Source organism: Rhyacophila brunnea, unplaced genomic scaffold (genome assembly GCF_057557595.1).
Source record: "Rhyacophila brunnea isolate RB1 unplaced genomic scaffold, BYU_Rbru_1.0 scaffold_22, whole genome shotgun sequence".
Lineage (NCBI taxonomy): Eukaryota > Metazoa > Arthropoda > Insecta > Trichoptera > Rhyacophilidae > Rhyacophila > Rhyacophila brunnea.
Window position 1 is genome coordinate 12,274,014 of NW_028232882.1, and position 72,089 is coordinate 12,346,102.

General features: G+C 36.8%; 2 protein-coding genes across 2 annotated transcripts; one reads left to right on the forward strand and one right to left on the reverse strand.

Annotated features, from left to right (window-relative positions):
* Positions 1-250: 250 nt before the first annotated feature.
* LOC147070058 (glucose-induced degradation protein 4 homolog) lies at positions 251-10,525 on the forward strand. The gene is made up of 4 exons (XM_085949839.1): positions 251-444; positions 6,028-6,195; positions 6,593-6,825; positions 9,702-10,525. The coding sequence occupies exons 1-4, from the start codon at positions 298-300 to the stop codon at positions 9,763-9,765; spliced, it is 612 nt and encodes a 203-aa protein (XP_085805965.1). The 5' UTR covers positions 251-297; the 3' UTR covers positions 9,766-10,525.
* Positions 10,526-19,735: 9,210 nt separating this feature from the next.
* On the reverse strand, positions 19,736-32,346 carry Rab40 (RAS oncogene family member Rab40). Its single transcript, XM_085949486.1, has 5 exons — positions 31,689-32,346; positions 28,601-28,738; positions 26,748-26,941; positions 25,323-25,545; positions 19,736-23,431 (listed from the first exon to the last, which is right to left on the reverse strand). The coding sequence occupies exons 1-5, from the start codon at positions 31,789-31,791 to the stop codon at positions 23,178-23,180; spliced, it is 912 nt and encodes a 303-aa protein (XP_085805612.1). The 5' UTR covers positions 31,792-32,346; the 3' UTR covers positions 19,736-23,177.
* Between the last annotated feature and the right edge of the window lie 39,743 nt (positions 32,347-72,089).

Sequence of the window (72,089 nt, forward strand, 5' to 3'; positions counted from 1 at the left end):
TGAAAAGTTTTTTCCAAAAATTCGTTACAGAGAAGTTTTATGAAATAGCAATTAATTAAATTATTCACAGAAACAAAAGAAAATAGAAAATAAATTCTGCAGTATACATATTTTTTTTATTTGAATAATTCATATTAATAAATATTTGTAATTTATTTGACAAGTTGATTGCACGACTGACAAAATTTATATTCGGTCGGTTATAAATAGAGTTAGAGAAAAAGAACGCCATATTGTCTGTTCTTCCGTCACTTTTACAAGCTGTCACTTGTAAGCATCAATTTGAATGGATCGAGGATGCCAGTGAAAGTGGACATCACTCCGCCGCCCCCAGCCAATTCGAAACAACCGGGTGTCACCAAATCTTTGTTATACAATGGATCAAAATTTCAGGGCCACCAAAAGTCAAAAGGAAATTCATACGAGGTAGAAGTTGTTTTACAGGTTAGTCCCGGATTACAAAATTTTCGTATTTTTCTTTGTGTGGAACCATTGCGTCGCATTCGCCGTGAGCCAAAAATTTATGTAAAATATTTCGTCTATAATTAGACGATTAAAGTTGTGCGCTGCCGGAATCGATGCAATCTTTTTGGATAGTTCACAGTTTTTACGTCACTTGAACTTCCCTCCAAAATGTCCCCTTGAATCCTTTCACAAGCGGCATTTATCGGTAAAGATTTTTCGATATAAATGAGATAACAGCTATTTAAGATGAATGAATTTTTGGTGACATGGATTCGTTTCCAATTCTCTACATAGTCATAATCATAAATGTCTATAGTGAAAAGGTATCCTGTTTTCTATTTCACCTTTCGGTTGATGCAGTCATTATTTCATACAAGTAATTGCTGTACTAGGTACACATTTAAATGTAGGAACCTTGAGATGCATTTTGTGAATAATTTAGCTCTCCAGTGTCAGATAGTATTAAAAAAAACTTATGGATACATTTAAGTAGGTATGTGTGTTCCTTTCAAATTTCAATTTTACCACAGTTATGTATCAATGATATTGAGCTACTTTACAAGCTGTTTGTTGGCGAATTTAAAAGTGGGGGATTCAACTACTGCGATTGTGATGATGACACACAACACTTTCCATTCGCTGAGAAGCCAACAGGCTAGAGACTATTTTGACAGAACGTAGTTCGTTTTTTTATCGGGAGGTCGCAACAACGCTCTACTGCGCAGACGCAGTAGGCCCACACGCCGGTGTGTAGCGTGTAAAGTTGACCGGCTTTCAACTTTTCTTGGTAGAATGTTTACAATCTGCTTAAAAGCTTGTTCGTTGATGACACTGGGCGACTTTACAGGCAGATTGTAAATTTGCCAACAAGCAGCTCAATGTCATTGACGCTTAAGTAAATAAATAGTTAATATTATAAAGTTTGTACCTAGCCTAGGTATATTTTGGTATCAATTTTAAATTGGTGTATTTACTAATTTATATTGGAATTAAGTGTGGCAACTATCCAAAGTAGTAACTTAACTGATGTGATTCGTTTTAACTATATTATGATCGGTGTTAAGTTTTAATCATGTTTTAACTGTGCATTTCTGGTGGAAATTTTTCTACGAATTTCACAAAACTTGGTTTTGAGGCCGTCGGGCGAAAAGATTCAAAATACTGCTTGTAATGATTTTACGGCGATAATGATTAAACAAAACCTAAATAAAGCTTATAGATGCAATAATACTTTCTGTTAAATGTACTCAATTGAGTGGAGAAAAGAGGCCTTCCACATGCATACATCTTAATATGGCTCAAAGGCAAGATTCATCTCACTCGGAACGACAACATAACATGGAGTTACCAACATATTATTATTAGACTGTGTGGATCACTCGATCCTAATTTTCACTTGCACAAACTCCACGACATCTTTGGGACCTAAAGAAATAAAGAAATCCATAGTGAAGATATTCTTACAAAACATCGCAGGGCTAACCAAACGGTTCCATGACAAAACAGAACAGTGACAAAACAGAACATGACAAAACAGAACATGACAAAACAGAACAGTGACAATACAGAACAACGATAAAAAATATAACTATGACCTTTCAGGAAAAATATAAATTTAATATTAAAATTGTCCTATCTCTATTAAGTTGATAGATTTTTAATAACAGATTTCCAATACGCCATAATAAATCAAATTATATACCTAATTTTTGCATTCCTAATCGCTAGAAAGCCTCAAATAAACGGGACTTAACTCGGTGTTGCTGGCAAGCTTAAAATGTCTCATCTTAATCAATATAATATGTTCAAAATGATTGGGTGACTAGGTACAACGAAATAATGACCTAACATAACTTAACCTAACCTAACCAAATAGATTCCACAAAAATTAATGTTTCATTTTTCCCCTGGCTGTTCTGTTTTGTCCAGTAACCAATCAAACATTGGATTGAAAATCTTCTCTGACGTTTTTAATGAAGATAAAAATGACATTTTTACTGAAGATAACTAATGCGTACTGGTTTATTTGCATGCAACATTTTTCTGTTATTCTGAATAATGTTGTTATATTTTTTACTTCATCAGCATATCGCGAGTGGAGAACTACAAGGTTCTAGTGTTTGTCCTTGATGAAACAAAAGTAACAATAAGGCAGCTTAGAATACTACTTGGTTGTTGGGTTTGTTTTCTCAAGGTTTGTTTGCTCGCGATATGACCATAATATGAATATGTGTATTAATTAAGGCGCTAAGTACCAAAAAAATAAAAACTGACATTTTTATAGAAAAATGTTCTACATACCAACGCTAATAACTTCAAATGGTGTAAGTAGCACTGCAGTGGTCAACGGCATTCAATATAAAATAGCTGACGATGGTGTGTTGACACTTGCAAGTTCTTAATACCTAAAATTATAGAAGCTGCCGTGATTGCTTCACACTGTAAAACTACATTTTTCAAAAGGTCTGCTTCATGAAATTTTACTGCAATGACTCGGTATTTTGTAACTACAGGCAATAATACTGTTTGGTACTTAGAGCCTTATTTAATACACGTATTCATATAACAAAGTGTATAATTTTATTTTTGTAATCATTACATTACATGTTTGCGTGCACATGGACCCTCAGTAAAAGAGAGATAGGAGAGGATAACGGCACAAACAGGGGGGGGGGGGGGGGTATGTGGTGAATTAGAGACAATAAATTAAGACATAACATGGAAATGGACTGAACACATAGCTCGGAAAAAAGACAATTGCCATACAAATGTTGTCATCAAGTTGTAGTCACAAAGCAGCCACAACCCACAACACAACAGCCGAAAGGTAGAAAAGTAGTCTAGAAGCTGATCGATCGACAATCGAAATAATCATGTATGTGATGAGCTTTAAGAGGCCTACATCCAGCAGAGGATCGATATAGGCTGATGATAATAATAATGATGAATCATTCTTGAAATACTGGCAACAAGTTTTGAAACTAATAATTAAGATATTGTTCAACTGCTTTGCGGCCCCAAAAGAGATCCTTATCAATGACACTCAGCTCGAACAGGTGAAAAACTACATCTATCTGGGGCAACAAGTGTCTATAGAGTATAGATGGATGTATATTTGATGAAATTGTTTGCAGAGTAAAGCTAGGCTGGGGCGCTTTTTGGCCGCCTGAATAATGTCTTCAAAAGTGGCCTTCCACTGTGCCTAAAGCGCAAAGTGTTCAACCAGTGTGTGCTTCCTGTAATCACATATGCGTGTGAAACATGGACCCTAAATAAAAGAGAGATCCAGAAACTTAGAGTAGCACAACGTGGTATGGAGAGGTGCATGCTGGGCATAACGCGAAAGGACAGAAAGAGGAATGAGTGGATAAGGAGACAGACAAGAGTTTGCGATGTAATAGAGTTCGCAAAAAAACCTCAAATGGAAATGGGCTGGACACATAGCTCAAAGAAGGGACAATCGTTGGACAAATTTAGTCATCCAGTGGTGTCCGAGAGGTACAAAACGTCCTCAAGGTAGACCTAGAGGCCGCTGGATCGATGAAATGATAAAGTTCTGCAGAAGTATGTGACGATGCAACGCACAGGACTGAGAGAAGTGGAATCAACTTGGAGAGGCCTTCATCCAGCAGTGGATAGCTTCAGGCTGACAATGATGATGAATTAGGAGATTGAAGAAAACCTTTTTACATTGAGATTAAGTCTGAACATAAGAAAGTGACACTACTAATATACATAACATTCATGTATTTGCGTCGGCTGGTTATTACAGATTATTTTGCGACTATTGGACTGTGATAAATTGAGATACATTGCAATAAGGGCATATATTCAAAATTCGCAGTCATGTCCCTTCAATTAAAGCATTGTTGTTCTAGTGGGCTTACTTGAGCAGCCCAACCGAGCCGGATACAGATATGGCGGCTCTCTCTTTAAGATAAACATAATGATGACGTGGTGTTCATGTTTATTTCAGACCTGAAAATCTACACATTAACAATACTAATACCAATGTACATTCATACCTACTATTATAAGAATAATGAAAATAACCTCTGACCCCTCGGAGATTAAAAAAAATTATCTATTATTCTCTCAAATACAATTGTTACTTCAATTATTTTCATATCAGACTTTCAGTTTTTATCATTTCTTGAAATTTTTGGCAAGCATACACATCATAGACTACAACATTGTAAAAGAATAACAATACAGACTTAGATAGTGATCATTATGTTATAATATACTGACAGTAAGACATACCAGGCAATTTGTTAAAGCATATTTACATCCTGAAACAAAATATGTTTAGTCTATTAAAATATACAGTTGAACTTGGTTATTACGATCACGGAAATAGCGAGATCTCAGATGTAATGAGGAAACATTCGTTGTCATTTTAGTTTATGATTTTCTCCATACATTTATTCACTTTTATAACAAGCTACTTCTCGGGTATAGCGAGCAAAACTGTTAATGTGTTGATCGTTTAAAAACAACATTTTCGACCCTAAGTAATAAAATCTGACCGGGCAGTTAACTAGACCGATGCCGCCGGGATCGGATTACGTTTATGACACTAGTTAAGTGTCTATGTACCTAATTGGTGTTTTCGCTGACAATATTGAGAAAGTATCCACGCATATGGTTGAAATTGCATGTAAAAAATCCAAGTTTTGTGAAGTCAGTAGGTACCTACCAGCGCCGGCGGCTCAGCATTTCATTACAATAAACAACTTCTTTTGTAGTTTATGAATGCCATGCTTGTTTCGGGGATTTTTACGATGGTGGATCTTGGCTGGCTCACAAAGAGGTTTCATAACAAGTTTTTTTAACATGCAATGGATGTTGGCGAATTGCTCAATCAGTGTTTCCAAACGCATATTGAAAAAAAAATATGAATTTGCCAGACCGGGGATTCGAATTTATAAGCCCGCACGTTACCATTCGGCCATTGCAGGTGTTTGGTTAAATATTATTAAATTTATATTCTCTTACGCACTGTACCATGAGGGATGAGAAGGTACATGAGGGAATAGGGGAGTGGAGACTTTTTATTGCACTTACCCCTTAAATTAATACCGCGATAAAGTTATGAACTAACCGAAGATGTTCTTCTAAGAAATATAACCCCTCAAATTAATACCGCGATAAAGTTATGAACTAACCAAAGATGTTCTTCTAAGAAATATAGCCTAATGTATGAAGGAAAAAAGCACTTCTGGTCCACTGATTAAGTCAGCTACAATGATTTCATTTACAGAGGATTTCACACTACTCTTATGACATTTATTTACCAATTTGCAGGATAAGTAGATAAGCACTCAATATAACTACAACTGTTTATAACTGCACTCGAGTAAGAAAATCGGAATGGCGGCTGAGCGATGTTAATATTTGTGGAGTTAACCAACTTAACCATGCTTCACGTGTTTGTTAAATAATTTCAAATGTCATAACAGAAATAACATAATATGTATATGGGTCCTTCTATTTATAGTCCGAATTCTTTGGAACTGACAATGCGTTTAGTGATGTTGTTTTCCTCTCTTTTGTCGGCAGCATGTAGACGAAGAGAACTCATATCTGTGCGGCTATCTCAAGATAAAAGGACTGACTGAAGAATTCCCCACACTGACCACCTTCTTCGATGGTGAAATCATCTCTGCCAAGTATCCCTTCCTCACAAGGAAATGGGACGCAGATGAAGATGTCGACAAAAAACACTGGGTAATTCAAACTGCATCCATTCATTTCACTCTACTGCAACATGGTATGCTGATCAATCACCATAGTAACTGCGACATAATAAACTGAATAGAGTGAGATGAGTATTGAAAAAATCCACTAAATAATGTAATAGTGCAAAGTCTGAAACTCATCACTCCGTATGACAAAATGCCAGCTGGTGGTGGGGGATGTGCTGTTATTGCCAATGCGTCAATAACTTGGAATTTTACCAACTATCCCTTTTCTACATTTATAGCATTACATAAACTCAAACATAAATTTCAATACTTGTACGTGATAAAACTCAACTTGTGTCTATTATTAATTTATAATAATTGCAATTCATGTGGTGATAAATTTCTAAGTTGATTTTAAAAATTAATGTTTTATTTTTCAGAGTAAATTCACATCGTTCTTCCAGTACGCGAAAACATTTAATTGTGACATATTTGATTATGAGGCGCTAGCATCAACAGATTTTGTATTCATGAGATGGAAAGAACACTTTTTGGTGCCCGACCACACTATCAAAGACATTAACGGCGCTTCATTTGCTGGCTTTTATTACATTTGTTTCCAAAAATCGGCAGCTACCATAGAAGGTTACTACTATCACAGAAGTTCAGAATGGTAAGAGTCCTCAATATTGATTTGTATTATTGGCAATCCATCTAACTTACGAGAATTACATTTTCAATGTTGGATGGAATTGGAAATTTATCGCCGTGGACAATCATTGACCTCAGACAAAAAAAAATATTCGTTTACTTTGCTGTAAACTTCTGTGAATGGATAAAAAGAAAAATCCGCCAATATAACTAATTTCATTCACTGATTCTTCATCGGGAATAATTTGAAGTTGAATGTTCGTTCCTTGCTTCAAATGAGCTTGCTTCATTTTTGTTACAATTAGATTTGGTCAAAATATTTCTACCTCCATTTGTTTATTTGTTTAAATTTTTTTATGATCATGATGATGCCATGCCATGAATAAAAAAAGCCATTTTAGCGAAAAGCCATAATATATTATGCAGTGAGGTATAATAGCGCCTGTACACGTGCATGGATTTACTGTTGGTGATAGTGCTTATATTAAACTATCGTGACAACTGTTTACACGTAAAAGTGCTGACTGTCTCTCCAATCTCATTCTACAATAGTAAGCGAGACGCGATGTTGTCATTTGAAAAGACTATTTGACAGGACGTATTGAAAATCGTAGTTTGCTTTTTTACCGGCAGGTTTGCCATTATCGTTCTACTGCTCTTACTTGCATCTTACTTGCACGTTAAAATTCAGAAGCTTCCAAACTTGTTTGATTCATCCATGTAATCTTGCCAACTGCAGGATAATACATGTTTACCCATACATTTTCTTACTGTAAACAGTAAATCCATGCACGTGTAAATGGGGTATAAGTATATTATAAACAAAACAAAGTGTTCTAATTCTGGCAACACATCTATAACAGAATGACCGCAACTCCCATCCTTCTTTTTGAAGTCAGCACGACATCCTCGTCGAGTTATTTAGTGTTGATTCATGACCCGAATTGAATGTGCACATTCAAATGGTAGTCTTTTTACTTATGCATGCCATTACATTTTGTGCATTTTACTATAAATTTTGGCTGAAATATTGCAAAGCAATGATCGCATTCAACCAATGACATTATTAATGGACAACGCACTCAATACAGTAGCTAAAAAGTAAATTCGCGCATAGCGACATTCGCACATGTATAGGGAGACGTCACGCAATTTCCATTATGCGATATCACGCATCGGGAATTTATAGCAATATCACCTTTATTGTATGTAATAGCGTTAGAACCATGTTAGAAGTGTTTCTAGTGTCAATGTTCATTTGAGCGAATCCGTTCGAACCGAACCATTCGGCAGACCCGACAAAAAGCATCAGGAATTTATAGCAATATCACCTTTATTGTAATGACGTTAGAACAGATTATGCCATTCGGCAGACCCGACAAAAAAATGAGTGTCATTTTTTTCTCCAGATGCTTCGTCCATATTTATGTCATTGCATTCAACCGAATTAAATGTGTACATTCAAATGGCAGTGATTTTACTTGTACGCTGATTGCATGCAATGATCGAATAGCAGTTGCATTGCTCGATAGGTAATTGATTTTGTAACAATTATTTTTCTATTATTATTATACATTTATTTTAATTCAAGTATTCACATCGAACACGTAACAAAATAAAAATGGCAGTTTCCGTTCTCATAGAATAATTTATTAGTTGACTTGCCAATATTTTACTAAAAAAGAAATTGACGTTTTTGCTTCTAGAACCTTCAAATGCTGATGATGACCACACAAGTAAAATCGGCACTTTAAAATCTCTGTGACAATTTTGTCAAAATGTGTTTTCTGCTGTTCATTACACTGCATATTTTAATAAAATCATGTTATTTAATTTTTTCTTTTGACCATATCCGATCCTGATGGATGCGGGCCTCCGCAGAGAACCTCTATGTTTTTTTACACACTGCCAAAATTAAAATATAAATAGAAACCTTTAATACCTTCAATTTATGCAATATGTATTCATATCTGAGCTATTACAAACACTCATTCGTGATACTATCTGTTATCTAGTTCAGGGTTTCCCAAACTATGTTCCGCTAAACCTGAATATATGCATATATGACAATTTGGAAAGGTTTTATACACTGCAACACATTCTACTAAGTAGAAGTAAAATAAGTAAAGAATCTACTTCATATTGAAAGGCGGGAAAGTGGTAGCACAGCCAATATTTGAGTAATAATAAATCTAATTGATTTAATTAGGTAGTGACTCTGATTTGAAAAAAAATACAAAGATCAGCCTTTAAATGATTTCTGGGCGAGTTTGTCAGAGTACGCCAATTTTTCAAAACAAGCTATTATTGTTTTACTTCCGTTTTCTACAACCTATTTATGCATTGGATTTTCTTTTTATGCTGCAACGAAGTCAAAGTGCAGGAACAGGCTGACGCCACACCAGATATTAGAATGCAACTTACTAATATTGTGCCTGATATCAAGAAGATTTGCAATTCATGGACTCAAAATCATCAAGTGCTTTATCTATTCATAGTTTTATGTTTATATTATAGTTTTATATTTAAAAATAATTACTAAATAAATAATGTGTTTTAATAACATTTTTTTTAAATTTTTGCTTGTATGAATTACCCAACCAAAAAAAGAAGCTAAGTGTTCCGTCAAAATTTCCGGGTTTGCGAAGTGTTCCGTTGCAGGAAAAGTTTGGGAAACCCTGATCTAGTTAATTAAGTTATTCACATACAGAATTAAAACATTACCTTCATGTTTGCGCTCAAGCCGGCTATGTATACCTGTGCACAAAAATGGCGCATGGATATCGCTCATGACAACTTTATAGAGCAGTTTTTTGGCTCTCCTGTAAAAATTTTCACATCAGGTTTTTAATCAGCGGTAATTTCCAGCGGAATTAGTAATGCATATTTTGTTTGTAGGTACCAATCGTTGAACCTGAGTCATGTCCCCGAGCATAGTATTCAAATCTATGAATTCAGATGAAATCCAATCGCAAACCATCCTCGACCATCACACAGAGAAGCCATCGATCATCAGTGAAATAAACAATATAGCGATCTTGCCTTTTGTATAATAATTACGATATCGTTTCGTTTATAGCGAAATCAGCCAGCAGATAGTCATCATAGATCAACCCGTTGATTCGATATACTTTGGTAGACTGAAATTTATACTCGATACAAGCGACTGTTTAAACATATATATTATATCTGTTTGTTTATATGTGAATGTGAATGCAATGCAATCTTATTATTGTTTAGTCCGTCGGTCTACCTTCTCTTGAAATGATCTTTTCCAACGCACTAGCACTAAAATAGGCGTTAATTATTATTTTTTTTAATTTAATTTTGTAGGCGGATAATGTATGTTACGTTCGTGATTGTTTTGTCTTAATAATGAAATGTGATGGATGTGATGACACAAAATAAGATATTTAATAATAAAATATATTGTTATCATTTTGGTAGGTACCGAAGAAATGGTTTTATTTGCTTCGGCTTTACACCGATACGATGGAATCATTTTGATCATTGACGATTCGCATATTTTATTATGTATAGGCACATTCATTTTAGCTTTGTACCCGTACCCGCATCGTACACGGTGAATATTTTTATTTAATATATTATTATACCGATAACATATTTGTAAATTTTTCGAGAAATTATTTTAAAGTGTTCAAAAAGAATTATGGACATTATTTTATAATAAACAGCTCGCCATGAGTTAAAATCAAAATTGCATTATTTACTCCTGTTTCTATCCATCTATCATTTCAATATCATTTATATATTATGTTGTATTTTATTTATGTTCTCATTTACACAATTATCCAGCTGCGGCCATGTATGGGTGCGATCAAATGACTATCGATTGCATATTGAAGATTAATACCTGTGCTGAGATTTATTTGTGAGGGCTACTTCTGTCAGATTCAGGTCCTCATCTGCATCTGGTGAAAATTTTTCCATCCAATTCTTAATATGGAAAAAAATGATTTCCAAACTGGGAGGCGCGGAGTGTCGCAAAGGGAGGCGTGAAAGGTTTCCTGACCATGTCCGATCCTGATAGGATCATGTGGGCCTCCACAGAGTAGAGGTTTGTATTAACAGATTTTGTTTTTTACGAGAAATGGATGTCAGTCACTTGCTCAACCTATTAGGTCCATACCCTGACTCACACAAATTGAAAAACAATATGTGTACTTGCCAGATCCAGGATTCGAACCTGTGACCCACGGCGTGATAGTCCAACGCTTAAGCCGTGCGGCCACCGTGGGCGTCACAGGTTTGCAGTTTGCAAATGCATAGATTATAAAACGGCTGCTAGTTATAAACTACATAAAAAACAGTCCTATAAATATAAAAGATTGTTTGCAAACCTGTCTGAAAATATGGAGACTAATTTTATAATACCTCACTTCTATATCATTGTGAAGCGCGCTGATGTATCTCGTGAAAAAATTAAATAAAAGCAAATGATACCTAATGTTGAAATTTGAGGCTAATTTGTTTAGGAACGATAATTTTGTTAAATTTGGTTGAAATTTAAAAAAAATTGAGTGAATAAATCAATACAAGGACCACTAATGCATTCACTGATTTAAAAAGACAAAGTGAAGGCATTCACAAAATATTGGAGCTTTGGAATTCAAAATTACAAAAAAAATAAGTTCGCTATGTTTTCAAATGATTTCTGCGTCAGATATATTGGAGCAAACAAAAATCTATTTACTAAGTTCTTGGTTAGTTTGCTAATGCACTTTTCACATTATTTTATTAATAGTAAAAAAACTGCTTTGTTTCAGGTCTATTAAATATTTTAAATATATGGTTGTGCGTTGCAATTTGATGTGATACCTATATATTATGATGATTGATATACATACAAATGATAACTCCCGTGTATAATTTAGGAAACACTACATTAGAGCACCACACTGCCCTTAACCTCAGCGATAGGTAGGTGGGCCCGCCAAAGATCCTGGCCTGGGGGCCAGCTTCAGGATGTGGGGCCCATGACAGAATCCATTTGTCAATAAACGGTGATAAATTGAGTTTGGCTACCTACTATTGAAATTGATTGTGCTAATAAACAAGCATATTCATCGCATGAAAAACAAATTAATTTAAAAATAAGTACTTTAGTAGCAAAACCTTTTTATATATTTTTTTTTCATTTTTGTATTAGTACATTGTTGACTATTTAAAAACGTGTCTGTATTGTTTAATGAAATAAAAGGGGGGAGGCGCCAAGATTAGATTTTTTTAAAAGGGAGGCGTAGTAACATAAAGTTTGGAAACCACTGCTGTATACTGTATTTATTTTTATGAGTGCAACTGACATTTTTTTTTTGGCCATGTATTAAAAGAATTGTGTTGTAAATTGAAATGGCACCAGAGTGTTGTAGCTTATAGCGAAAACTCATATATTGCGGTATAACTTACGAGTACGCAAAATTAACGTGGAGCTGTCAAAACATCTCGCAAAATTAAAACTTTACAGATGGGAAAAATTACTTTATAAGTACAACAATGAAGTTTGAATAATTCTTTCGGTGAGCCTATAATTTGACTTAAATAAAAACAGGTAATGAATTATACTATTTTATTTATTATTATTATATTATTATTTTATAACAAAAAATTATACTATTTTAGGCATACAATACCGTTCTTTATATCGTACATAGTATGCGGACCAAAATTATGGTACAAATGAGAGGATTGAAAACAAAAACGGCAGTTTCCATTTTCGTAAAATGTTTGCCTCAATAAAAATGTTCTATATCATCTCTGTTCTGGCAGAACACACTAACTGGAGAATACTAGATTTGAGTAATTTGACTTTGAAGTTGTTACAATGTTTGAAATGGTCTATCATGTGAGTTTATTAAGTAATCGTAAAAAGGATGACTTTAAAATAAAGACTGTTTATGTATTAAGAAGGTTTCCAGACGGTAAAGTTTGAAATAAGGAACATTTTGGTATAACTAACTCAATATGTAATTTTTTCGAATTAGTGTCTTGCCAGAACAGTGACGATATTATCTTTCCAACAGGTATAATTTTCATTGACTTGCTGACGTTTTTCGAAAATGGAAACTCATTTTTAATAATTACTAGCTGACCCGGCGAACTTCTTACTGCCTCAGAATCAATAATCTTGTGTTAACTTATTAGCTGAATTAAATTCAGTTTTTTATTAAGTTAAAATGAATAAGTTCAATAAATGTGCAAAAATCAAATCAAAATTATTTTAATTACATTGAACTGTTCACCCACGATGACCGCGTGGATTAAGCGCTGATCTATAGTGTCGAGGGTCCCAGGTTCGAATCCTGTGTCTGGCAAGTTCTGCCAGAACAGTGAAGACATATTGTTTTTCAATTTGTGCATGAGTCAGAGTATGGTCCTAATAGGTTGAGCAAGTGGTTCACGTCAATTTCTCGTAAAAATAAAATCTGTTAATACAAACCTCCACTCTGTGGAGGCCCATATGATCCTATTATTATTGAAATGGTCTAAAGAAAAAAAAGAATGTAATTCACGTGGCAGCAAGGCATTTGCTATATTGAAGCGAATCGAAATGATTCGCGTAGCATTGTTGCAGTACTTCCTGTTAAACTATTTGCTGGATGGGTTGCACTCGGGTCGATTCCCTTCATTGAAGCACCTTGTGATTTACGACATTTTTCGTTTTGTTGTCAGGTGCGAAAACGAATAAAGCAGATGGTTTGCCAACACATGAACATGCTACGTACAATTGACCGTGAGAGAAACATTCATTTTATAGATTCAGGCCACAAACACTCAAGGATTGGCCTTGTAATTTGTTGATCGTCATGCCGAATGCAAGACGAATTGGAAATTGAATTCGTTTAAACTCGAATGACATATCGGTTGGGATCATCGAAATTCTCGGAATGAGAACTTCCTCACCTTTGAACATTCCTTTGATTATCGTCGCGTGAATCACATTGCCCATGAGTTTTCTCACCACCAAACGTGTTCCGTTACATAGTTTTGGTTGGGTTGGGTTTGGTTTGGTACATATAAAAATTTCAACAGGGATTGGTGTGAATAAGAAACAAACAGTATTCAGTACAAAATTATATGAATTTTTATTTCTGTTTTTACTTCAAAAGACATTTCATATAAATTGTCGACGGTAAGGTTTGGATGGAGTTAACTTAGCTGCGGTTGCATAATTCGAAACATTGATACAACGGTAGAAACTTAATCCAAAACATTAGCTACTCTTAAAAGGTAATACTTGTTGCGTCAAATATCCATGGGTAACTGATAGTTGCCACACGTTTCACTAAATTTCAACAATCTTTATTTTGATTTCACGAAAAATGTCACCATTTTCATATTATTTTATCGAAACGGATTGTGTCATTTGAACTAATTTAATGAAAATTGGCGTTATCACAATACAGTAAAACCTCGTTAATACGAATTCCATGGGACCGAAAATTGAAAAAAAAATCTAATTACGAAATATGAAGTGTATGGGGGAAAATTATAAAAATTTAGAATTTTTTTTTTTTCATTTTCATCAATTTTGTTTCCGATCATAGATGTGCCTACTAAATCTCCGATACAATTCTTTCAAATTAAAATTTGCAAATAAATTGAAGTTACCAAGTAGAATTATAGAAAAATACAAAATATTTTTTATTTTTCCAATTTGTCAACACAATTGTTTGGCATTGGTTCTCTAGTAAAACTATGTGAAAATCCAATAAACAACAATTGAATACCTATAGCCCTGAAACATGTGAGTTATCGTTTTTCCTTTGAGTGGAGTGCAGTTGTGCCTCTGATGACACACCGTTGTGTGTCAATAGGTCATACAATGTCAGGATTATTTTTATTACCTTCATAATTAAGTAATTTTTGATGTTTTAAGAAAAGTCTGTCACAATTTTCAATGACTGGCTCATGAATTAGTGTACTTTATTATGATTTATAGAATATTGTTATATGCCATTTCGAATTAAAGGTATGGTTTTATATCAAAATAATGTTCAAAGACTTTTTTTTTGCGAAAATTTTGAATTACAGTGTTCTTACTAACGAGGTTTTACTGTAATGCTCTTTTTCTGGAGGGCTCAAATGTATTACATAAGATTTTTGAGAGAGTTTGGTGTATAATTAAAGAAATGTCATTGACAGAAAACAGTTTGTTTATAAACAAACCATCAATCTCTCCTGTCATGGGATTAGGGAATAAGACAAAATATTGAATAATCATTATTTTTTACATACAGCCTGCATAGACATTTACTGAAATACCACTGATATTAACACAATGCTTACGGGCCCTTTTAATTAATTTTTTAATTAACGTGTTAATTTGCATTTGAAAAGTAATTAGCAAAAACACAATTTTGTGCGGCCCGTAAGCATTGGGTTAATAATATTGATACAAAATTAGTCAATTAACACAGTGCTACTGTCGATACCTTAGTTTAATATTGAAACAAAACCTTGCTCTAATACGATAGCATTTGAAATTTTTGAAAACTTGATTTATATTTGGGAAAAATAATATTTTTTGGGTTTTACATTTCGATTCGGAATTAACCGAGATATTCCCTTATAATAATAATTTATTAATCCCAATAACGGTCATTCGATTTTACAGGACACATTTAAGAATGTTTCGACATGTTTATTGAATTATAAAGAAAAAATATTAGTACATATTACACATTATATTATCAAATGGCATCATTAAATAAAAGCTTTGGAATTTTTGAGTTGTATTTGTATACAATTTAATTATGATATCAATATGTGAAATTTCTTATATGTTTTGTATAATATTAATATTATATATGTATAAATTAATTTTATATTGGTAAGAAAATAAACAAAAAAATTTGGACAAATCTTCAGTTTTTTTTTTGTCCTGGGAATAACAATTGTGTTGGGATTGCAATCTCTAGGATAAGAGGTCTCACTATCCTAAAACGATTTATTGAGGTTTTGAAATATATAATCTCTTCTGCAATATCTTTTGATACGAGAAAGTAAAGTATTCACAAGTTAACATTAATGGAATTTACTACCATTTATATTCTAATTAAATTGATGCGGTTAAACCGATCAACTTATTATTCTAATATGTAGAAAATGTTTTCGCTGAAAGGGTTTAAACATAATTTTGATTAACAGTAAAAAAATGCATCGGGGGCTCATCAGCCCGCCGAGATTTCTCCCGGTGTCCCGCCGAGCTAATCCGCCCCCAATTCCCCGTTAATAATTAAAGAACAGCAGTCATGCAAAATATAAGAGGAAGGTATTTCGAAAAACGTAGCTAATGTGAATATACACTAATTTGTACATAATTGTCTGGGCTTCAGTCATAAAGCGTCATTTATTCTGGTCGGTTTCTCCTTCACCGTTTCTGTTTGATATACCTTGTGAATTTTTTTTTAATCCCGGTGTATATTTAACTCGTCAGTACTTATGAGGCAGTATTAATTATTTGTTGAAACAATTTGTATTGAGATATGAAGAAACAAGTAATAGCATATGACGTCTAAATAAAGAATGGTGAATTAATGTGAAAAAATATTGAAAGTGGCGAAAGACGTGTAGACTACTAACTATATTGATGCAATAATTGTAGGTAAACTAAGAGGAGACTGCATTCGGACTCTAAATGTTCACAAAATAAAAATTAAGTATATTACTCACTATGTTCTCTTGTACATCTTTCACACTCATCAGAGCACCCAGAATATTATAATATTCATACGAAATAAGGTCTCCTGAGATCAATTCCAGTATATTGGTTCATTTTAATGTTACTCTCCAACAAGAAGATTTAAGCAAAAGTCGGAAGGCGCTGTTGTTTGACTATAACAGCTGAATTTGAACCTCTTTGGACAAAACTAATAGTTTTTGCCTTCATTCATTAATTATTAGACCGTGTCCGATCCAAATAAGATCATATGGGCCTCCACAGAGTGGAGGTTTGTATTGACAGATTTTTGTTTTTATAAGAAACGAATGTCAGGCACTTACTCAACCTAATAGGTCCATACTTCTGACTCCAAACACCAATTGAAAAACAATATTTGTATTTGCCAGACCCGGGATTCGAACCTGGGACCCGCTGCATTATAAGCCGACCATCGTGGGACCGCTAACTGTCTGAATATTATTGTTTTCTCAGTTAAATTCGAATTCATGAGTTTTGCATTCACTTCAATTATGAAATCAATTTTGAGGTAATTATCATACCTACGAGGGTGGGTCAATAATTCCTTAGAAAAAAGCATTAAAACAGTTTTGATTTTTGTATTTTTTTTTTATTTCTCAACATAATCTCCTTGGAGCTCAATACACTTGGTTAGACGTTTCTCAATTTTTTTTAAACCGTCAGAAAAATAAGTTTTCGGAAGGTCCTCAAAATAAGCATTTGTCCGATCGATGACTTCTTCATTTGAAAAAAAACGTTGTCCACTTAGCCATTTTTTTAAGTTTGGGAAAAGGAAAAAGTCACTGGGGGCTAAATCTGGTGAATACGGTGGGTGGTCGACCAATTCGAACTTCAATTCTTCAATTTTAGCCATTGATCGTAAACATATGTGAACACGGGCATTGTCCTGATGAAAGAGGATTTTTTTCCTGTTTAAATGAGGCCGTTTTTCTTCAATTTTGTTTTTTAGCTGGTCAAATAAAGATGCATAATAATCCCCTGTTATTGTTTTTCCTTTTTCCAAATAGTCAACGAAAATAATTTCACGTGCATCCCAAAATACAGCAGCCATAACCTTACCAGCTGATTTTACGGTTTTCGCCTTCTTTGGACATGGTTTGCCTTCGCAATCCACTGCTTTGACTGTTCTTTCGTCTCGGGAGTATAGTGGTGTATCCATGTTTCATCTACAGTCACAAAGCGACGAAAAAATTTATCCGGATTGCGTTGCATGAGCGACAACAGGGCTTTAGAGGCCACCACCCTATTGCGTTTATTGTCGACTGTGAGCAAACGCGGCACCTATCTTGCAGAAATATTTTTCATGCCCAATTTGTCATGTAAAATAGAAATGACGCTACCTTTTGAGATCCCTGTAACCTCAATTATCTCACTCAACTTTAATCTTCGGTCACTTAACACCATATCGCGGATTTTATTGATCATTTCTGGTGTAGTCACCTCTACAGGACGTCCTGAGCGTGGTTCATCCTTTGTTGATGTATGACCACGTTTAAATTCATTTAACCAGTTATAAATAGTTGCAAGTGAAGGAGCAGATATGCCGTGAACTAAATCCAACTCATTTTTTATTTCCTTTGCTGTTAACCCTTTTATATTAAAATGTTTAATAACAGCTCTAAACTCAATTTTCTCCATTTTCCATTTTTCCATTTTCCACAAGCAAATTTTTTTTTTAAATGTACGAGAAACACACAACAACCCGACCAATCTGATTGAAACTTCGCAGCATACTGAATCGGTAGTGCCACTGCATGAAAACAAACCGCTTACAGTACTAGTCGCGCCACCTGTCGGCTTTTCTAAGGACTTATTGACCCACCCTCGTACCATAATATTGATAATTTATAAAAAAAGTCCAAGTTACAATTTTAACTCCTGAGCTTCACAGCTGGAGGTTATCTCAAGATCCTATTCTTTAGAGCAGTGATTCCCAACCTTTTTTATTTGGCGGACCCCTTGGAAATTTTTTTAGAAATGGGGTTTAGATAGAAAAAATATAAATTATAAAAATATAAATTATACATGTAGAGCGGTAGGCAGTGATAAACTGAAGCAAAGAGCTGCTTAGCAGCCCTTTAAGTAGACAAAAAGCGTCTCTTACTTTTTTTTAGTCTCAACGTAGTCGCAGTCAAAATTTTTGATGGAATAGTTATATTAACATATGTTTTATTCAATAAACATATATGTAACAGAATGTAATGAATGTTGTCGTTTAAATTTTAAACGCTTTGACAGAAATAAAATGAATGTAATCGGTGGTGACCTTTTTTACACAACTGAATTCTTCGATTTTCACTTCAAATATAAAAATATTTCATTGTTCTGGAAAGGGTAAGGTCAAATTCCTATTCACTCTATTACCGTTTCATGTTAAAACTTTTGAGAATTCTCGAGCCCCCGTCATATCTCACGGACCCGGTTGGTAATCAGCGGTTTAGAGGAACAGTTGACACAGCAACAGCTATTGGATCAACCCATCGGGTCCTCTGGGTGAAACGCATTGCAGAAACTGATGAGCTGCGGCGACAGTTGATATACTATTATGGAGTGGTAAATGTATGAATTAAAATAAATTAGCCAAATTATGGAAGGGAAAAATGTGAAGGAAGTTTCATTAATTCTGATCTTTCACAATCATATTAATAAAGATGGCAGGACAGAATAAAAAAAGTATAATGGCATTCGTGAATGATTTATTTTTTAAACTGATACGTCATGTATGCGGGTATGCTTTCTCATCCGCCCTGAGTAATCCCTGTAGATAACAACAAAATATGAAAAATAAAACATTATTTACTCTTGTATATAAATAAGATGATGAGTTGATTTTTTAAAGGCGTTCCATAGACCCAGGCGGTATCGTTAGTTGGTATTCTGTTTGTAAAGCTAGCTGTTTAATCTAAAGACACAAATATGGACTTTTATGGATATTTGGTTATATCAGAAGGTGTTTGGATTTTAAATGTCAGCTTTTTGCCAGATAATGTCACAGGAGCAATCACCCGAGACTGAGATCGCCACGCACCCGAGTGCGCTTCATACTGGCTTTACTTGATTTTTGAGTTTTCAAGGAAATTTGCATTCGTGGTGACTAGATCAGTCTGACTCGAGCGACTCTTCCGCTTGTGTACACATTTCCCAGAGGCGACTGCCCGCTACACCCGCTCTTAATCGGGCATACCACACAATCCTATGTTTGGTGTGAAACTGATTAGGAATGTCGCCGCATACTCGGGCGGGCTTTGACTGATGTTAGTTAATACTGCCCTTGGGAGAAATGAGGACAGAGGCAAAATTAAAAACCTGACACATCCATTAGAGCCCGACACTGCATCTCTATGCAGCAGTCTCGTCTGTATGTCGCCGTGTTCAAACGGCTAGCTTAAGAATGACTAAACAATTCAGAAAGTACTGTTTTACTATATTAATAAAATGGATCTTATGTAAAAGATTCAATATTTTTAATGTAAAAAACATACAAAATAAAAAAAATCTGATAATCTAAAATTGTTGCATTGCCATTGAAATAACATTTTGTCGAAATAGGAATTAAGAAAATAAATATCTGTCATCCATAATAATGTTGAAATAAAAGATTTAGGACTTAAGACTGCCAGATATTCAATACAATGATATAATGTTTTGTCCTTTTCTTAAATCTACGACTTTAAAGATAAATATAGTCACAGTACAGCCACTTTACACAGAGACGATTTAAAAAAATTATACACATTATTTACTTAATACATTATGAGGTCTGACAAAATGGATACATTAAATTTGTATTCCAGTTCTTGAACCTTTTTTTATTTACATGATACATGATTTAGCTGCACTAATATTTTGCTAACTGTACAAAACTGTCCTAATCATGATAGGGTAAAATACAATAGCTAATGTGAAAGATATACGTTTCATTAGTAGATACCTCATAGATACACCATGTTAGTTAAAAAGAGTCGGTATATATTGCAAATTCTAATACTTGTGACAAAAATAAACTCAAAAGAGTCAAAAGGCAATTTTGCATTCCTGATCGCACATAGGTCTCACAAAGCTGACAAATTAATTGTTCAATTTTCAAACCGGTTTAATGTCATTAATTGAGAAGTACATAAGGTACATACACCCTCAATTAGATAAGTTCACGACTGCCTTGTAATGGAGACCAGTCAACGGTAATGTGTCATTTAACTCTGGAAAATATTGTTCCAAATACAGCCGGTAATTTCAGATTCGATAGCAATTACCGAATCGGTCATTTGGTGAACTCAAAATACATGCTACTAAAGATGAGACCGAAGATTATTATTATGTGCCGGTGTCAGCAGTGACACAAAACAGAAACATTAAGTATAATTTGACAATATGAGATTGTCACACTAACCTGTTGTGAAAAGCTGCTCCCATATGGATATTTAAACTTCTTTTCATACAAAAAGAATGTTTTTATGCTCGATGACCGTAAGGACTTTGACAGGATGGCGGCTTAACTGTTTGAACTATAACCGAAAGCGACAATCCTGTCGAGGTAATTCCCATGTTCTGTTAAATCGTCAAATCATAGGGAACGTGTTGATTTGGCACATTGAGTTATTTGTGTTAATGTCAATTAAACTGCAGACATTGTGAATGAGTCGGTCGGTCGCGCAAAGTTTATATGTGTCAGGCCGTATAGAAGTATTTGCATGTATTTTAATCCATAGACAATAAACAATGAACTCAACGCGGAGTATCCATGAGGTACAATCATCTAAATAATATTTATGGGAAATATATTACATGTCTTAATTTATAATCTTGAAAAGTGCTGGCTCTTTGCAGACCGTAAATTAAATAGGGGCGGGTAAAGTGGTCAATTTAATTTAAATACTCAATAAATTAGCCATATTCACTTTTCGTGCTTGCGTATATTAACCTAGTATTATGTACATCAATAATATCACTCGTAAATGTTGATCTAGTTCTAGTGATAGCTCGATTTCGGATCGGACTTACATTGGCAGAATACAATGAGAAATTATACTATTAAATAGATTGTTATTGGATTATGTAATCTTAGAAAAGTGAAAATTAAAAATATTCCGTTTCAAAATCTCATCAAAGAAATTGCGACTTTGGGGCTTTCGCTGGAGGATAGATGATAGTGTATCTTCATTATCATTAAAATAATTTAATGAACGGATTCTTTAAAATCTATCAGGCATGTACGAGTCGGGTCAAAGTTACTGCAAGACAATGTATTCAATTTCTATACATTCTAAAATGAAGCTTATTCCAGACCAAACAACTTATATGTACAGTGATTTGTAAACACAATCAATTGTGTGAAATCAACCCCAAAAATATTACCATCAAAATGAAGGTTGGGCTGTCTACATCGTAGAAATTTGCACGCTTTCATCAAAACAAGATTCGTCAAGGACCACGTGTCGCTACTTCCGATGCAACAGCAAAAATTTTCACGCAAACATGGCAACGCTTGCTTGTTCATCACTGTAATTTTTACATGTTTTGCATCCACTGTGGAATACAAAAAAACAAGTACATTTGCACAGGTTTTAAATAGTTTTTAAACAATGTTTATTTGTTTACAGACAGATGTACCTATATTGGTCTGGAGCGGGCTTGAGGCCTTTGACAAATAGGATCTCATTGTCCCGATGGTTGATAGGATCTCACAAAGATCCGTTTATATAGATACATGTTACGTAGCAAACGATTGACATAACGTTATGGCTCATCCGCACTCTCGCTGAGACTACCCGAGTGGGAGAGTGTAGTGGACGCGATCGCCGTTCCCGCCGTGAACCAAATATTATCAGGGAAAGACTCGCTGAGCGGCTCGGTGAAACGTCCCAGTGAGAGTGTGGATATGGCATTTTAATCAATGCAGTAACAACCCTATATTGGACAAGTCAGCCTGTTATTTACACTGGAAAAGGTAGACAGTATTATTTACTTTCCGCACGTCCTTCCGGTTATTATAGACGGGCCATAAGGTCAATGACGTCACTGTGCTGTGTTTAAAGCAACGTCGGAAGCGGGGGTCAGGGTTTAGATATGTACCTGAAGAGTGCAGGAGAATATTTAGTTTTGTAGTCAATGGCCACAATGTCACAGTTGTGATCTTTTGATCCGTCTAAAATATGTTAAAACCATTGAAATTCGGATATTGTTTTTGACTGTCATAAATTTTAAATGTTCAAATAAGAAATTATCGGAAAAGACATCTTAAGGTCTGGCCGCACTGTATGAATTGAGCCTCAACCTTCTTCCCACTTCCGCATGCTATTGGTGACACTCGCTGAAATTGCTGACTTAAATGTTTATTTTTATTGCGACCCCCTTTACTGTGTCCTTTACAATCTGTTATGCCACTTTTAACAAATTGAATTTGTATTGACCCCGTTGATTCACCATAATAATATAGTATATAGTGTTCCATATCCTATCGGCGTTTAGCTAGTTCATCGATTGACCCACATTTTTAACAATCTCTTTTCCAGCATTAAAATTTTTGGCAGTCTGGCAATTTCATCGATTGAATCGAGCACAACACTGCGACGACGCATCTCGAGATTTGCTCTAACCGAAATTTGTACACTTAAACTTTTACGATTATGAGGATCATGATCATATTATAATCATTATGAAATAACACAAGAATTCCTGCCCGCACACGACGTTCTGTGCTCCAGAGTGCCGCTGGGGCTCAGAGCGCCATTGTTGGAGGGCAATTTGATGCGAGAGCCCTTCAGGTTGCGGTATTGCATCGTGGATGAGGTCATGGCGTACGACTTGAGGTGAGACTTCATCACGCTGGGCAGCGGCAGCTGCTCTATGCTGTACACTGTCGTCTTCTGGACTATCGCACGGCAGCACATTTCTTGCAAGCTTAACACTGGATAATCGAAAAGACAAAAAGACAATAATAAAAAAGTACACATGCAAAAAAGGAAGTTCACATGTTACAGGTTACTGGTATCATCTGCAAGGATAGTATCTGGCAATGTCGCTACAATAGTGAGGTTTATACTAGAGCTTTTGACGTGCATTACAAGCTATGGGTGAGTCATACTTACAGAAAAGGTTTTTTTTTTAATCCAGTATTTTAACGTTTACTGAACATAAAAATATTACGTTTTCAAAATCCGTTGAATAAAAAAATAGTTTAAATTCTAATGGATTTAAGTTTTGTACTATTCCATTGAGTTATTTTTTTTTACCCGGGTTTCGCCTTTCGGCATCTTCAAGCACTATGTGCACTCACCAATGGTAAACGCACTATTTGTGGTCAGTCATTAGAATTTAAATTCAAATTCAATCGAGTACCCTCGGTCTATAGTGTAAATAAAAAAAATCGGTGTGTGTACCTATGTGTGTTAGAAGTTATACTTCTTTGTCGTAACAAAACAAAATAAGCCGTTACCTGAGTCTATTAATATTACAGTGGATTAGGTTGATGAAAACGTACGCGATTCATCTGTGTCTCATAAAGCACATGATAATTGTAATTTAATTATTGTATTGGACCAAAACTCATCTTTGCCATACAGCGGTTATAATCGATTCAGAAATGCCCATGATGAATTAATAAAAAATCAAATTTTAATATATTTTTTGAATTATTTACCAACTCAACATTCACAAAATTTATTTATTTATTGATATATAATTTGACTCATAAATAATACTTACATAAATATGGTCTCAAATCTTGATACACAATCTTTACAATGAAAAATAAATATACACTCCAATATATATAAAGTTTTATGAATATAAATTAACAGTGTAGAATGCGCATGTACCCTTGAGACCGAAATGAATATAATCATAATAATAAATTATGTGTTACATCGGCGCGCGCAACTTCGTCACACGCCAAAAATAAGCTCTGATCTGTTTTCCCAAACGCGCCTAAAGAAGTATAACTTCAAAAATAGTTTATTATATTACGATTATTTTACTATTTATGTTGATAATGAAAATTTACATTACTAATGGTTTCTTGGGTAGTAGGTAGGGTCTAAATCAGGGGGGGGCAAACTTTTTGGATGGAGGGCCAAATTCAAGAATTAAAAATGAGCGGCGGGCCGCAAATAAAATACCATTTTTAGACATACACTATTATCACGAAAAATAAACATTACAAAAAATTAATGAGAAGAATGAAACTGATGTACATTTTTTAATATTTTTTAAAATTCAAGTGTTAATTTTGTAGTTGATATTCTCAAAGCTGCTTCTAAATGGGCATCGAAGATATTTGATTGTAAAGAATTTTTATTGAGGTTCATGATCGAAAATGTTTGTTCACATATATAGGTTGATCCAAAAATAACGAACATTTTTCTTTCATAATCTTTAAGTTGGTCGAAATTGTCTGAATTAAGGGCATTGTAAAATTTGGAGATTTCTTCACGACGATGCAATTCTCTTAAATCAGTGTCACACTGCAGATCAATAATCTCAAGTTGTAGCTCTGTCGGCACACTATCAATATCTATTGAAATCGATGTTCAACGTAGAAAATAGTGGTTACATAGTGTGAGACGAGACGCAAGGAAGACGTACTGAGATAATACATTTACGAAACAAGAAATTCTTCAAATTTTAATCTATTGTCAATATTTTTTAAAAAATATATAAAAAAAAGTTATTCGTAATCAGAAATACAATTAATGATGGCGGGCCGCAAAAAAATACCCGGCGGGCCGCAGTTTGCCCCCCCCCTGGTCTAAATGATCGACTAGGAATGAGTCTTCGCCACAGATAATTATCTTATTCACCCTTGTTACTGCGCCAGAGTCTCTCCATGCCATTGCGGTGCAGTGCCATCCTCGAGAGTTCACAGAAACTCTCTCGGATGTTAAAGTCGCACAGTGGACTGACTTCGAAGAATGCCATTCTGTTCTTGGCGGCATACAACTCCGCATCTCTCTCGCCCACCTGCCGTTTGAATGCCAGATGCAGGCGATTCCCGACTAGCACTTTTGGAACCCCCGGAGCATGCTGGAATACAAAAATGTGCTGTTTATGTGAAGCGATGACAATTTAAAATATACAAATGAATAATGTGGAACATGCAATGATTTGCAGTTTGGTCTATTGAAAAATCACTGATCACACTGAAATTTCTACAATGCTACAGCTTGTGTATCTATTATTCATTGAATAAAAAATAGTTCAAGTATAAATTAATGTCATCCATCAATTAAAAAATCACTTTTCTACACGCGGTACAACAATTTCATTAGAATCTCATTGATGTGTACTGAAAGGCCGTCCATAGTCGATTCGAAGATCGAAAAACACCAATTGTAGGTCACGGTCAACCTTAAACCGTCTATCGACAGGTTCATAGCTAAGCGCACTATCAAATGCAACTTTGAGGCCGTGGAAAATTTTAGAGAACAGTCGGTACACTAGAGGTGGGGAAAACTGGTTGATTTTGAAGACTAAGTATACTTACTACCAGTATAAAAAAATACAGAGAATCGAAACTTGTTCCAAAATACTTACTAGTATTTGAAATATGGCTTTTATAGAATCGCTAAAAATACACTGAGCCGATTCCATGGCTTCTTGAAATGTCCCATTTATTATAAAATTTTAAATTGATGTGTTGTTTTTATGTTAGGTTATAATAATCTTGTCATATAAAGATTTTTTTTTATATTAAACATGTTTTGAGCTGTCATAACAAGCTTGTATTATGCTATCTCACTCGCGCGCATTTAATGTCAATAGTATAGAAAGTCTACCTACCAACAGTAAAAACTAGCGAGTCGTGGCGATGATGTCATCGTATGCATTCGAACAAGTTTTTTGGAACAAGTTTATTGGGCCACACATACTGAGTATGGGTAGTACATGCCGATACATGAGTACGCAAACTGGTGACAGTATTTCTAATTCACCTTTACGGTAAACACAATCATGTATTTGACAAAATTGATAAAGGTACACAAGGTAAATTCCTATTTTTTATATACATTTTTAATTTTCGTAATTCGAATTATCAATGATTGATATATTATGGATATGCACACTCTGCCAAACTGTGCCATAGATATTTAAGATACATGTGTAAAGCTCACCGCCCGGATTGCTACAGATGCGGGTTCAAGTCCCATTTGGTACAATGTCTTTTCTAAGATTTTTTCTAATGGGTATGTTTCCGAGTTTGTTGCAAATGATGTTATATGAATTACCTTATCGACCTCTTCGAGCCACCGTTCTATGCTATCAAAAGACCACTTGTTTGTGATGTCATAGACGAGCAGGATGCCTTGAGCCCCTCGCGAGTAAGACCTGATGATGGTGCAAAACCTGCCCTGCCCCGACGTGTCCCAAAGCTGCAACTTCACTCGCTTGCCGTCCAGAAGTATTGTGGTGGTCTTATAAGCTGCAGACGACAAACAAATTATAAAATTGACGACTACGTGGATAACTTCAGTTGCCTTCGTTCAATCAGATAAGAATACAGTAGACCTATAGATCAGTGGCGAAGGGTGACTTTTGGAAAGAGGTAGGCTGTGGAGATCAGAGAAAAAGAGCACTCTTGTCAGGTATACTCACGGGAAATAAGACGATAATACGATATTACTACTGATGAATAGGAATAAATCGATAAAATATCAATAGCTCACTGACGATATAGAATTCAGCAATGAATATAAATTATGTATTTTCCTATACCTACACGTAACATACGCCTAAAAATATATAATCGGTAAATATTATCAACAGCCCAATATGACAAACAACTAAACAAAAAAATTATATATTTGTATGTTCTATGACTGAATTAAATGATTAATAATAATCACGAGATAAAATTTTTATCCATTTTTTTAAATATTCTATCTTTATATGACGTGATTGAACCCATAGATTTTTTTTTTAATTATCGCATAATTAAATATTATTTGAATAAGACGCCAAAGCGTCAGTTCTCGACACTAAATATATTATAAGCCTATAGATTCGTATGAATAAAACCAGACTACTGCGATGCCCTTGAGATGCAGTTCATACAATAAGCTCGGCAAATTATTCTCGAGTGAATCGATATTTCAATATTTGCTAGAGGCGCTGCTTTGTCGCTTAAGTATTATTTATTTAGTCTACATTATTCTGACGATAGATGGTTCTCATTTATATTTTTGAAATATTAATTATTATTCTGACGATATATTAAATTGGTTCCAGCACATTTTTTTATTTAAGTATTTCAATTTAAATACTTTCCATCTATTTTTCTTGGAAGGTAGGCATCAAATAATCACCTACTATGGAGCCTTCACCACTGCTATAGATTAGCGAACGAGTACACTACCGATTATGCTATTCAAGCCGTTGACAAATATTATTAATAATTCCTTCACATTTAATTTCAAAGGCTTTTTCTCTTTTTGTAGTTTTTATTTTGCACGGTTTTGAAATCGTTGCCGTAGATGTCAAGGGAGCCAATCATAATGCTGAGAAAGATTTTGTTTGACAAAAAAAGTAACATTTTTCTATTGAACTTTTTTTTGTGTTTTTAAAGATATAACGGTGAAACTTTGAACATAGAATATAGTTTGTGGTGTTTTTTTTTTTTTATTTTGTACAGATAACTAAAAAAAATATCTTAGAAGGTATGTGTGTTATATCTCTTGACCACTGAATATTGAAATGTACAAAAAATATAGTCAAAAACGTTTTGTGGTTTAAATCCATTGACCACTGCATCTCTAATGATTTTAAAACGCTTTTGTGTACTTTATTCATTTTCGCCAAATTTGTGGCTGGCTCCCTTGACATCTACGGCGACGAAATAAGGGGGTCCAAAAAAATGAACCGAATAATTCTTAATCTTATCACGAAAGCATTTGCATGTTGAACTTTGCCGATCCCCATATATTGTCACCGGATGTAGGCTAATATAAGCTAATAGTGGCAGTCGGTAACTGAAGACATGCCTGTGCTGCAGCATCGTCTTCGACCGAGTGAAACACCGACTATTGGAAATTTGTATATTTACAACGAGCGTACTCGCCGTGCATCTTCTGATAAATCTTACCGCTCCCACTGCAGAATGGAGATTCAGCGGAGCCGTCTTCTAAGTTTTGAAGGATCTCTTGTTTACCGACGTCCGAATCCCCCACCAGAAGTACCTTCAGTAGATAATCATATTGCTTCGGGACGGCTGGGGGCCTTCCTGCAAAGTTAATAACATACATATTTAACAACCGAGAATAAAGATTTGGCCACAACGAGCTGACATAGACAACGCCACATATTGGAAATGAAAAATTGTAAACTTGTTTATAGCTACCATCTTTGTCTTGAGTTTTCGATACGAGTGATGCGTATATTATAGATATTTGCGGTTGTCCAACTAAATGTTTTGGCAATATGTTCTGCTGAATACAAATGTACTTTCCTAATATGCGAATAATTACAATTCAATTTAATATTGAAAAGTCATTTAACGATTTATCTGTCACCCAATCATTTCGGGACAAGAGCTCATTTCTCATTTTCACTCATCAGCGTTGCGTATCGGTTTTTTTTTCATGTAACGCGGTGGAATGGCGTTCCAGCACCTTTTTTCACGGTATTTTTAATGTTTCAAAAGCAATTACTTAAACGAAACATTGTTCGCACTTACATAATTAAAATTTATATAATTCGTCAAAATGATTAAATATGGTATCGTTATGAGCCGGGTGAAATGTGGACGGATACGAAATTGGCGGTCTCATGCGGCGACAAGTGAAAAGTCGACTCGTCCACATTCCCATCGGTCATTCATGGTTGACGACTGAATTTTCTTTAGTAAAAAGCTTGACATGAAGTGAGTTCTGACACCTTTTATTTTTTTTAAAAAAAGCCTTGCTATTAGGTAAAAGTATATCATTTAAAAATTAAATTACAAAGTACATGAATTTGGGTAACCGGACAAAACTGAACATGATACCTATAACAGAACATCTTCTAATAATAATTTATGGAATTGACAGTTTCAATGAATCAAAAATATTGTGTTAAAATTTGTTGGAAATGCTTGCGAATTTTGCAGAAAAGATTAAGGCTATACCTCAGTTGAGGCACGGTCTAAAAAGATCGTGGCTAGGCGATGCGCGGAATGCGGGTGCAAATGACGCATGCCGAACAAAATATAATTTGTCATATAAATCTAGCATGCGTCTACTTAATGTTCTATTAGTAACAATAATAATATATTCATTGACATGTTTTCTTTTTCAAGTACTTAAATGGGTAACGTTTTTAGTCATCTTTACACGATTTAAGAATTAATACCCCCGTCGCCATCACGAAACAAATTGATGTGTTCCCAGCTCGACGTTCTCTCTCCGAATGCCAGCAAGTCCAAAATTTCGTCACGCCTATAGTTGAAAATTATTTGCCATTTCACTGATGTATCGTCTTAAGCACAAACATACCTATTTAAGTAATATAATAGTATATTTTCTACATTTAAGTGTAAAGTAGGTACACTAAATAATAATTTATTACAATTTATTTATTTGCCATTTATAATTAAGAACTTTTCCAGACAATTTAGGATGCAGTTTATTCAAATGATTGTGAAGGTGTTGAAGTTTTACTTAAAAATTATTGATCGATGAAAATAGTTGTAGAAAATGTGACTATAGTTGGGTAAACCCCCAAAGATGGATGAAATAGTGGTTTGGCATTTTTTTTGTTGAATTGAAAGTATCGGGTTCCATTAGCATTCTACAATAATATTACTTTTGAATTGCTAAGGGTAAGTATATCGATAAAACAAGTCAGTATTTCCGATAACTGTTTAAGTGCAAAAGTGCTGACTGTCTCGCCAATCTCATTCTTCAAGTGTAAACGAAATGCATAGTTGTCATTGAATGGTGCTACTATTTGACAGGTTGTGAAAGTTGGTAAACGTCAAAATGCACATATTTTTTTCTGGCAGGTTCCCTCCCCAAAATTGCTCTACTGTACATGTGCATACTTCATGCAAGTTGCAACTGTTGCGTGAAAATTCAGAACCCGCAGAACTTTTTTGATGCATGCATGCAGTCTTGCAACAGGCACGATAATACGTATTTACATATTTTGCATTTTCGTTAGGGTTGAGACAATGCGTACTGCTGCCAGTAAATCCATGCACGTGTAAATGGGCTTTGTCTGCGCATGTGCAGTAGAACAATAGTGCTGAGCATACCAGAAGAAATACGATTTACACCTCACAGATACCCTTCATGCGACAAGCAATGCGTCTCGTTTACACTTGAAACACGGGATTGGCGCAATAATTAGCATATTTAATTGCGATAGTCTAATTACCACACTATTGCTGGTAGAAATACCCTGTTTACACGAGCATGGATTTACTGTTGACAATATGTATTATTGTGGCTATAACAAGAAAATGCACGTGTAAACACGTATTGAAGAAATACAAACTACACCGCACAGAATATTTTGACGTCTACCGATTATCTATGAACCTGTCTGAATCTGTCAAATAGCACCAATACGATGAGCATAAGCGAGACGCGATATGCTTTTGAAGAATGAGATTGGAGAGACAGTCAGCATTTTTACATGTAAACAGTTATTATCGAGATAAATAGTGTGTATTAAAATACACACTATTGGTGCAAGTAAATCCATGCCCGTGTACAGGCGGTATTAAGCCATGAACGTGTACATGCGCTATAACTGATGTAAATGCAGCTTTTTTATCTATCCTGTATAGTCTATGGTTACTCATTCATCAATTCAAGCATACTAGAGTCCGCATTCTTTATGCTGGCGTGCGGTTTCCCCCCGCTTCAGCATCATAACACTGCATTCCCTCTCGATCCTTCCCATTGAAAACTTGTAACAGTCGAATGCGATGACACAATGCTTTCCGTCCATGAGCGATGTGATGTGAATGCCAGCATAAAGAATACGGACTCTAAAAACATTGCGAAATTTCTACAGAGGATTGGATGTGATGGCCATGTCCAACACAGTGACCGGATCGACTGCCAAAGCGAGACCTATCAGCCATAGAATCGCTAGAAGACCTGAGCTATGGGGGCTGGTCAGTTCGACGTAAGGAATCGGCAGCGAACCACAGAGCACTGACCGGATAATGATTTCAAAAGTCGTACCTGTTCGCTGGTGATGTGATCTGGGCAATGTCGTGATGCCATTCTGGACAGCTGTCCCCGGACCCTGTCCCGTAGACTCCACCAATCCCGTGCCTCCAAACATGACCCCTCGCCACTTCTATCACTGCAGTGACAAACCTTAAAGTCTCTCCACAACTCATAATCGTTACATTCACCTCAGTCCACTGTCAATAGAACAAAACTCCCCACCGTCACTGTTTCGCATTGTCTGCTTTACACTTCAAACAGACTTTTTTAGATTACTTTCGGAAACCGAAGCAATTAGCATTATACGTTTTTATCACGATAGTTAGTAATCTGAATTATCCCAGAATGTAAAAGTATCGCATATTCCCTGCATATCGCACGTTGTCTGTAAACATTCGAAAGATGTTTGTGTTTTTCATAACAAGGTCGTTTAGTTTTACAAAGAACAGCTCTATCTCGCCACTGCCATAGGATAGTATTTTTTACTCTAAATGAACAAATTAAATGATTTGAATTGTTCGCGACAGCATAACATGAAGCGTAAAAATCTTTCAGGAATTATTGTAATCAATATCATGTATCAATTTCTACTTCGAATATCTATTTAGAACATTTTTACTGATGACATTTCACATCATTGGCAGTACTCTGGGCTCTACCGTTGAAAGTCGTAACTTAATCCAGTGCTGCCAGATCGGTCAATCATAGACTAATTAGGCCAAGTATTACTTGGGCCAAATCATAGACTAATTTCTTTTTTCTATTCACAATTGAATCGTTTATTTTTAAAACGGGGTAGGGTAGTAAATAATGTCCGTATATTATTTGACGCATTGACGCCAAATTTATTGTTCTTCAATAATTATGTCAACAGAATAGGGAATATTGCCTTTAGTTTTTCCAGCATAACTATTGTACGACATCTTCTTGGCTACATGAAGGAAGGCGCTGTTGTCGACTAAATGGGAGGAGCTTGTCAGTTTATAATGGAAGTCGTTTAAAAATGGGAGGAGCATGTTAGTTCACAGTTTTAACACGTAGCCAAGAAGATGTTGTCATAGAGTAGTGATATTATGAAGTTTTATGCCAGCGCTCCATTGGCGAGCCAAAAGTCCGAGGACAATAAATCGTCCGATTTGTCTATGCAGCATGCTCTGCAACTGACAACGAACGTCGAGCTGTCAAAAGACAAAAGTTGCGATCATCGTAATGTCTTCTGATAATCCTATAATAATGTGTTATTTATAAGTAGATTTGCATAAAATAATATAGCAGTGAAAAGAACACAAGTTTTACGTTTTTTTTATAAATTTCATAAATACAAATAATAAAATAATTGATAAATCTCTCATTTCCTAATGTGTTAATTAACAGATCAATCAATAAAAATATTTAAAACAATTACTTACAATTATTTTTTTTCGGTCCGAATGATTGCGTATTAATGTCAAATCGAATTTACGTAGTGATCGACGGATGAAGTCTGGCAATTAAGAGAGTAAAATATCAAACATGTTTGAAATCCAACTGGTCTGCGGTTTAAAAAGTCCGCAGATCTGGGGTGCTGCACGAGAAAAAAAGTCCGAAGATTGTAAATCGTCTGACTTACGTGAAAATGAAGCGCCGGCATTAGATTAGTTTGGATTACCTAGTATGTCCCGGACAAGTAACGTTTTAAAAAAAAAAATCATTAGGAAGTATGAAAATACTTAACGGCAAGTAGAGGAAAGGGTGCCTATTATGAGATATGTGCGTAATATGAGATATAGCAATAATTCAGCAACCAGACGATAGTAAAATATGGTGCTGGTGTCACGCGGTAGCTAGGAGTTAGGTCCAAACGACTGTCAGTGCGCAGCGTGCAGCGCCTGTCTTTGGTGGTGTATGTGTGTTTTCGTCGATCACTTGTCCAAGAAATTTTACCGCATGCTACTTTTGATGATCGTAGCACATCTCTAAGGTATTGTACAATGTTTATTTCTTAATTAAACACGTAGTTTGGTAGTTTACTTTATATTTGAGTATCTTTTGTATCATCATCGACTCTAGAAGAATAGTTCATTTTATTATGTCAAATTTTGAATGAGCCTAAAATGAAATACTTGGGTGTGCCCAATAATGAGATATCTCATAACGTCTCTGTTCTGGCAGAACACACTAACTGAAGAATACTAGTTTTGAGTAATTTGACTTTGAAGTTGTTAAAATGTTTGGAATGGTCTATCATGTGAATTTATTAAGTAATCGTAAAAAGGATGACTTTAAAATAAAGACTGTTTATTTATTAAGAAGGTTTCCAGACGGTAAAGTTTGAAATAAGGAACATTTTGGTATAACTAACTCAATATGTAATTTTTTCGAATTAGTGTCTTCTGCCAGATCAATGACGATATTAGGTAGACTCAGGACAAATTTATAAGACGGTTTTGTGTGGCCTTTTGTGCTCAAAAATAATAGTTTAAACTAAAAGATTATTTACAATAAAATTTAATTAAAATAACTGATAATACTGACTATTTATATCGACCAATGGGTAGTCATATAAAGCAAATTCTATCGGATAACAAATATTATGTTGGTGTTATTGACCGTCTTAAATATTAAATTCACCTCTACACATTTTACTTTGAAACCATATCAACATTTATAATGTGTGTGTATGTTTTATATTATATTGTCCATAGATGCCTCCGTCAAAAAGGAAAAGCTGGGACCCCGAGTCAATGTTTCAAGCTATGTACGCCGTTCGCAAGAAAGAAATGAGATAACTGAAAGCTGCCAAACAGTTCCTAGCATAGACTAATATACCTTTGTTCCTAGTACCGAAAGGCACACTGGAGCGTTAATATGTCAAAGATGATCGAGACCCAGTAAGCGAACGAAAAGAAAATACAAAAAGAAAGGACGGCTGAGGAAAAAAAGAAAACTAGAATGGAAAAAACGATGGGAAACAAAATAAGAAAGAAATTAAAAGGAAGAAGAAGGAGGAATCTGAGTCGTCGTCAAGCGAAGATGGAGAAGAGATGATATTTAACGATGATAGTGCTGATGACGACGATGAAGAAAATTATGCCATGTGTAGGTATTTATTTACTGTAGTGGGAATTTTACGTAAGATAGCTGGTACAAGACTAGAAAAATGGGCGCAGGTGTTTCAAATGAAGTCATGAAGACTGTGGTAATTTAACAGCAGGAGATGTTTTTATTTGTGTTTTTTGTTATGATAATATTTGAATAAAAAGTGGATTTGGATTAAATGAGACCACGTGAAATGTAAACAAATATATAATTATTCATATCAATTATAGCTGTAGTTTTTTTCATAATGTTCCCAATATGAGATAGTCTCATATTAGGAACAGCCACTATCTCAAATTAGGAACACTTTTTGGAGAACAGCTTATTTGACATTTTTCACTAAAATGCGAATCTAAAATAAACTGGTTGAAAGAAAAATGTCATGACTACAAATTTATTAGTAAACAGTATGTTTGATGTAAGAATTATAATAATAGAGATACTGCAATGAGTTTATTTTAGATTTGAGAATGTTACAAAAAAGGTATCTCATAATAGGCACCCTTCCTCTAGCTATAAACTATAAGTTATTGTACTTCTCTATTATGGTTGCTCTTTACTTTGGTAAATACCTACATAAGATTCAAAAACCTCAGAAACAATACACTCAGTCTTTCAAATTTCGCCAATGAAAGACCAAACAGATTTTTAAACAATTAAAGTAATTATTATTAATAGCATGTTAATGATGGCGTCAATATTGTTAACCAAATTTATTAATGATATTCTTGCACTTGCAAACATTTTTTGGTCGGTTGCCCTGTCTAATATTTCACATATTGTACGCAGAGCAGTGGCGCACCCAGGATTTATTATTGGGGGGGGGGGCCAAGGAGAATAATGTAAATTAGTCCCATAGGCTCTTTTTCTTCTTCATATAAATATTTTTACATATTTTCACAATACACGGCGATATATTTGTACAGTTTCTCCTAGTTTTTATTAAATTGGAGGCATAGTGGCGGTAACCGTTGAGCGTGTCATCAGCGATTGGCGGATTGGAAGTGAACAGCGACCATGCTGGACATGTGTACCTAGTATGCTAAAACATTACTTAAATAATATCGGCTGTGCTACCCACTTGGTCTAGAGCAGTGTTTCCCAAAGTGTGGTACGCGTACCCCCTGGGGTACGGGAAGAGTTTGGTGGGGGTACGCGCTGCACCGGGTTATGGCTACGCCTGGTGCAACAAGCATTAATACAACATCCATGCTAGAAGGTTTATCTCAGGCGAAAGAAGAGCAATTGTTGGAATTATTAGCTTCAGACGAATTCTTGCAAAATAACTATAAGAAGTGTACTTAAACGTCATTTAGGTTGCAAATGCAACATGTGTATCCAGTTTTAGCAGAGAAATTCCTGAAATACATCTTGCCTTATACAACTTCATATTTATGTGAAGTTGCTTTTTCAGCATTTGTAGACATTAAGTCAAAAAAAACAGCGTTTTGGGTGTGAAACCGCATCTCAGATTAAAATTAATAACCAGGGAACCAAATTATGATGATCTGTCGTTTCAACATAAATAATTTCATCCTTCTCATGGTTTATAGTTAATGTTATTTTTTATAATATAACTTTTATTTATATTTTATTATGAATGAATTTTATTTTTCGTTTATTATTATTTTGTTTATGTACTACAAAAGGAATATATAAATATATTTTGATTGTTATTAAAGTACTTATATGCATTTTTCTTTGACGAGGAGTACTCAGTGTTACGAAAATTATGGAAGGGGTACACAGATGTCGAAAGTTTGGGGAAGACTGGTCTAGAGAGCTACAATATTTATTCCGAATTCCACCGAAAAAAATGTTCTTTTGATTTACACCACCACCATAGTGGGTGTAGTCGTTCTTTTCTGCCGAATGTTTATCGCAGATTTTTGGTTTTTTAATATTGAGGTTCCAACATATTAATTGAAAATGGTCAAAAAAAGTATTATTGCATTTAAATTATACACAACCTACTCAATACAATATAGCCTAATATCTCGTTTATCTGTCTTTTGCCTATTGCACTCGGTGTACCTACACCATGGCCCCCACATCCTGAAACGGGCCCTCAGGCTAGGGCAGTGGTCGGCAAACTGCGGCTCTTTGGCCCCTTGAGTGCGGCTCTGCCACAGATGACATGGCTACAAAGAAAAAACAAAGAACATGGAAGAGGATAACCGTAAAAATGTAATGTTGAATAGACCGAGACTTCGCGTTTATTCAAAACTAAAATGGCTTACCGACCTGTATTTATGTGTCGGGAAAAATTGGCGCATTCAAATTTAGAGAGATACTACAACTAAAAACTCGTAATTTTGCGCTAAATATTCTGTCGATGATGTAAGGAAGAAAGCAACTGAGGAGAAGAGTCAAGAAAAATAAAGTTCTGTATTTAATTAGGTACTGAATAAAATCTTTCAACAACGTTAATATTGCAAGTTTTGTGGTTAGTAAAAAGATTTCCAAGAGAGGAAATCAAGAGTAAATTGAGAAATCGATTTATTGATGAGAACCTGGAATCGTGCTTAAAATTAAATCAACAACATATGAACCTGACTTACCCAAACTTTACAGACACATTGAGTTTGTCAGTCATTGTCATGATTCAATTTTATGGATACTGACATGACCCGGCTCGCGGCTAGCCCTTAAATGTGGCCGGGCTGTCACTAAGGATGCAGAGGATGAACTAGGGAGGTGTGGATCTCCCTTTTAGTAATACAACTTTTGATTTTCCCAAATAAAACTCTCAGTTGGTGTGATACCGAATTTATTCAGGTTCTAGTTCACGGTTTCACAATTAAGTTATTTGTCATTGTTCTCACAATTAAATCTCATTAAAGTGTCAGTAAACTATTTATTTGTTCGCTATAGAATCTCTGTGAAATCTTTCACAAGTTTCGAAAAAGTCACACCTAATTCAGGGAATGTATACACAGATGTCCTTTAAATACTTTTATTTCATAAAATGTTTTTTTTGTTCTTTAGTCGCATAGTGTTGGGCTTATAAAAAAAATAAAATTTATTTTTATTGTTGTTTACAAATTTGTTTACAAAATTTATTTATGTTTACTAGTTTGTTTACAGAAGGTTTGTTTACGTTTACAAACTTATTCACTATTGTTTATTTATGTTGACAAATTTATTTACTAAAATTTGTTTTTATGTTTATTGTTTACTTAATAAAGTTTCAAAAATTTATTTTATAATCCCAAAATAGTTTCTAAAATTTATTATTACAAACTGAATTTATTAATTTGTTTTTATTAAACAAATTCGATCGCGTAATTTATTCCGATTGCGTCACCTCGTTCGATGCGTAATGAAAAAGAATTACTCCGCGGTACACGTCACTATCGACAGATACGCAGTATTCGCGTTACGTTTCGCCCGCCGATGGGGTCTTATTATACGTAGATTTCACGAATGCTAATGAGAACCATGTCTCGCAACTGCAGAAAGGACTGCTGCACTGTTGAAGATCGCTGGTGACTAGTAAGTGTAAACTGACGTTGAAAAACTAATGATTATATGGGAAAAAATGTCACCTTTTATACCCTCAGAATAGAGGTCCAATAGGAAACAGTCCGTAAAGGATGGCAGATCTGTCCCTTTCTCTCACGAGATAAACTTACGTATATCTCTTGTTCCTGACAACTTTCTAATAGAGATAACTTTCACTTTAGTCGGGCTGAATTTACTTTACGTTATTTTTGCAAAATTAGGTTTCAATTGGGGGCGTTTTTAATACCCTCTAGAACATGTTTCATAAATGCGCAGTTACGATGACGTAACCGAAAATAGTAGATTTTGTATAATTTTACGTATTCAAATGAAAGGGAAAGTTTTTAGCTTTCCAACGAGGTATTGGAATAGGTATTTGCGTACTAAATAAGGGGATGGCAGCCCTTAATTTAAAAATGACAAAACGAAATCGCTACGCCCATGTCCTAGTCTTTCCACCACTCTAGGTTATTTTAGGCCAATAGAAATTTACTTAACTTTAATAAAACTATTTGGTCCCGAAACGGCTTTCTCATTTGATAATTACTTTCCGAACAAACATCACGTAACAATACTATAATGTCACACCTGATATTTACACGCAAGTATATAAATGTTTGATTTTAACAAGGTGTTAATCAAGAGCAACTACTAATTTATTCATTCTTTCATGGTAGCTTTTACGTAGTAAATTAAATGCAATCTTTAATCTATTTTTATCTCGCAATGTAAAACAGTCGGGCCGAATATTTGACCGAGATAGATTTTCTTCAAAGTTCAAGGTCGCGCGTTGCTTTTCGTTTTACGTTGCGAAACTTTGTTCTTTTATTTACCTGGGACGCGATTGAGATTTATTGTTGTTTATGGGTAGAAACCCATTTATACCATGGTCTCAAGTTTCCCTAACAGTTACTTTTATAATATTTATTATAGTTCGCGAGTTATAGTATTACTAAAATCTATAATTTATAATTACGCGTCTATAAACATAGGTATGCGTTTACAATATTTTTATAATGATAGCTCGCCTCTATCTCGTTTCAATAAAATTAGTATAAAAATTCGTCGCTCATAATTTTACAGTACATGAATTTATAAATGTTAATTTTTCAATTTTCATACATTTCTATTACTCATACAAAGATTATTCAAGCATGTACTTATCAAATTTTACGTAAACAATTTTTCTCATAATTTATTTTCTAAGTTTAATGAACATTATCCGGTAATCTATATTTCAAATACATCGCGGCCAAAATATTTGACGCGTACATTTCGAGACCTGTGATCACAGCGTTACAATTACACTTGAGCACTCTCGATTTTCTGAAGCGAAATTTTTACGTAAAATTTTTAATACATTTACAAAAAAATGTTAACAATAATACATTTATCTTCTATTACTAAACGATTACTCTAAATTGTTACCTGTTCATGGTCTTTTCGACCAATTTCATTTCCGCTTCTTCCATAGTTTAGAACCATGGGACTTATATATCCTGTTTGTATTTTGTCGTGAGGTTGTCGCACGGCTATTGAGAAGTAGCATTGACTATAAGGCTAGATTTGTATAGTTATGTCGTCAAACCATACTCTGCCACAAACACTAACTGAAGGTCGGCGTTTTTGTTCATGTCAATACCTTACTCACAATTTAATTTTTATTAATAAATAAGATCATTATTACGTATGATATTCAGTTTTATTCAGTGTACCTACCTATAATTTAATTAGGGCTTAAAACTTTAACTAAAGCTTATGAAGTAAATTAGCAGTGTACCTACTTACTACCTACGTATTTAATTTAAGTTTAAGAAATTTGGCTCTCAAAAGAAATCTCAATCGTTGTACTGTTGATATTTGGCTCTATTGACTAATGAGTTTGCCGACCACTGGGCTAGGATATTTGACGGGCCCCCTATCCACCGCTTAGATTAAAGGCAGTGTGAAACACTACATTAACGTTTTTCAAATTGTGTTTTAGTTCAAATTGAGGGTACTTATACAGTGAATTATTGGTGATTTTCAATACATCTACTTTAATAATAGAGCTGTCGATTATCGACACATAATAATCAAAAAATATATTGGACTATTATATAAATTAAAATGTTCATAGTCATGAAGTATAATAGCGCCGCAGGCGACTTTTTTACTATTAAAGCTAATTTATGATGTGTGTTTATCTCACTTATCTGGTCAACCCGACACGCTGAGCCCCCCACAGCCCGGGCCCCCAGGCTAGAGCCCTGTCAACCCTTCCCAGCCATGACCTATACCACTCCGGAATTCGGGTGGACACCGAGAATTTCATTGGGGAATCGGTTTCTAAAAAAACCTGACATTGGTGTTTCGAAATTTTTGTATTAGACATTTTTACTAAAAATGGTGCTGGAGAATTACAAATCATTTTTTGTCGTGTTGTTTGTCTAAGCCCAAGGTATAGTTTATTGGCTTTCGATTTCAATGTGTAAAATCATTCTGATGATTTTCATATTTTGGGGGGGGGCAAGGCCCCCTGCCCCCCCCCCTGGGTGCGCCACTGACGCAGAGGACAGATTGTTCTGGCATTAGGGCCACGACGGAATCACTTTGGAACGATGTTGGTGTCATTATTTGAAAGTAACGACACCAACACATATATTATGAGTCGCCTGCACTCAGTGACGTCCCTATGTATAGTGCTACTTTGAAGCCGACTTATAATGCCATCCTCTTTCGTTTTTAGTTTCAAATCATATGAAAATTACTTAGGTACCTAGATACCCACCTTCGTTCACCCTGTCACCACCCAGGGTTGGGGCATAGGGCATGCACAAATTCGCGTTTCTTCATTCGATCCATCGCCAACTTACTCTCGTGCCTCCCGCCAAGCCAGACCTGCAGCACGTAGGTCGCTTTTTAGCACCGCTACAGGGTGTGGGAGGGGCCGGCCACGGTGACGGAATCCTTGACACTGTGCCACAAGGGTAGGAAGTGTCGCACTCTCTGGCGGCATCCGGAACACGTGTCCCAGCCACGTGAAGAGTCTCTTCGTGATTACCTCAATAACCGAGGGCTGCCGTATCCGCTCACAAACTCGAGTGTGTGTAATACGTAATGCGGATCGTACCAGTGTACCCCTAAGACTCGGCGGAAACATCGATTCTCAAAGCTCAAAAGCCGAAACCTTTGAAGCTTTGTAAGATGCCACATTTCACAGCCATACAAGAACACAGGTAGTACACACGGGTTGAACAGACAACATTTGGTCCACACAGAATACAGCCTTGACCTTCATTTACCACTCTATTGTGCATGTAGAACCTCTAGAATGTGTCTTCTGATCCGGTATAGAAGAATCTGCACCAAAACCTTTCCTGGAACGCTGATGAGAGTATTTTAGATACCTATTACATTTTTGAGAAATCTACTAATTTTTAACTACCATTTACTAATAGTTAGTGTCCACGAAGCCTACTCTCAAACAGTGGTGGTTTAATGTAGAGACCTACAAACTTATCTGAAGAATGGGATGGAGGAGCCACTGTCGAAAACTACCCAATCAAGACTCGTAACTGGACAAAATCTGACATTCGAATGACATTTTACCTTCTACCGTTCGTAGTTCCATTTTCGGCCATTCTACAGATAAGTTTGTAGGTTTGTACGTGGAAGTTTGTAGTTGTAGTTTGATATTGGGGATAGTGGGTATTGCAATACAATAATCGATGTGTTATCGGTATTTTTTACGCTTCGATTATTTTTTAATGATAATAGTAGATAATGATAGATGTCGATACTTTCTAATGACGCGACAAAATCGCCTGCTTCACGGAACCGCCATTACTCTCAAACGTTATAATATTGGTATTCGTTCCTTCATTCGCCGCCATTAATAATGTGCCGCCCCTATGCAACGCATGATTACCCCACGGTGCGTCACTGCCTGCATTTCCACAAGAATCTGACACCGTTCTACCTAAGTGCTAAAACTATTTAAATTATTGTGCCTACCGGTGTATTTCAATATTATTTATTTCCAGGGCCGGAAACCTTTTAGACTTACGGGGCGGGGCACATTCAACATTTAGTTTTATTAATAGCAAGTGCTTAAAAAACATATGAAGTAGAAAAATACGTAATTTTTTTTATTAGGTAGGTAGGTATTTTCTTCTTATTGTGCCAACCCCTAGCGGAGGTCGGCCACCATCAAGGCGATCTTGGATTTGTCATCTGCTACCCGGAACAGTTTAGTGGAGCTGCACTCGTACCAATCATGGAGGTTCTTAACCCACGAAATGCGGCGTCGTCCTCTGCTACGCTTACCATTGATCTTTCTTTGAATGACAAGTTGGGGAATGCTGTACTTTTGTCCTCTCATAATGTGGCCGAGGTACTTTAGTTTCCTGGTTTTGATACTACGTAGAACTTCTCGGTCCTTCCCCATTTGATTGAGAAATTCAACATTATTTGTCACCCGGTCAGTCCAAGACATTTTGAGGATGCGTCTATACAGCCACATATCGAAAGCTTCGAGTCTCCGTGACATCTCTTGGTTTAGCGTCCATACTTCCATACCATAGAAAAGATTTGAGAGAACATAACACTCGCTGACTGGCACTCGCCGCGACCAGTCGCACGACAAGCGCTCCTGACCGCTCCGTGTAGACATGCGTCGTTCTCGAACGAACGAATCTTTTAAAACTAATCTTTAGCCAGCGAACAAATCGGTCCCGTGTCACCTGGCGCTTTTGTCGTTCGAGGCGAACGAGATTCGCGAGAGTGCACGCGCAGTATAGGAAGAAACGTGGGTTCGAAGGATACGCTGCCCGGCGAACGGAATATGTCGTTCGGGGCGAACGAGATTCGCGAGAGTGCGCGCGCAGTATAGGAAGAAACGTGGGTGCGAAGGATACGCTGCCCGGCGAACGGAATATGTCGTTCGGGGCGAACGAGATTCGCGAGAGTGCGCGCGCAGTATAGGAAGAAACGTGGGTGCGAAGGATACGCTGCCCGGCGAACGGATTATGTCGTTCGGGGCGAACGAGATTCGCGAGAGTGCGCGCGCAGTATAGGAAGAAACGTGGGTGCGAAGGATACGCTGCCCGGCGAACGGAATATGTCGTTCGGGGCGAACGAGATTCGCGAGAGTGCGCGCGCAGTATAGGAAGAAACGTGGGTGCGAAGGATACGCTGCCCGGCGAACGGATTATGTCGTTCGGGGCGAACGAGATTCGCGAGAGTGCGCGCGCAGTATTGGAAGAAACGTGTGGGGTGGCGACGAGATTCCGTAATTCGTACGCGCTAGTACTATACATTTTATTACAGCTACAAAAGACACAATTGACCTAATCTGTCCGAACAAATCACTATCCGTAATTAACCTATTCGGTCGGAGTCCTCATTAAGTGACTCATTTCCCATAGCTAGCTCCGAGTGAACTACCTACTCATTCCGACTCGACCGATATTCGCCTCAATCAAGCTGCCATCGCACCATTCTGCAAGCAGCGCTACCAACAAAATAGAAAAAATCAACCCGATACGCCGCTCACGCAGCGACTCTACAAAAAGACCATCACTACCAGTGAAGCACCTACCTACCAAGACCAAACACCAGCAGCGAGTTATCTCTCACATACCTACCATGGATCAAACCAACACCGACATCAGGGCGGAGCTGCGCAAGCTATCCAGCATAAAAGCGCCACTGCTCCATGAATACCTACCACTTCATATCTTGTTGCTGGCTGCGTTTCAAGAGCATGCGCTGGCAATCTCGAAAGCCCAAGCCTCCGCTCCCGCCCAAGCTGACGACCACAAAACGAACGACGACGATGAAGACCTAAAAGCCCTCAGGGAAATGGCCCTCAATTCGAAAGCGCCAAAATTCCCATGCAAGGACGCACAGCCCCAGTCTCACCGGTCGGCGGAGGGGTATGCTGACTTTAAACCAAAGAAGGCACCCTCGCTGCCGCCCGCCAAGAAGAAAACATACAAGATCCCAGCCCTCCGCAAATCATCAGCCCCGACACCTAAGGAAGACAAAATTCTAAAGGCCGTCGTCAGAGGTATCCCGCCTTATGTCAGGACGGATGACATCACAGACGACCTCCTCAAACAAGGACTGCCGATAATCACAACAACACGCATGACTCAAGGGACGAGCAAGTATCCAATGCCGCTCGTCTTCGTTAAGCTTTTATCTACCAACAAAGGGCTGAAAATATTTACAACCCGACGCGTGTTGCAGATAAGGGTGACAATTGAAACACCCCGACGCAATTTCCCGGACATACAATGCGCGCGCAGTCGGAATTACAAACACCTGACACGCGACTGCCCAGCCCTATCGAGTCACCAAACCGGGAAGGACCAGACAGCCCACACTACCAAATCTCAGCCCAGACCAAATAAAATCACCTGGAATCAAACCACCCAGACTGCAAGTAAGCCAGATATACCAAAACCATCAGAGGATATCAGCCAGACTCAACATCAGTCGACCATCGCCGCTGATCTGGCCAACAAGAAAATGAAAATCTCCCTCGACAAACTACTCGCCAAAGCCAAACAGACTATACAAAAATCCGAAGAGATTTACAAGCGGAACACTCTAAGAGAAATCGCCACCAAAAACTCGGAAACCCAAACTACCATAGCAGAGAGATCGGAAACGGAAACTCATGTTGCTCCAATAATTGAAGTAACCGAGACCCCGGATATTGAAACCAATACAGACATAATCCTGAAAATACTTAAACAACTTGAAAACCTCCAAGACACATCCGCACCGGTAAATGAATCAAGCGAGACACCGGAAATGGAACTCGATGAGACTTCGAAAACCGAAACAACTGAAACCCAGGAACCCGATCCCGAAGAAACCTCGGTAACCGAACAAACAGAAACCGCGGAATCGAAAATCGAAGAGATCCCAGAAACTGAAACATCGGAGCTCCCAGATTCCGACTTCGCCACATACCATAGAGGTATAATGGCCCAACAAGCCCAAAGATTCAGGGAATCAGAATCCGAAAACAAATTTGAAAAACGGATACGAGCAGAGACCAAAGCACTGTTACAATATGAAACAGAATTCTCCATGCAATACCTGAGGGACCGTATCGCATATGCAAACCAAGCCATGACCAACTTAAACCACGAATACTACGAAGATATGAGAAAACAAGTATTCTTAGACGACTATCAAGCAGCAGCGATGAAACGCCTATGCGGAAAAAATATCACAGACGATACGCCAACCGCAGACGATACACCAAATCAAAAGAAGAGAAAATCAAAGAAGAATAATCGCCAATAAACCTGCTTACTTGAAACGAAGCAACGACGGACCTCCTACCTGAAGCACGAGCCACCATCATGAACCGAACGGCGGCCAACACACGATGCACGGAAACAGACGACACATAGAACGAAAAGGAAGAGCGGACAATCGGCAATCGACGGACGGCCAAAAGAAGAATGTGCCAGCTCTTATAATCAAAATCATAGAGATAAAACTAATCCAGACCAAAAATTGGGCCTCGGTTAGGTCGCGAAGCCACCGAGGCCCAAGGACTTCAGAAGTGGTATAAAAATACCCTAAAGGCATTCCCAGAGACAGTAACCTGAGACAACGGGGATGACTCGCATTGAGTCGGCGCCCCAAAAAAAATATTGCCATTACCCTAAAGAAAGAAAAGAAGAACATAACAACGTACCATACGCGGTCCTCACTCGAGCCATCACTTGCGGTCTAGCATCCGTCGCGAGCAGACGTCCTTACCTGCGCTCCGATACCTGCCTAGAACTTCAGCCGAGACCAATTCAACAAACAAGCCGACCAAGAAACTACCTACTTTCACCGCCGCAAGTGACCAGTCGACCTACTCGCAAACATCACCCGCCGACCAAGCAAGAAATTACCTACTTGCTACCTACAGCACAAGCGACCAGACAATCAAGGAATATACCTACAGCTATAGGAATTAGACAACCGACTTCACTATGGAGAAAATTCAAAGCGAGATCAAAAATTTGTTTATACGCAAACCAACCAGACTGCGGGATCTTCTGACACTCCACTTCCTACTCTTGACTGCGTATCAAGAAGAGGCCGAGGCAGTTACGCACACCGACATACCCCCCCGATCGCACTCCTGGAGGTCCAACAACACCACGATCAAATCTCACACGTGGACCAACAAGAGACGACAGCACCAATACAGATCACCATCTCGTCGCACCAGATCACCATCTCACTCGCCGATTAAGGAAGCAGACCCCGTCACCTACACAACACAGGAGAATGACCGGATTTCCGTTGTCATCAGGGGCTTCCCGATCGGCGTTCACACAGAGGACATCACAAACGATCTCCTTCGCAGTGGCTTCCCGATCATCAATGTCAGGAAGATGACCCGGGGCAGGAGTCAACATCCGATGCCTCTTGTCCTGGTCAGCCTCCTTAACAATGACAGAGGGCGACAAATCCATACACTACAATACGCACTGCGCCGCAGAATCAAGATCAAAACCCCAAGAAAGAGCTTTATCTCACCCCCCGACCCGTTCAGATGCAACATCACGATAATATCTCAAACCCAGACTGAATACATTATAGACGACACAAAACATCACACGGAGGCATCCACGGAAATGGATTTCTCCATCTCTTCGACGGTTCTCCCGCACTCACCGACCAGTTCTTACATTGCACTCGAGCCTCAGGAAGCTGCCCAAGCTGAGACCCCGGAAATCCCGAAAATAGAGACCCCAGCAATCGAAACGACTGAGACCCCGGAAATGGAAACCCTGTTAACCAAAGAAGCCAAGACCCTGGAAATTGAAATACCGACAATCCCGGAAGCCAGAGACACACCGGGCATACCGGATGCTGAACTCAGCAGCGACGACGAGGAGAGCTTGTTTACGCCAACAGGGTCTCCTTATATGTCACTGACCGGAAACGCACAAAAACCCCGGAAACCGACTACAACCCAGAAGCAGACGACCCAAAAGTCGAACAACTCCGACAGGCCATACTGACGATAATAGCAAACGGAAGACAAAACACTACAGGCGACACTGAAGAAGACAAAATGCAGATGATTCACAGCATACGCGAGCTAACGATCAATGAAATGCTTGATCACGACATCCCTATCCCAGAAGGAATGACCAGAAGCCCAGAGCCCGAACAAGAAAACACCCCCCAATAGGGGTGGAAGATGCACAGAAAACCCCGAAAGAAGACGCACCATCGCCGACGCTAAGCAGCCTGCGAAGAAGATGAACGCCCATACAACGGACTAGAATGTCGCGAAGCAAAGAAGAGGATACGGTGGCCGAACGAAGAGTGCGCCAGGCTCTTACTACTTATTAATTTTGAAAAAAAAAATCGCAAATTTTTAAAATCGTTATTTTCACCACAACACTTGAACTTGAAGACAGCAGCCTCTCCCGGTCCTCATCAAGAACCGGGAACCTCACATCGCCACAGAATGGATTCGAAGTACAACACCTTAACTTGGAGGCTGCAGCATCTACCGGCGTTCACCAAGGACCGGGCAATTCACATCACCACGTAGAATCAAGCGAAACCTTCACCTAGATACCAAGATTAGAGACGAAGGGGATAATGCTAAACGTATGTGAGCCCCATAATCATTGAAGGATGATCCAAAGTCAAGTCAAGTCTCAGACCTAGGTTAAGGTCTCGATTGCTAAGGAGGCCTCTCATTTTATCGTCTTTTTAAATCGTTAAAAATGCAGATAAAATATAGGTTAAGTACTTACTTTTAACTTCTACTTGATGTTATACAGAGAAACCGAACGAAAAAATATTATTGAGTTAAAAATAGGTGGGGTACAGTAAAGTTATGCATCGCTGTCTGTTTTTCTGCTAAATGGTGGCAGTTTTCCCTTAGTCAAAAATTATCTATACCCACTTTTGAACCCGAGGCGCAAATTAGAACTAGAAATAAAAACGGAGCCAGATCCCTTCATTAGGATTTTGTTTTTAATCTTAGTTTTTAGTTTACTATTTTTGGTCATCGTTCATTCATACTGGAGCCAGTTATGCGAAAGAAATGTCTGAATTAATATGTTATTATTTATTATAGTAAGTACCTATATAGATATACTACACTTTTTTACTATTGTAGGTGAATGATTATTATAAAATGTGGTACCTAGTCACATTATGGTCCACACGGAAAAGTTATTTTGTAAAAATAATAATACCTATAAACAACTATTTTTTCAGTTTTGAATTAACTGTAATAAGCTCATTACTTTATTTTAAAAAAAAGAACAAAACTTTGGAACCGGGGTTCCGATATTTTGATCTGATGAAATAGTTCTAGTGTAAATTCGAATTTAAGCATAGGGACATTATAATAATTATTATGTTCATCGGCCAGCTGAGAGGGATTTTTTTTATACTTACATAAAACTCATTGCAGAAAATGCTTGCTTGCAAATTTTTTTCATCGCTTTTTAAAATGAAAATCCATAAATAAGAATTTTTAAGATTTAGGAGGGGAAAGGATCACATTCCAGGGAGGCTATTTTGTTCAATAAGTTGACCATTCTGTTTATTCTATGTTTGCACCAACTCAAAATAATTTAGGTACTTGTGCCCTGACACAGATGATAAAACTGACATTATCAAATCTAATATTAAATTTATTACTGTTTAAATACGAAAATATGACTTTTCATAAAATAAAAAAAAAATGTTCATTTGTTTTCTTTATTAATATTTACGGAGGCAAACCTATCAAATCTATCCTATAAAATTTATCAGTGTTGTCAGAAAGAAGTCTATAGGAATTATTGCTTCAATAATTGTGATACAGAGTATATTATTTTGATTAATGATATTGATAACAATACTTTTTTTTATTTTGTAATTCAATATTCGTAATTCTTAATGGTTAAAATAAACCAGCACATTACTAACAGTTTTATAAATAATTACATGTGTGCTTATAAAGTTATTAGGTAAATTATATTATAATTCCCAGGGCCGCCACCGTCTGCGAAAAAAAAATCCGCCCTAAATCAGAAATTAATGGTCTGTTAATAAAAATCTTACTCATTATCAGCAATACCCCGATTCTTCATTCTATCTTCTTTTATTCGTATGGTCCCTATATCATTCATCCGATTGCGATGAAACTTTCGTTAGTGGTTGTGCCAACACCCGCGAAGCTTTCTGAATTTGTACAACCATTTTCTTCTTCTTCTTCATTATATCTTCTTTTATTCGTATGGTTCCTATACCATTCATCCGATTGCGATGAAACCTTCGTCAGTTGTTGTGGTAACACCCGCAAAGGTTTCTGAATTAGTACAACCATCTTCTTCTTCTATTCTATATTCTTCTATTCGTATGCGTTCCTATTCCATTCACCCGATTGCAATAAAACTTTCGTCAGTAATTGTGCCAACACCCGCGAAGGTTTCTGAATTACTACAAACATCTTCTTATATTATATCTTCTTCTATTTGTATGCGTTCCTATTCCATTCATCCGATTGCAATAAAACTTTCGTCAGTAATTGTGCCAACACCCGCAAAAATTTCTGAATTAGTACAACCATCTTCTTCTTCTATTCCATCTTCTTCTATTGGTATGCGTTCATATACCATTCATCTGATTGCAATGAAATTTTGATCAAGTGTTGTGCTCCCGCCCGCAAAGGTTTATGTATTGATACAACTATTTTCTTCTTCTTTTTCTTTTATTCTATCTTCTTCTATTCGTATGCATTTTTATACTATTCATCCGATTGCGATGACATGTTGACCAGTTGTTGTGCGCACGCCCGCGAAGGTTTCTGAATTAGTACAACCGTATTCTTCTTCTTCTATTTGTATGCGTTCCTATACCATTCATCCGATTGCGATGAAACCTTCGTCAGTTGTTGTGGTAACACCCGCAAAGGTTTCTGAATTAGTACAACCATCTTTTTGTTGTTGTGCGCATCAGTTGTTGTGCGCATACCCGCGAAGGTTTCTAAATTAGTATTATATAAAATACAAATTTGTTGTTTGTCTATTCCAACCAATTTTGATTTTTTTTTTACTACATATTAATAACATTAACGGCCCACGTGCTCGTCGTAGGTCAAAATTGAGTTTTTATTGTATTTTCAAACCATGATCCTGGACACTCCTCAAACGTTGTAGATAATCTATTTATATAATTTTGAAGCCTTATTATGCTTTATAGTTATTTTAAACATTTGATGACTGCATAAAGTATTTTTGTTACATAAAATAGTATTCTTTTAAACCTCTCGCTCTAATGTTTTAGAATATAGTCATATTTCGGTACATAACTGTGCAGTGGTGTTAAGATTTTTTACATTTATTAATTTTAGACGCATTTATAAAACCATTAGTATAATTTATTACGAGATAATTTTTGTAAAATATTCACGATAAAAAATTATATTGATAATCTCTGTGATCCCAAATTTGACAAGAATTAGGCATTATATTATTCAAAAAATTGGCAAGATTAACATTGAACAAGAGTAGTATTGAACAAATTAGATAGTAGCGCTACGGTGGTATTTTTTGCAACTAAACTAAATGTATCAAATGCTCATGCATTGGTCAAAATGTACATATATTATCTATGGTCAAAATAGATGATCGCGCTCCGGTGGTGTTTTCTGCAACTAATCAAACTAAACAAATGTGTCAAATGTCGTCCTACAATGACGTTCATATCCATTTACTATGCGCAAAAAAATCTAGAACTATATTATGATAACGGAAGAATTTTATTGAAAAGTATTTTCGCGATTTGATTCGTGCTTGGGTATCAAACGTGCAATGGTCGATTGAATGTTTGTGATAGTTTGTTGACACTTGATAGCTAACCTCAAAATGGACATTCAGTTGAATAATTTAATTCAGAATTACAAAACCTAACCTAATGTCACCACCTACCTGTAGGTAGGTGTCTTCGCTTAATAAATTAATTAGTAATAAGCCGACATGTAAACCTGATCTCTAACTATACGGCTTAGTAAAACGCCTAAAACGCTTCCTTGTCTAATCATATATAATTGTTTTATTTGTTCACAGGTTAACGTCACCGTTCGGTATGTAAATATATCGGACGGGACACAATTTGGAACGGACAAGGTAATACCGAATGACAGATGATGTATGCTAATTTGCCTTGTTCCATAAAATAAAACCTGTGATTATGTAATATAAAATGTTAGATATAAGTTTATTATGTAATTGTATATTAGTATAAATGGGGAAGAATGATTGTCAAAATAAAGAGACGAACGCAGTAGCGAGAGATTATTATAAGAGTGTAAAATATAATTAATATATTATGTAATAGTATGAAAGAAGAAGAATAACTGCTAACATAAAGAAGAAGAACGCGGTAGCGAGTGATTAGTATTAAAAGTGTATGTAAATAATTAATATGTCTTGTGGGACACACTAATCGAATAATGTTTCAATCCGTAAACTCGTTAATAGTAAACTAATAATTATAGAATTAATTTATAACATGGCAACACCAGCCAACGCGTGGGTATGTGTGCGCGTCGGTGTAAGTATGTGAGAATGCTGCGAATGGCCATACTTACAATTATAACGTGGCAACACCAACAAACCGCATAATAACGAGGCGCCTAGCAATAGAGATGCCAAGGCAAACATGTCGGTACATGTTCGTATCGCAGATAAACGGGCATCAACGGTCGGCCGATGCATTGGTGTGTGTGCGTCGGTGTGCGTACGCAAATGTTTCGCGCGCGAAAAGAAAAACTTATAACTTCATTAGAGTCTTTTAAATTTAATTTTTATAAAATATTATTCAATTTTTGTGTTCATAATTAGTGTATTTATCGTCTGTAATATAAAGCATGAGGAAATTCGCATATTTAAAATAGTAATAAATTCTGGTAACAACCGGCGTGAGCTTCGCCAATTTATGATCAAATGCTTGCTTGCTTAGGGTATGTGCTTTATATGTTTGGGCCACCTAGACGGTTTTAGCGCCTATCCTCTTTATATGTAGTGCCTATCTGGAGTAAAGCATGATTGTGGGTGAGAGGACCCGATTTCGGCGGCTTCGCGGCCGACCGAGACCAGGTTTGGGATCTGGATGAAGGAATCTCTAGTAAGTATATTATTCAAAAAAAAAAAAAGTGCTTCTACTGACAAACTTCAACAAGGACCACCACCGCACAGGCCTCCAACATCTCCCCACCCCACGTCTCGTTTCTATCCGGTTCTGCGGATACCAGCATTCGGTCATGGGGTCTGGCGTTCGTCCAATTCGAATCCAGAGCCGGGGTCGTCTTCTTCCGCACCAGGTGAGTGCTCCCACGAAGACTGAGAGAAGGCCAAAAGCAAAGATCGGCATCCTCAATCGCATCTTTATCGTGTGTTACTTCGGGTCTTAGCCCGTTTGCTCATCAAAATTTGAGCCGCAGAGGGGGGAAAAACTCCGGAGGTGAGCAAGCCCACAACCGGCCAAAAACCCCTCCGCTGTGGTTTTAATCTGTAGGGAGAGAAAATAAGTAAATTGGTGGGTCATCAGGTCGTCTTAGGTGGTGATCAGCCTTGGTTGAGTGGCATGGGATCTGTAATCATAGAAGAAGAGATACAAGAAGAAAAGAGTATATAAGAAGAGAATAATATAAGGAAAAAGGATATTTATTTGGGGGAGGGGGGAATTAGTAGAAGTACCCTCCTTGGTCGGTCAAATTGGTAGTGCGTGTGTATGTCGTACTGTAATAAGTCTTTGATTGTCGTGTTGGGATGGTTGTCAATGGAGCTGTAGAATTGCTTCGTGAGCTTGAGGATGTGGGTTTGGAGGGTTTCCAAGTTAAAATCGCTGTGGAGTGTGGTGCTCCTGACGAACCAGGGAGCATTGGTGATTGCTCTGAGAGTTTTGTTCTGTACGATTTGCAGTTTGTTGATAAATTTTAGGCCTGCGAATGCCCAGACGGGGCACGCGTAGGTCATGATGGGGCGAACGATAGCTGTGTATAATAGCAACTTGCTGTGGTGGGCGAGTTTGCTCCTATGTCCTATCATGGGTTTGAGCTTGGCTAAGACTATGTCGGCTTGGCGTCTCTTATCGCTAATGTGTTTCGAAAAGTTGAGTTCGGTGTCTAACGTTAGACCAAGGTATTTGACCGTATTGGTCCAAGGGATTTTAGTTTTATGCATTATCAGGTCTGGAAATTTGCGCCTGCGTTTGTGAGGACGCCTTCTAAAGTTGCGCGTGAAACAGATGGCGTTACTTTTTTCTGCGTTTATTTTTATGCGCCATTTGTCGCACCAGGCGGAAACCTAGTCGGCCGACCTTTGGACTAGTTCTGTAGCTCGGTCTTTAAACATCAATCGGGAGAGGATCGCTGTGTCGTCTGCATATTGTGCAATTATGCATGAATCTGAGGGAGTGTCTAGGGGGATTGGGATGTCTCTTGTATAGAGGTTATACAGAGACGGAGCAAGTACGGAACCTTGTGGGACTCCGGCGCTTGCGGGTCTGATTGAGGATCTTACCCCGTACAGTTTGACTGCGAAGTGTCTGTCGGTGATGAACGAATGTAGGATTTTAATGATTGGCTGTTCGATTTCGGCCTCAGAGAGTTTAACTATGAGTCCTTCGATCCACACTTTGTCGAAGGCTTTTGCAATGTCTAAGAACAAGCCAACTGTATATTTATGGTGATTGAAACCGTCTGTTATGTATTCTGTTACACGCAGCAGTTGGTGGTTCGTGGCGTGACCGGCTCTGAACCCGTGCTGTACGTCTGGTATGAGTTTCTTCTCATGGATAATGATTTGGAGTCTGGCATTTATAAGTCTTTCTAAGAGTTTGCTCATCGTGGGGAGGAGGCTGATCGGCCGGTGACTTTCGGGGAGAGTGTGATCCTTGCCTGGTTTTGGCAGGAGGATGATGTCAGCAAGTTTCCAGGCATCTGGAAAGTAATGCAGCTCTAGACAGGCATTAAGAAACCTGTTAAGGCAAGGATGCCTTTCTCTGGTAAGTTCTTGAGGGAGAGGTTGCTCACTCCGTCATTGCCAGGCGCTGAACGATTTTTAAGTCGTGAGATTAAGTATTCTACTTCCTGAGTGGAGGTTGGGGTGATCGGAGATGGTGGAGGAACTATTCTATCATGTATAATTGCGCTGGCCCTATCTTCAATTGATTTTAGGTGTAGTCTGGTGGACCTTTTAGATGTGTCTATTTCGTTGGGTCTAAATTGATTTTGGAGGCTGTCCGCAAATACCTTGAGTTTCTCCTCCGTCGTAAAGACCATTTTATTATGGGCTTTCAGAGGAGTGATAGGACATTTCTTTATCCTCAAGGCTTTAGAGAGTTTCCAGAAGGGGTCACTGCCCTTAAGTAACTCTGTGAGTTTGGAGTTCCAGGTCTCACTAGCGTGTGTGGCGTTTAGTTTACGAACCTCCTTCCTTAGTTTTTTAAACTTGAGGAGGGAGGGTCTGTCCCCCAAGATTTGGGAGATTTTCCTAGCGCGGTTTCTCGCTGTGATTTTAAGTCTGGTGGATTTAGGCATATCCATTCTATGGGTATCAGTCTGACTGATCAATGATGAGGCGGACTTGATGGCCTCGTTTATAGAGGCCGTTAGTTCCCCTATTGCGGAATCTATTTTAGGTGTAGAGGAGAGATCTAATGGAATCGTGTGGTGTTCCTCCAGATGAATGGCAAAGTCTTCCCAGGATATTTTATATCGTTGGGAGTCTGGTGTTGTAGCTAATGGGTCTAATGCATCCCCGAGGAACATTAAGACCGGTTTATGATCGGAGTTGAGTTCATCTACCGTACGAATGATGGGGATGTAGTTGGTATTACGGATGATGGCAAAATCGAGAATACTAGGCATTCCTCTGGTTGGGAAGTTAGTGGGCGACAGAGGTGCGACTATCACTGATTGGCTAGATTGAATGAAATCGTATAGTAATACTCCACGAGCGTTTGACCTACGGTTATTCCAAGCGGAATGCTTGGCGTTGAAGTCTCCGGCTATGACTGTGGGGGTATTATTTGCGTCCAATAAATTATCATAGTCTGACCTGGTGGGTTTCAGTCTCGGTGGACAGTATATAGCTGTGAATTTAACTAAGCCGTAATTCTTAGTGGTGACTAATATCGAGGTGGATTCTATAGCCGGACGAGTTGCGCGCGCGGGTGGCTCAGAGTGTATGGAACAGTGCTCGATATGTGATTTTACGATGATGGCTGTTCCGCCACCTTTAGTAAGTCTGTCGGTTCTGTGGATAGTATAGTTCGGTATGTTAATACGGTGGGAGGGTTTGAGCCATGTTTCATTGACGAGAAGAATGTCAATGTCGTGCTCTTGCAGGAAGTGTCGGATTTCGTATTTGTCTTGGAGGAGTGAACCTCGAGTATTCCAGAACGCGGTCTGAAGTGATGTCGGTTTTATTTTACCGGCCATAGAGGGTTGGGCAGATTAGCTGTAGAGAGGAATGGACATCTTCCGTCAGGGCCTGCATCCTCTGTGACAGCATCAATATGTGCTGAACCTGCGGATGATCCTGAGGGAGGGTGATGAAGTTGGACGTGGAAGTAGCGGACTGTGCCACGGGGGCCTTTGTGGCAGTGGGATGGGTCTGTGGACGGGTGGCGTCAGACGCCTGGGAGGCCGCTCTCACGGTCCAGGCGTTTGGACGCTGTACCGGCCGGCTCATTAGAGGTTGAGGCGGTTGGCGTCTGGGGAAGTTATGTCTGCCGGGACGGCTTTGGCAGAACTTATAGTTAGCGGGATGAGGGCCCTGGCAGTTAGCACAGGTCGCTGGGCCCATCTCGCGTGTGTGCGCGCATGAAGAGGAGAGGTGGTCTCCACCGCATTTTACGCATTTGGGCGGGGCGTGGCAGTGCATGGCCGAGTGGTTGAAACCCTGGCATCGGTGGCACTGCCCGGCGGAGGATTTTCTTTTGAGGGGCTCTGTCTGGATGCGGACCTGGAAGAGTGAGGTGAGGTTGTAAACCTCCCTCCCTCTGTCCGTTTTCTCCACATTCAGGAGCACAAGGGGCATGGGGGTTCTGGACTGGCCCTTTTTCATCCTCTGGGCATTGATGACCGGGTAGTTGAGGATTTGGAGTTCCTCTAGAATTTCAGCCTCCGAAAAATTTGTGCTTAGACCTCTGATTACGATTTTATACGTTTTGTCGGTCTGGAGCTCGTAGGTGTTGTATGAAGTTTTATTGGATTGGAGGTGATTTTAGGCGTATCGGTATTCCTCCATTGTCGGGAATGTTACTTTCATACCCCTGATGGTATCGACTGCTTCAAGTATCGGCTTTCCTGCACGGAAGGCGTCCGTTTGGAATGTTCTATATGCGGCCTTATCATGAATTATTATGGGGGGGACTTTTAGCGTCTTATTGACGGTTGCCGGGGGGGGGGGGGGGTTGGGCGGGAGCGAGCTGGTGCTGGAGCTGGCGCTGGAATTGGCGCTCGAGAATCTGGCCGGAGTGGCCGGAATGGGGGTTTGTAGTTGAGGATGATGAGGATGTTTAGGAGGAGCGAGGGTAGGACTCGTGGGAGCCAGGGGCGAGCTTTTTGGGGAGCTCGAGGAGAGGCTCTTGCTGAGAGAGCGTGCAAGTTTACGATCCTTTTTGTTGGTTACCAGTGTGAAGGAGTCCTGTTTGTTTGGAGTGGAATGGTTGGCCGGGAGGAGTGACTCTTCCTCTAAAATTGTCTCTAATTTATTAGGAGTCTGGCGGGTCTTATCTGGGAGGACCGTTTCCTGGAGGGAGGAGGATGAGGAGGCGGAGGTATATGAGCGGCCGTCCTCTTCGTCCTCAGAGTCTGAGCTGAAGATGCTGTTGGGGATAATGGTTTTTTGGGAGTCGGGGACTTCTGGGGGTGCGGGTTGGCTGGTTCTTGAGGTGCTTCTCGTCTGACGTTTTGTTGTTGGAGATGCACCTGTGGACGATGAGGTTTTAGAATTTAGTTCGGAGAAGTTTGACCTCATTTGGTTCAAGAATTCGTATTCGGGCGGTAAGTCATCTGTGAGTAGGGCGAAGGCGGCGGTCATCATTGTCATAAATTGTTGCAGAAGCGGGGCATCTTTTTTGGTGTTTTTTTTTGTTTGATGGTGCCATTTTGAGTTTAGTTTGATGCAAAGGTTAAAAAATTAAAGATAAAGGTTAAAAATTTGAGGTTAAAATTGAGGATTAGTATTTTAGTAAGGCGCGAGAATCTAGGTTTTAGTTAAAATTTAAATTAATTTTAGAATTTAAGAAATATTGCGCAGTCTAAGTTGTGCAATGGTGCGGTGATGTGGGTTCTTGAAACAGCTCCTACAGGTCTAGGATGTGGGTCTAAACTATAAGATTTATAGGTTAGAGGGAGCGAGATTATAATTTAGTAATATTGCGTGGTGGAGTGGGTCTTTGAGACAGTTCCTACTGGTCTAGGTGGGGGTTCAAAGTTACGAAGTTGAAATTGCGCAATTCTGAATTGCGCAATTCTGGGTTGCAAAAACTATTATGTAGAAAGAAATGTATATAAAGCTATAGTAATATAAAGATATAATTAAAGGTGAGCAGATTCTGGGGGGGTCTTGAAACTGGTCCTACAAGTCTAGGTTTGAGATTGCGCAATTCTGGGGTGCAAAAACTATATGTAGAAAGAAATATATATAAAGCTATAGAGATATAACGATATAATTAAAGGTGAGTAGATTCTAGGGGGGTCTTGAAACGGGTCCTACAAGCCTAGGTTTAAAATTGCGCAATTCTGAATTGCGCAATTCTGGGTTGCAAAAACTATATATAGAAAGAAATATGTGTAAAGCTATAGAATTATAAAAATATAAATATAGGAGAGGAGATTAGAGAGGGGTCTTGAAACGGGTCCTACAAGTCTAGGATTAAGATTGCGCAATTCTGGATTGTAAAAACTATATATAAAAGAAATATATATAAAGCTGTAGAAATATGTAAAGTATAAAAATATAAATGTGGGAGAACAGATTTTAGGGGTATAAGAGATGAGAAATTGTAGGAGTCGGTATTGCGCAATGTTGGCTATCGGTAGGTAGGGGGGTCTTGTGGTAGGTAGGTGGGGGGAGAGTGGATGTGTAGTTGGTAGGTAGGTGGAACTTGCTCAATGGCTGGCTGATAAGTAGGTATGAGACCTTAGGGGCTGGGAAAGGGGTCTCGTCGGCGAGCTAAAGTTCTAAGAATCTATCGGTATGCGTTGGCCGGCGGACAAAAAGGGTCAAGCGGGGCGAGCGAGTCTATTGTTACAAGAAGCAGGTAGGTGAAGCCTCTGTGCTTTCTGTACGTTTGAAGGATTTTATTTGGTAAGTAGGTAAAAAAAAAATTATTTAAACAAAAATTAATGGTAGTGTGAAATACAGGATGAAATACAGTGAAATATAGAAAACAGAATGGCAATAGAGACTTAGCTTTGAGCCCCGAATCCCAGGCGGCGTGATCTGGAGGTTCCGCGAGAACTGTGGCGACCTTTATGCAGCTGTGCGGTATAGAAACAGCGGCTAAAAATAAGGCAATGCGGGGGAAATATCGCCGATCGATATACTCTTGCACATTGAAACCGAATTTCCTTTGCGAGAAGTAATATCTTGCTATTTTTGGAAATAGTAAAATATTATTTCATATAACTATATAAGACGTAGTTTTAAGACTAAATTGTTATTATAATAAATGTATAATTGTTAAAGGTAAAGGCAACAGACAGGTTTACGTCGTAAAATCACAGATATTTATGTGAAGGTCGGTGGAGGACAATTACCGGGCCTATTATTATGTCAATAGGTACCTACCTAGTAAGTAGTTGTAAATGCTTGTAATTTAAACGCTAATAGAATCGTGTGTTCACTCCTGGCATACCTAAGACTAAAACCGCGAGTTTATGCCGGAGCTATTTAAATGCTCTAGATAAATTCATATAAAGTCCATAGAATTAGATAGACGATATTTTATAACGTCAATATATCCATCCACGTGCACAGAATATATTATCTCTTAATACTTGGTCCTTCTGACAATCCAGTAAATTCTTATTAAATAAACAAGAGGTAACATGTAGTACGAGCTAACGATAATAGTAGAATCTTTGGTCACCCCTTCTCATTATCTCTTTGGACCAATTATAATAAGGGATGCTGCTATAAAAGAGGACGCATCCGAGAGATTTTTAATCAGTCTACCGGATCATCCCTCGGGAACAACATCTTCTCCACTAGCAGCCTCTCTTCAAACACTCTGGACCAGTTTCATCAGTCTCGCCGCGCATCTCTTCGAACTCTTGAACGCTGAAGTACTACCCGGTGAGATTTTCGCATCCCGTTTACTTACGGGTGGGAAATATCTCTCGCGTTCGCTGTAATCGGTCGTTCCGTTTACTTGTCTGCCGCCTTCACCTACATTGGCTTGTAAAAATATTATCTACTGGACGATACATACTGAAAATAAACCGAGTCATTATAGACTTTTTCAACTGGAACTTCATCTTATTATTGACAACCCCTCACCGACTGAGCTAGAATAAAAAAACGGGTTAACGAGAAATACGCAGAGGCGTATATACTGTGAAATCTCGACGAACCTGAGGGGGGAGTTGTTACTAACCTAACCTAACCCAACCTAATAATAATAATATTATATTATGTCCAATTATAACTAATAAAACCATCCGTATTAAATTTACTTTTTCTTCTGTCATGTTGACAGTTCAAGAATTCTATACCCTGGCGAATTCATGTACTCAGCAGAAAATTTACCTAATTCATGAATAAGGCAACAGGCTTGACTATTACATGAATTAGCCAAAATTTTGCCCATTTCATGTAATAGTTAATTTCGCACATTCGGTGTAACATATACATTACCGACAAAATATATACTACTAAATCTAATTTAAATGCTATCCCTGCTTCAATAGAAATATTGTAAGTCCTAGGTTTCAGATACATTTAAAAATACGCCTGGCAACTTCCAAAATTCATGACTAAAAAAAATATTTGGAAAATTTTTAAATTAGGCACGTATGTACCTATAATTAAAAATACAGTCCTGTTAAACCTTGTAGGTATGTTAATTACTTAACACATTTTGTTTCCTACCAGTGAGCTGATTTTTTAAAGATATTTCTTTTATTACTAAGTTTAGGCAGCTATTTATAGTAATATACCTAATGATACTACTCCATTTGCCGCCCTTCGAGTAACTGCCACCACCAAGCGACGCTCAATCTGCCTACCCCCACGGGACGTCACTGTGTAAGTGATGAAATGTTGGTTTTCTTTTATCACTTTTTTATACCGATACGCCTCTTCGACTGATTACATCGCATTAAATTAGATCAAATTATATTCACTTGTATTAATAGTAGTAAATAAATTTAAAAAAAAATAGGTAGGTAATGTATTTAATAAAAAAGACGACAAAAATAAACGACTGCGTAAGTATTAAAGAAAAAATATAGAACAGCTTGAAATTTGTTAATACTAATAATAGAATTATCAAAATATATTGCGGGGTCCGCGGCTCGTAGCCGTTTGAAGTCTCTAGCGGCCGCGCTACAAATTGTGATCGTTATGCCTATCCGATTTTTCGTAACGAATCTACCCGGGAGGTCAACGCAAAAGCATGGATCCATGCTAAAAATTAAAAAATGGGGAAAAAATATTATTAAGTAATTATTTTTAAAACGTACCTAACACATAAAATAATTACAAGATAAAAAGAACTTTTTATATACAACGTTTTTAAAATTTCTGTTGAATTATTATGCTCAATATCCTTAAACTTATACTTGATATGAAGTAAATGAAAAACAAACATTTAATGTAGAATACTGAAATGTCATTTTGACATTTAATTTTGATTTCCATGATAACGCACGGATAAATTTAGTTGAAAGGACCACCCTATTAGCAACTAATAATAGCCTATTAGTTTTTACGGATTTTACTGAAATAACTTTCCATACAAAACAGAATTTACTGAAAATGGATTCAATTCTGCTTAAACATGGTTAAAAGTATTAAAAGAATGCATTGGCATCGTGTTCTGATAATATATTCTAAAAGTTTCAAATGTCTAGCTAGTCGGGAAGTTAGCTAGAAATCGATTGCAAGATTTGTACTGGACAAACAACCACCGGACAAACAAGAATACGAGCTAATAAAAACGTTGTAAAATACAGCATTTTGGCGCTGCCTAGGGACTTCACTGCGTCCGGCGCAGCTAAACCGATGAGAGTCTATCTATATCGAATCTAGAGTTCACTGAAGATAGAATCATTTGTTCGCGTCATCGCCTACAACATTTGGGTGTATTTTAGGTACAGTAGGTACAGTCAGTCTTTGAAGGCAGTAGCTAAATTTTAATATTGTATATCATTTGCTTATTTTCAGCTACGGATAGTGATATACCATTTTGAGAAACACCGATATCGAAAAATATTATCATTAAACGATGCTAATGTGTGCGCTCCCGGAAGTGAAGTCATCGCTGTTATTGTCAGAAAACTTGCAAATCTGACTAGAAAGTGTACTATTGAAAAGGTATAGCATTATTAATTTATCGTATTATATCTTTTCGGAATCATAGTAGTACCTAGTCTTATTTTCTATCCATTGAGTATGACCCCGATACGAAGGCAGACCAGCATACGCCCTGCTTTTTAAACAGTCATATTATGAGACGTCATCGCCGGTTAAGATACTCCACCTCTTCAGGTTTGTTATCTAACGACTCCAACTCTTAACATATTTAGGTAACGACTTCCAGACATCAAAAAGCAGTTTGCGTCTCTATTCCACCATTTCCACCGATTCTCAACTTATTTTTGTGTCATGAGTCACGACATCTTTTTGTAGTAGCCAAATTACTTGCGAGCACAATGCGCAGACAGAGAGTGTGTGTAAAGCAGATATATTCTTGGTCGTACACTCATGGCTGAGGATCGTTTTTAATTTTGCCATCCTTTGAGCGACCAAGACTTTCCATCCTTCTCGATCTTCCGCTTCTCTCAGGGCAAAATGGATGGTACCCCCAGTCAGCTCTATATACAGCATATCTCAATGTGTAAGTGATGGAGAGAGGTCCTTTTGGTTTTAACCTACTCACATCATGTAGCAAATCTTAAATCAAGCATGTCTTGATGAAAGATAGTCGGAAAATATTCAAAAGGAACATAATGTACACTGAAATAGCCCTGATTAGTATTTTACTTTTTATCCAAAAAATAAGATAATTGGTTCTTATTGAAACAGTTATATTTATTAATAAATGAGTCTGATTATTTTTCAGGTGAAAGAAAGAGAGGTGCGCGTGGACATGTTTAAGTTATTTGATCTAATCTACAAAGGAAAATCTTTCTATGGATTTTATAAATTCGAGGTGCAATCATTCACGCACAGTGGAAATTTATTTTGCATATCATTTGTTGTGGAAAGTGTCCCGTCATTAGAATGGCGGTATAAGGCAGTACGCGCAGGACCTAATCGTTGATTGGGGTTAAGCTTATGCCATTCAAAAATCAGTTAAAATCAAACACAGTTTGACAATCTTCTATCCATACACAAAAATTAGCTAATATTTCATCGGTCGGTACCTCGGTGACCGAATCGTAGTAGCTAGGCACATCTCCTTACCTTGGGGCAGTTTTACCACTTTCGGTAAGGAACATTAATTAACCTATTTTATTTTTATTTGGCAAATGACTTTCATTCATGTATTCGTATGCATTAAAAAAATCAAAGTAAATAAAATATGATATATTTGTAGATGTAGTTATTTAATTTCTTTAAAACTGTTACAATCTAAGAAATTTTAAGTAAACAATAAAATACACTTACGTAAGTGTCAATTTTCAGTTCCCACGACACCTCCCTCTTCACTCCTCACTCCTTTTCACTTCTAAGGATTAACATTGATATGACCAAAGTGTCGAGGACCCACAAAACATTTTGGTGGATAACTAAAAATTCGAGATCACCGCTGTTCGTAAGTAGGTACCTACTTGGGAACCAACATATCCCAAAAGAACGATATGAACCTTTGTAGCGCCAGGTTAAGTAAGTAGTAGGTATCTATTTAGCATTGTTACTGTTTAATATTTTCTAAACATCTATAACTTTCTCAAAAGTAGAATAAAAACAACAGTATATTCCCACAGATATCATTATAATCATACAAGCTGACTACGCTGTGTAAACGAATAAACTGTTAATTTAAACAGTGCTGTTAAAAGTTAAATAGCTACTACAGCACCATCCGGGTTTTAAAAATAATATAACATACTTACCTAGTTAGTGTTGCTGTATAATTTTATTTAAAAGGTCATATTCCGCACAACTTTTTAATAATAATATACTTTAGTTTTAGATGAACCGATCTTCTTTATTTTGATCATTTTTTTTTTAAATAACTTTTGGTATTTTTTATAGTCTTCATTTAGGCACCGAATATTTAAAAAAAAATACATTAAAAACACATGCAGGTGAGTACATATTAATTTACCTAACATATATTGCAAGAGAGATTTTTGAACGGTAATCTCTGTCGAGATATGATAGAAAATTCTAGAATTTGACTGCTTCCGTCCAGCACACTCAATTGAAATAACATTGTGTAAAAAAAACATTTAATAATTGGTGTTATAATATACTTACATATTTAAATAATTATCATCCTCAGCTTGGATCAATCCACTTCCAATGCCTCCCGAACCTGATTTCACTCTTTCTGGTCGTATATAGTTATATTTATGTGAATTAGTGATATTATATTTTTATTTATACCATCAGCCTTTATTAAATTACTGCTGGATGAAAGCCTCACTAATCTAATTCTTCTCGTAATATATTAATTGCGGTAACCCGCCGAGGTAAAATTTTGAATATATATATTAATTGAAGTCAATCAAATCTCACACTTCTCATCACATCAATTCTCTTTCCCCAATTGAGAAATATGGTGATTAAAATAACTTTTTTCATTTCCTTGCATATTTAGAAAACTGAAAAGTAAACAAGTTGTGATTTATTCGATAGGGGCATTACTGATATTAAAATAAATTACTATTATCACTCCTAAGCATAGCATTTTAAAGCAAAGAGGGAAGTTTTAGAAAGAAGAAAGGTTGAAATTTGAAAAAATTGGTCATGAAATCCATAGAAACCCTGAAAATATTGATAGGGATTATGGATTACGGTTAAAAACGTCATGGCTTCCGGCACTATCAGCAAAATCCAATATTCGAGCCGGTATCTCTGGTCGTAACGATTGACAGATTACTCTGAGCAACGTTTGCTCTTAGCTAATTGGATTCCTTTTAACATTCTTAGAGCAACGTTTACATTCATATACCTACACTAAATTTTCATCATAAAACATATCATCTCTTGATAATGGCCTCTGCAACGAACCCGAAACGTCGTGTAAAGAAGGAAGAAGGACACACGGTGGAAACCCAAAAATCTACTATGATAAAAAAACAGCCGTGAAAGCTTCAAACATTATGTAAGATAGGTTCAGGCTTTGTATCTCAAGATGGCGCTGCATATCGCCAATTTCTATAATAGATAATACAGAAAACGGGTGGGAAACCACATATTCTTATATCGTATTCATTTTTATCAACACGATTATCAATTTATTTTAATAAAATTTAAACCTTGGGTTTCTCAGGGCCGTGGACTTGAGGAATCGCAATAATACCAATCGCCTCAAGTTGGTCACCATACGATAGTCCGGTGGACTGGATATTGAAGTTATAGTGGTAGAGAGTCCTTCATTTTAAGTTAGAGTAGAGGAGGGGTACAGGTGAACTAAACATTGGATCATGTAACAGATATTAAAAATACATTAGGGTGAAAGACTCGTTTAATTCATTGAAATACACAATTAAACAGCAGCAATAAACTCTGACTATCTTCGTTAAATCTTGATGCAGTGGTGGAACATATTATTACGCCAGATAGTTAACAATATAGCTTCAAGAAACGTTGGATTTTCACGAGGCACAATGTCGCGGGGAGATGGATCGATTATTAGGTTAACTCTGCACATTTTTGTTTTTTCACTATCGCATGGTATGGGTTGTTTAATTATTTATTATGTACGACAATTTTTTAAACTTAGAATTGTATTGTATAGCAAGACCACTCGGCTTGCTGGAGGCATCGAGTATCCTAGGGGGTCGGGGATGATTTTTCAACTGTTGAAATATATTAAAAATCACAACATCTGTAAAGAAGCCCGAAGGGGCGGTTGGTAATTTTTCTAGAATCTACTCCGTTTTCAAAAAGTCTCAGCTGAAGTTGTTTATTTTGTCTTTCTAAGCGTTCGAAGATGGACGTCTCACGTAAATTGTGTTTTCACCCGAGGAATGAATTCACTTGCTTTAAGCCAGGCTCATCATTCGAAATGGAAAGGTTTACTTACCGGAGCGCTCGTTAATTTTCTGAAAATATTAACACAGATATCTACTTTTATGTGTTTTATAAAAATAAACGTGTTAGTTTTATTGTTATATGGCAATTCTGTGTCAAATGGTAAAAATATTTTTTCCACGAGACGGAACGATAATGTTGCAGATTTTACGATCCGGAACGGCGCTCCGGTGCTCTTCGGTCCATTTCAAGTCCTGACCAGACTTATTAACGATTTGGTATTCATTAGATTTTTGATGATAAATTAGGGCATTCTATAGGGTAGGGTAGATCCTGTGGTAATGCCGCATACAATGAATATTAATATTCCAATAATGAAGATTTCTCACCAGGCCTTATTACATCAGCAGACTCGCAGACCCAACCAGATACGCGATAGTCATGACTAGGGAACCCAATCCCGAGCCAAAATTCTGATCCCGGGATTTTGGGATTACAATTTGACAATCCCGGGATTGGCATTTTTTTCCATTGTTATTATAAAATTTTATATTTACAAATAACATCGATAAAATCGGTCAAAAATAAATCTAGTATAGTTTATACTATTTAAGACATTTATTGTTAATATTGTATACGTTGAATCTTGGAAATACATAAGTTTGATTGGGTAAATAATATTGTAATATAAATTAGCGTATATTGTAATATAGGTTAGCGAGATTTAAAATAATAACGCAAATCATGGTGTACTTATGGCCTTTCCGCTTCATAAATCTAATTAGTCAGCCAAATATGAAACTGCCGTAAAACGTATGAGATCACGGTGGAATTGTTTGTTGCAATCTTTCTCATTTTTATTAATTTATGTGAAAAAATAAAATAAATCGGCAACTTACACATGGGTATAAATCAAATTTCATTCAAACTCAGTTTATTTCTAATGTAGTTATTTGTTATTAAAAGTATTTTTTCCATAAAAATTGATAAAAAAATCAATCCCGAATGTTTCGGGATATGTTTTTCAATCCCGGGATTCATAGGTATCAAAAATAGCTCGGAATTGGAATCCCTAGTCGTGACCAATCGTCAAATTTATATAGGAATTACATGAAATGATCCAGTTACCAACTCGATCATGTTGACGATTGGTTTGATTGGTCGGTCAATTGCTAATGTTAAAAATTATAAATAAACCCGATACTTTGCCCGATCAAAGAGATTGCAGTCTTCAATATCTTTGCCCGATACATAATATAATATATTGGTCAGCTTAGTGGTAACACTAAACGGACTTCTCTGATTTATGTAATTACTTTAAATGTCAATAGAAACTATTCTAGATGAAATTAAGCCAAGTAAGGCGTTGCTAATTGTAGTTATTAGGATATAATTTTTGTTTTGTGTTGTCTGTTAAAATAATGAATAAATTCGGGCAGCCTTCATTATGTAAAAAATGTATTTTTTTTGTTGTGTTATGTCAAACGAAATACAGGACACGCCAAGTGCGGCCGTACTCGGATACTCTATTTTAGCACGTTCTCGGTAATCTTCGACACAATAATTGTCAGGTGAATCGTGTCCAATAATAGGCGTTGTTTTAATTTGGTCACGAGTCCATGGAACGATCAGAAAGTGACTTTACATGATTGAAGGAGTTCGTGGCAGACGGCCAATCTGAAAATTTGATAATGTAATTTGCGCTTTAGAATCTGAATAAATTATAATAATTACTTAATGGATTATAATAATTACTTAAATGTTTTCTGAAAACTCAAGTTTTATTTCTTATTTTTGTAATAGAGAATTTTTTAGAATGTTATTTAATTATTTATTTAAAATTTGTTAGTATAAAATATCTCTAATATTGTTTATTTTCTTGTTAGTTGTAGATGTTCCATTGAAGCGGATGAAACCGGTCCTAATTATTAGTAAACTAAGCGGGATAAATACTACATACTACGTGTTAACATCATTAAAGTAAAAAGAAACATAATTGACAATATTCATAACATCGCCAGAAAAAGAACATAAAAACCTTTGAAGATTACTACTACATCATTGATGAATAACAAAAAAAGCAACACCACGTGTTTTATTCTCATAATTATTTTTATAAAGTATGAGAACCCACCACAATTTAATTTTTATGCTTTATGTAATATTATAAATTATATTTACCATTTGTCGTCGTGAATTTGAATTTGAAAAAATTCCAACTGTCGCATGAAAATTCTACCTCGTTCACCTCGTGCATGGATTTACTGCTAGCAGTACGTATTATCGCGGTCATAACAAGAAAATGTACGTGTAAACGTGTATTATCCTGGAGTTGCAAGATTGCATGCATGAATCAAAAAAGTTCGGAAGCTTCTGAATTTTCATGCGACAGTAGGATATTTTCGATCTGCGCCTGCACTGCAGAACGATAGTGGCGAACCTGCCGGCAAGAAAAGAACTTCACTCATTTTGAGGTTAACCGATTTTTCGACCTGTCAATTAATAGTACCATAAAATGACAACATCGCGTTTCGTTTACTCATGAAGAATGAGATTGGTGAGAAAGTTATCAATTTTATGTGTAAACAGCTATTGTCACGATAGCCAACAAATTGGTTTGCAATCAATTTGTTGGCCATACCTGTTATAGATTATCATTGCATATATCAGGGGTGGCCACACTTTTATATTCTAGGATCGACTAGTTGAAAAAATTATTTATGGCAATCGACTGATATCGCTTGTAATAATTATATCATGCGAGAACAATAAAAACCCAATTTTTATAATTCAAATATATATTTATGTATTTTGACATAGTTACACAATTATTTACCTGTACATAATATATCGAATATTATAAATCTTAAAAAAAATCGAGACTTTGCATTGCATATTTTCAGCAATTGTGTCGTCTGTGCGTAGTTACTACTAGACGTAACCACGCAAATTATCATTAATCGTGAACGATGCTTCGTTTTGATTGCATTCATTGAAGAGAAAGCCGATTCGCACAGATATTATGTAGAACCAAAAAATCAAGTTGAATAATATGCTACAACTATCCAAAGATGTGGATATTTGTTTTTTATAAATTTAGCTCCAAAAATTATCAAGGCTTTCAAAAACACATCGCATTTTAGTGTCAATATTTTTCCTTCAAGTGTGACAAGGTGTGTAGAATTGATATCTAATAAAACACTAATATGTATGGCCATTTTTCCGCGTTTTTACTATCATTAAATGGGAACGACATGAATATAGCAACATATACTGACTTACCATTATATTTTGCACACTCGGACCTCATATTATCAAAAAAAAAATCACATTCCTTTAATTATTGTTGTTTATAAGTACAGTAAATATTTGGTTTTAAATGTATTCACTGCAATAAAATTAATTAATGACTTTCCTTCCCCCTCCTTGAAGTTGTAGATTTAATTGATTTAAATTTTCTGTAATTTCACAGAGAAAGGAAAGATCAAGCAACCACGTTTTGTCATATTCTAGTTGATGATATTGTGTTCCCTTCTTTGATAAATACTGTTTAATTTCAGGTAACATATCTCTGAATATTTTCAAAAAAATAGCCCGACTAAGCCACTTTACATCTGTATGCAACAAAAGTTCGCCATTTCCGATCCACATTCTTCTAATAATGATCAAAATTGCCTTCTGTTTGTCTTATTTGATCAAGTACAATATATTATTATTATGTCCGCGATCGACCAAAAATACCTTCGCGATCGACGGACTGGCCATCCCTGATCCTGATATATATGTATATTAATGAATGTACATTTTTTTTTATTTTACGTACTGTTTTCATCAATTAAGAATGGGAAATCACGTATATGATTTGCATATTAAAATACACCATTATACTTTGTGATGGCAAGCGGTGGCCATATGATTGTAGGAGCATTTATCGTATTAACATTTTGTGCTGCAATTTGTTTTACGATTGAAAACGTTGATCTTATGAAAATATGGGTAAGTATGTAATTTTTTAATTTTATGTCTTATAATTCTAATATCAATTAATAGATTTTTATCATTTCACATATCGATAGACTAGCATTGCCACTCGACGAGCTAAATGAGAGTCACACATTTTCTACGATAGTACAAAAAATTGCCTGCAGCGCTATTCGCTATTTTTCTTCAGGTGTATTAACATTTTAAAAACGGTCCCATGATGGCCGAGCGGCTTAGGCTATACCTCAGTTGAGGCACGGTCTAAAAAAAATCGTGACTAGGCGATGCGCGATTGCGGGTCGCGGGTGCAAATGACGCATGCCGAACGAAATATAATTTGTCATATAAGTCCAACATGCGTCTATTTAATGTTCTGTTAATTGTTCTATTAGTAACACCACCAAGATGTTGAACACATCCTCTGGGATTGCCAGCTTATGGAACTTGAACGAGCGGAGCTGTTTGCCAGGGTCCGTCCTCACACGGGCCCAATTGGTCATGGAGATCTGGTAGCAACCGAGGCCAACTTTGCGGCATTTGAGAAATTTGCAGCGTCGTATGGGGAGCGGGATAGTCCCGACTCTTCTGTAGACTCATCCATTTCAATTCGTGACACTCAGTATGCGGGTATATAAAGCGCTTAACGTCAGAGGACAGCAGAGCCAGTTCAAAAAACAAAAAAATCTTTCTTAACTTTCTTCTTTAAGCACTACGGTGCATGGTTATCAGTCCCGTGCGGCTCCGTCTCGGGACGGAATGAGCACTTAAAATTACTTCTTTCAGACACGTTTAAAGCGTCATAGAAAGCGGCCGTGCATATCCACGGCTGTGCATATATGAAGGGTGGTGGTAGTGGGCACTTAAATTGTTCTATTAGTAACAATAATAATATATTCATTGACATGTTTTCGTTTTCAAGTAAATGGGTAACGTTTTTAGTCATCGCGAAACAAATTGACGTGTTCCCAGCTCGACGTTCTCTCTCCGAATGCCAGCGAGTTCAAAATTTCGTCGCGTCTATAGTTGAAAATTATTTGCCGTTTCACTGATGTATCGTCGTAAGCGTCGGCTTGTAATGTCGTAGGTCCTAGGTTCAAATCCTGAGTCTGGCAAATACACATTGTTTTTCAATTTGTATTTGGAGTCTGGACTTAATAGGTTGAGCAAGTAGCTAACATCCATTTTTCGTAAAAACAAAATCCTTTAATACAATCTCCACTCTGTGGAGGCCCATATGATCCTCTTATTAAAATTTTTATATATGTAGTTGTGCAATATAATTCGATGTGATATGATGATTGATATACCTAATTAAATGACAATAACTTTATCCAACACGACGAGGAATCGCATATTACCTGGCAACCACAAAAGGTGGTCGAGATCAGTGCTTCATATGATTAGAGTTGGGTTTCGGGAATTTCCCAACGGGAATTCTCGAGAAATTTTCGGAATTTTCCATCCCGAATCTCGAGAATGGAAATTTTTAACATTTCGGGAAATCCCGGATCTCGAGAATCTTTTCTCGGGATTGGGGATTTCTTTGTTATCAAATATTAATTGAAAAAACGATTTTCTATATGGAAAAAGTGGACAGAAAACATAAACTTCAAGGACTGATCGGGCCATTTAACACAATTAAGCCAACGTCGAATCAAAATGAACGCAATTTTTGCAACATCAGGGAATTTTGTGTCTCAAAAGCATACGCGATTGTCAGACGCAGCAATTGACAGTCTGTTTTTTGAAATTCTATTTTAATAAGTAATGTTTTGAATTATTTTTGTTTTCCTACTTCTATTTTTAAATTTCCCGATATCTCGAGTATTCGTTTTTGGAAATCCCGAATCTCGAGAATGGAAAATTTCATAATTTCGGGAAATCCTGAATCCCGAGATTGAGATGTTTTCGGGAAATACCCAACTCTATATATGATGCTGAGTGCCGACAACTCAATAACTTATTTTTGTTTTCCTACTTCTATTTTGTTTGTCTTCTTACATAAATAAAAAAAAATCATATTTTTTTGGAATTTGTCTGTTTTTACACTGATTTTAGATTTCTCGAGAATTCTGGAGAATTCTTTTTTGGAAATCCCCGGTATGAATACCGGTATTTCTTAAACATTAAAAAACAGAAGTAGGTGCTTATCAATAAATATAGCTATTAAAATCTTTTTAAAATATTATTTTATATCAAAAATCTACATACCTACATTTATTATGTTGAGATTTAAAAATATATGTATTGATCATAATTGTAGAACTAGTGATTTTTTACGAATAATTTGAATATATTGATAATTTTAACTAAAACCCTCAAAAGTTCATCAAGTGCAAATAAGTCCGGCTGCAGGAAAAACTTCTTAAATTCAACGTTTGTACAGTCATCAATAATTATAGAATAATTAAACATATTTGTCACAAATGTTTTCTGT

Coding starts and splice junctions, on each gene's coding strand:
- LOC147070058 (XM_085949839.1), top strand. CDS start 298: ATGCCAGTGAAAGTGGACATCACTCCGCCGCCCCCAGCCAATTCGAAA. Junction 445..6,027: donor AGGTAGAAGTTGTTTTACAG/GTTAGTCCCGGA, acceptor TTTTGTCGGCAG/CATGTAGACGAAGAGAACTC. Junction 6,826..9,701: donor TATCACAGAAGTTCAGAATG/GTAAGAGTCCTC, acceptor TTTTGTTTGTAG/GTACCAATCGTTGAACCTGA.
- Rab40 (XM_085949486.1), bottom strand. CDS start 31,791: ATGTTTGGAGGCACGGGATTGGTGGAGTCTACGGGACAGGGTCCGGGG. Junction 25,546..26,747: donor GGCTCGAAGAGGTCGATAAG/GTAATTCATATA, acceptor TTTGTATTCCAG/CATGCTCCGGGGGTTCCAAA. Junction 23,432..25,322: donor ACTCTGGCGCAGTAACAAGG/GTGAATAAGATA, acceptor TCGATTATCCAG/TGTTAAGCTTGCAAGAAATG.